Source organism: Pinus tabuliformis, chromosome 5_1, assembly GCF_031772625.1.
Source record: "Pinus tabuliformis cultivar Carrire ecotype Pingquan chromosome 5_1, CPIR1, whole genome shotgun sequence".
Taxonomy (NCBI): domain Eukaryota; kingdom Viridiplantae; phylum Streptophyta; class Pinopsida; order Pinales; family Pinaceae; genus Pinus; species Pinus tabuliformis.
Window position 1 is genome coordinate 666,032,666 of NC_142305.1, and position 72,089 is coordinate 666,104,754.

A 72,089-nucleotide genomic window follows, 5' to 3' on the forward strand; every position below is an offset into this window, starting at 1 on the left:
TTCTGCTAGAACAAGATTGTAAGAAGAGCTTGGATATATTGAAAGAAAAGATGGTTACCACACTGATTCTAGTCTTCCCAGACTGGAAGTAAGAATTTCATGTACATTTTGATGCGTCATGTATAGTGTTGGGAGAAATACTGACACATGCTGTTGGAGAAGGCTTGGACCATCCTGTGGAGGAGGACCTGGTAGAGCTCAAGGAAAGTCGATTTTCTACAATTACAGAGGACCAGGACACTATGCTCGTGATTGCACTAATCCAACCTGTCCCTCGTGAAATTATTGCACACTATTTGATCATGAAACAGAAGACTGTCCTACACTGATAGCTAGGATATGTGACAAAGGGGCGCTACCACCTCCGCCGACTTAGAACTTGCAAATGATGAGGTTTGAGCCACGCGAGGAAGATCCAAATATAAATATAGTGCTTATAAGTGGAATCGTGATAGGAGATAACAAGGGGAAATAGCCAGAAGACAGTGCATGGATTTGTAAAGCCCCGAGAAAGGAGGCTGAGTACGATTTGGAGCGCGCTCATGAATCCTTGATGGAAGCTAAGGAGAGGTTCGTTGAGGCCTCCACCTCAGGAAGCAAGAATAAGCCTGAGCAGGAGATGGACCCCTCTATGCTCACAACTTTCCTGGAAACCTGTATGAAGTTACTGTGCAATATTAAGGTTGTGAAAGGGTTACAAGAGCTCATCAATATATTTGCTAGAACTGCGCCAGGTGAGCCGCGCGTAGTACGATATTTTGGAAAGCATAAAACAAGGATGGGATGGGAGATGAGACTGACAGCACAAATAGGAGAGTATGAAATGGATCAGGTCATTTTGTACCTAGGATCAAATGTGAATGTCCTACCAAAACAGACTTGGGAGCAGATGGGGAGACCTATGCTGCAATGGTCTCTAATTCAGCTAAGGATGGCGAATCAATAGAAGATCATCGCTATGGGGTGACTACAGGGGGTGACTATGGATATTGAGGGAGAAAGTGCGTTGGCTAACTTTGAATTAATAGAGACAGTGGATGACATCAATCCCTATCCCGCGCTCTTAGGAATTGACTATCCTACTAATATGAACAGGGTAATCAATCTAAAGAAGTGAAAGATGATCTTTGAGAAGAAAACGTTGTGCATAATAGTAGCCCTCGATCCTGCTGAAGGATCGTGCTATGCTAAACCTGTCTGCGATTATGAGAGTGATGATGACCTCGACTGTATCTTTAAAATAATAGCGCGAGACCAAGATTGGGTGAATCCCACCACAGACGGATGGATTACATGGGGTCGTGAGAGTTCCTGCACTTCGGACTCCGACGAAGAAATAAAATGCTGGCAGAATCAATTACATGAAGTAACTACGCAGAATTGTAACATGATGACCCAGTCGTTGTGCTGTGTGTCATCAGAGGTAAGAAATATTCCTACCTATGATGGTCTCAATGAGGTATATATGTTTTTGGATGAATTTGAAAGGGAGGTACCAGAAAAACAACACTTCTAGGCTTCTCACTATGTATTCATATAAATCCTAGATTTCATACAAACAAATCAATCAAAGTCAATCACAGCTTAGTATTTAACATGACCAGTTTCCACTAGGGTTAGTTCTAACCTCTATATTTTCAATCAACTATCAAACAGTCACTAACATGAATAGCTACCACTAGGGTTAGTTCACAAACGTTGTAATTCTGAGCAATCATTAGACTCAACCAAAATTTCAAATTTCAACAATCTCTGTACAAATCTAAAATTATCATATAGTCAACACTCATCAAATATTTCTACTTCAACTATGGATCAACCCCAAAAACCTTAGAATTCCATTTTTCACAAATTCAACAAACTTGTACACATTTCAAATCATCATATTCTAGAGATGTTATTTTGACTAAGGTTTAATTCCAAAACCTTAGAATTCCATTTTCACAATCTCAACAATCATTACATATATAAATCTCAAATTGTTACATTTCACACTAGGCAATGTCACTACTAGGATTTAACTGCAAAACCCTAGATTTTCATTTTCCAATAATCATTTAAATATATTTCATATTTTTATATCACACATACTAGACAATCTAACTACACTAGGGTTTAGCTACAAAACCCTAGATTTCAAAATATCAACATCCTAGAATCTCAGACAAGGACTTCCAATAAATCCTAAATTAAGGACTTCCATTAACTCCTAAGACAAGGACTTCCATTAAGTCCTAAGACTTATGACCATAAATAACTAGGTCAACACACATATATATGAATTCATAATCATTCATAAGAATATCATATGTCCAACAATATTAATATATCTGACCTAAACTAAACTAGATTTCAACCAAAAGGACATATCTATATATGCTTAGATTTTGTCATCATGAAAATACATTTCATATCATGTGTTATTCAAACGCAACTTCACAAATATCAATAAGAGTTAGACACACAACCATCTTGAATATACTAGGGTTTTATCAGACAAACACACACATACCAAGTAAATAAATTCTAAGACAATATAAGGGTCTTGCTCACACATTCCACCAAACCCCAATGAGCTAGGGTTCCAATGTAGAAACATAGAAAACCCTATATTACCAAGACTTCAAGGGTTTCAAGATTTTATACCTTATCACCCAATCCTAACAAGTTAGGATTTCCCAAACATACCAAAATCCCAAGCATGACATCATCAGTAAAACTTCAACTAGCATTTCACAATATCCCTAAGCAACTTAGGATTTCAGACATTCACATTAGCATACCCTTTTATTAGGGTTTTCCAGAACCTATCTAGGGTTCTACATAGTCAATCAAGAATATGAGTGGGGTGGGTATAGTTATCAAGATATGAATCACCCAAACAATAATCACTAAGATTAAATACAACTAGTCATAACAAAGTTAGTAGTATATCATCCAATTAATAATACTTTCAATCAATGTATTCAAAGCATACCTTTGTTTCTTTGACTAACCTTGTCTTGAGAGATCCTCCTTATTTCAGATGTTTTTCCCTAATCAAAACAACATAGGGAGTGTTAAGTTATGGTATGTTCTATGCTTATAACCATTTACTTCTTTTTCTTATTATATTCCACAGATTAGCAATCACATGTACATAAAGTAAAGTGCAGATAGAACATTAAACAATGGATAGAAAACAAGCCAAGACAAGAGACACAAGATGTGGCGGCTAGCCAAGGACAAACCCAACAATGTGTGGGGAAACTGGTGGGCTCCAGTATTGTAGCAATAATGCTACAACTCCTGGGGCTTCCTGTCTCTTAATTTTATCAACCCGGTAGTTCATACAAACTTGGAAGCGACGGTGCTGTATGCACAAGTACTAGCTCTTGTCGCAGCTGTCACTTGGTCAGCTGGCACAAGTCCGCTAGGGCTCAAGCCAACTTCTATAGGCTCTCAGAAGAAGCTTGTTAAATGATGGACGAAAGCTAGCTCAAAGAAGACTAATCTACTTGGCAAAAATGAACTGAAAGCAAATCAAAACATGGAAACCCTAGGAAACCCTAATTTAACTAGTCTAACCTCTATGATGCAAAGAATGTGAAGGAAACTTGTACCAATGATGTCATTACTTCTAATAAGTGAAAATGCATGAATCTAATCTACTTGCATCTTAAAAGACATGTTTTTGTATTTTTTCTTTAAGTGGATGGAGTGATTGTGATTTTGTGCTTATTAGGGTTTGGTTGTGCAGATGTGATGCGGAAGGAAGGAAAGCTTGGGAAAGGTTGGGGAGGCTAGGAGAGGTCCCCAGAGATCCTTAGCATCAGTCCACAGAGGTTCCTCACGTTCAGAGGCTCAGCAACCGAGTGAGTGGCCTCCTACAGGATGTCTGCAGGGGATTCTACAGGAAACGCAGGGGTTTCTACAGGAAGGTCTGCAATTCTTCTACAGGATGTTTACGAATTGGATTTTTGAGGATGGATGGTTGATGGAAGATGCATGGATGGTTATGGAGGTAGGATGGGGGTCTGAAGTGACCCAGGAACTGATGGATGGAGTGATGAGATGATATGGAAAGCTGACTTGGCTTGAAGGTAGTTGAGACAACAATGGGGAAGAAGGTAAGGTTACTTGGCAAAAGAGAAGATGGGAGATGAGGGAACAGACTTGGTGATGGAGGAGCTGATCTGAAAGAGGCTCAAATGAACGAGGAGGTGATGAAGATGCCTTGCATAGTGGTTACTTGATCAAACCAACTACCTCTTGCATGCAATCGAAATATCATGTGATCTATCTAACAAGTTAATGAAATCAGTGGACAGCAACCTTATTCATGAAAAGAATCACGTACAGCCTGTGAACAAAACATTATCAAAGAGATATAAACGCATGAATAACTCCTACCAATCTATCTTAAACATAAGAAACTACTTTAACCATCAAAAGCAACCGAAGTAACACAACATGAATTAAATCTAAAGAGCAGATTTTTCTCAAGAACGCAGCAAACACACATAAAGAGAAACAAGGGAGGTACCGGGCGCTTGAGATGGGCCCAACCCCAAGGGCTACAGCCTCCCATGAAAGATTTAGAGCTGGTGCAAAGCTGGATCCATCTTTATTAATCAAGAAATGAAAAGTACATCAAAACTGTCCACAAGGAGAACTTGAACATGAGCTGAAAGCAAAGCTAATCTATTGCATAAAAATCGAACTACAAACTAGCTAACTAATGGCTAAAACAAAATGACTAACTAGCTACAAAATGACTACCCACTAGCTAACCAAAATGAGGCCCCAAGCCTTCTTATTTATACAATTTGAGGGCCCAACAGTCCTCCTAAAATTTAGGGACTTGGCTGCCCAAGACTTGTAGTTAACAGCAGTCCAACTTGACTTGCTTGGCTGCCCTTGTGCTCATTGATTTGGTGGCCTTTGAACTCCGAGCTGATGGTGGAGAATTCGAGGTAAGGGCCCATAAATGAGGGGGACACCTTCCTACAAATCCTCTAGCTTGTTCTCCCACGAATTTGGCTGCCAAGTGCTCATTAAGACCTTCAATTTTGTCTCCAAGTTGACCAACAAGGCTACACAAAGCACCCATTAGACTTGTTGGCATAATGACTAACCAAATTCACTCTATTAACATAAAAATAATCAAAAACATGCAATAAACAAATGAGAATGGTGGATCAAGTCGAATTAGGAAGTTGAATGAGCCCAAATAATTGTACATTGTTGGGGCTCATCATCACCCCCCTACTGAAAGTGTTGCTCATCCTCTGAGCAACCAAATCTCTCCCCTTGTCTTTGATGGCCTTGGTGACTTTCTTGGCTAGCATTTCGGCCGATTTCTCCTTTGGCTTCCCGCTTTTCAAACTTTCCTGTAGAAACTGTTCGCTGGCTTCCTGTAGAAACAGTCTCTGTCTTCCTGTAGAAACAGTCTGCTAACTTCCTGTAGGAACAATTTTCTCTGATTTTGCTTGCTTGGCTGGGGATGCCTTCTCCTTGAACTGTGCTGCCTGAAAGCTGACGAATCCAACATGAATGGCAAGTCTAATGTATTATAAAAGCACACAAGTACAATGAACTGCCCGAGAATAGATAGTGCATGCCAAATCTGGATGGGAAAGAGTGTTTCCAGGCCTTTAACTGAATCGAATGGCATTCTTAATCTTGGATTTGAACTCTACTAAGAATTGATAACAGAGGCAGAGCAGAACATAAGATAGATCAAGGGCAGAGAAAATATGACTTGCTCACATATCATTGCTATGAATCAGCATTTCCCTTCAATCTGCAATTGCTTCAAAACAGGCCAAAAATGAGAATTCCCAAGTTGTGTTTCAAGCTGCTGTATAACCAGGAGTAGAGCAAAACTTCATACCGAATCACACTTTTAAGATGCAGCTGTTGTGTCATTTGTTCTTTGGGGCAATGCTGTAGACATAGCAAGGTTTGCATAGGTATTAGCAGCTTTTTCTCTCAAAGCAAATATAGTTGACAGTGGTGTGCATAGAAGGTCCAAGATGGGTCAGACCACCCCATCTTTGATCATTTGTAATGCATTCTCAGGTAAACTTGAAAGATTTTGAAGTGTTTAAATGGCTGCTAATTTTGCCTTCAAATGAACATTGGAAATCATTTCAAGAAGTGGAAATACAACCTCCTCTTTGAGCAATGCAGCGTTGCTTTGATCTGTTAAACCTATCTCTGACAACTTCCTTGCCATAACAATCTTCATTGTTTCAGACCCTTCTCTCAGGTTCTGTATCAAGGACTTGAAATAGTCCGCCTATGCCATTTGCAGTACATGATGCTCACTGCATGGGAGATTCTCCAGAACTTCGTTTGCATCCTTAGCAGTTTTAGGATTGTCACTATTTGACATTGTTACAAGGAGGAGGATACAACCTTGTACCTTGCCAATCTGTTCACACACAGCCATATCCTTTGAAAGCTCTAAAAGCAATTCTACGGCTTTCATACCCTCTGCAATATCACATGCAAGTGAACAAACAATAAAATCAATAGCATGATCCACCTCAGCTATTTTCACCTTTCTTCAAGCTCCAAACTTGATGAAGAGAAACTCAGGCTCCTCTGCTCTGCTGCACTTTCCTGTAGACGACATCCTGTAGGCGGCTCTCGCTTCCTGTAGAACGAAACAGTGCTCCCTGTAGAATGCCGATGAGCCGAAGGGTCTTGAAAAATGGCCGAGAAAGATCGGTGGAGGATATAAAGTTAATAGATTGTGGAAACTTCAGTGGAGGACGTGGAAAGTGCAGATGGACAGCAGTTCATGAGTTTCAGCCAAGCCCTCTTTAATTTCTCCGTGATTTGTGATGTGGTGGCAAAAACATGTGCGCTAGTTTTCAAACTGTAGTGATACATGTCTTCTTCTCTCTGTTAATTAATTGACATCCTGTTCATTGGAGTTAAACTTTCTATCACTGTTTTTTCTTTTATTTTTTTTTTAATTTTTACGAGAGTCCATTGTCCACGTGCACTGCGTGGCTGCCGGCGGAGTTCTGAAGCAGACAATCAGTTGAGCCTTGCTACATTCGTGGCTTAATCCCTCATCCCATTCGTTTATGCAGTTCCCAATTAAATCTATGCAATAGAAGAATGAGATTAGTCACATACCTCGAAGTTAAATGGTTGCCGTGAGCTGCTGTGGCCTGTCATTGCTGCATGCATTGGTTTTCCTGATTGCATGTGGCTTGGCTGCTAATATTTGATTGTTTTTTTCCTTGTGCAGGTGTCCTCTGGCCGGATCTGAGCTGCGTGCATTGATTTCCACGTTCAACTCTGCCCGTTCAAGCTGCTGCTGCTGCATGGTCACAACCAGAACTTCTTTTTGCCATTTCTCCCAAACGGTAGATCGGTTTGATCTGAAACTTGGTGAGCATGTTACTACCATCATTATGCATCTCCCATATCAAATTCGTGATCAATGGATGCACGGATTTCGAGAAAAATGGAAAATGGCTGAAGATTTCAGAGCTCGATTTCTCGGAAACCGTGCATCGGAATCGGCTGAAACTGCTTGGGTAGGTTACTATCATCCATGTGCATCTCCCCATGAAACAGGTTTTGAAACGGATGCACGGTTATGGAGAAAATGCAAAAATGGCTGATGGTGATGGAGGCTGATTTCTTGGAAACCGTGCACTGGAATTGCATGAAACTGCTCAGGCATGTTGTCATCGACCTTGTACAATCCCCCATAAAATGGTTTGTCAAATGGATGCATGGTTCTCAAGTTATGGCAAAAACAAATTCTGCTCTATGTGTTTTTGGCTTCAAGGCATTTTGCATGTGTTTGCATGGTATGACAAAATGAATTTTGGCTGTGATGCAGGTATGGAGATGATGGAGGAGGAGTTGGAAGATTGCATGAGGGCTTCTGAACCCTTGAGGGAGCTACCATGCTTGCCAAACCACTTTTTGAAATGCATGCCTAGTTTCCCACAATTTCTACAGGAAGTTCCTGTAGAAGCACAATGAGGAGCACAAGGAGGTGAACGAATGATGGAGAAAGGCAAGGGATGGACACACAAGTGCTTGTAGGCCTAATCAACAGATTCCCACCATTAGATTCACTTTTGAAATTGTATTTGGCTCGTCCAAAGGTTCTACAGGATGTTTCCTGTAGAAATACAGAGCTTCCTGTAGAAGACACAGCTTTGAGGAAAGAAGCATAATGACATGAAAAAATGATGGAAAAGGGGTGAGGAATGGAAACATGGATGTGGGTAGGCCTCATGGACATATTCCAAGCCTTCAGGTCCTCCTCGGAGATCAATTTGGCTTTTTTGTAAGCTTCCTGTAGAAGATACGAAACTTCCTGTAGAAGGCACAAAAACTCCTTTGTCTTTGTTTTGAGTGATCCACCTGACCTACAATGTCCTTCTTGCAACCTGCAATGTCACTGCTGCAACATGAAATTATTCAATGGAGATTAGCTTTATTTTTCTTTTTCTTTTTCTCTTTTTTTTCTGAAAAACAACTAGGGCGCCTCATGGAGGTTTTCACCCTAATTGCCTGCCCTGGGCACCTCCAAGGGAGGTTTTCACCCAGAGATCTTATTCTCTTTTCTCTATTTTTTCCCAACCCATTGACCGCCTCATGGAGGTTTTCAATCAATGAGCCAATCTAAGGCGCCTCCGAGGAGGTTTTCACCTTAGATTTTTGTTTTTTCTCTTATTTTCATTTTTTTTTCATTTCTTTACTTTTTTTTTCTTTTTTTTTTTCATTTTTTTTCTACCCTACCCTACTTGAAAAACAAAATCATTTTCAAGTATAAGAATACTTCCAATGGAGCCATGTGCACATCGAGATTAGAGACAAGATGATGTAAAGGCTCGGAATGCATGCTTTGACAACTATCCAACTTTCAGAGACAACATGATCTGACTTTGAAAGTACAAAACATAGCTGAGGAGGAGAGTACTGCTGCAACTTAGTGACCTTCTGAAACCATATCTCAATATAGCTTTGATATCCTTGGTCATCTTGCTAATTTGGATCATTCTTCATGTCACCTTCTATCATGACCTTCTGATCTTCCTCTTGTTGTTGATTTTTCTCTGGAATACATGGAGGATTTGATGGTAACCATGAGGGAACTCTCTCGATCTCTGATTCTGATCTCTTTTCTTCATCAAGTGCAGCCCTTGGTTCTTTGATCTCCTCTTTTGAATCTTCTTTTGCTGGATGTGATCCTTCAATGCTTTCAAGATGATCTCTTTTTTGCATTACTTTTCCTGAGCTTTGGTGAACATCATTGAGCTCACGAGGAATCATTTGCACATGTTGTGCCTCAGATTTGCAATGGGGTTGAGCTGCTCCATTGCATGGTTTTTGAAATGGTACGGGTAGCTGAGTGGGGGTGTGAAATTGAGATGGAGATGGATGGCATTGTGATTGGGTAGGCATTTGGGGTTGCCTTGGTGGAGGAGGAGGCGATGGTTGTGGATGAGCAGGTGGTGGAGGAAAATGAACGGGATGAGAGTTGTACTGGGGCCTCCACTCCTGATAAGGTGCATTCCACTGAGGCTGTGGCTGAGCATAAGAGTGAAATGAATGAGCAACTAGTTGGGCATAATATGGATCTGTGAAGGAACAAGGAGAATGTGACCAAGGAGGAGGTGTAGACTAGGAAGGATGAGCAGGGGGATCCCAAGAAGGCATGAAAGTGGCTTGATAAGGGTCATAATAGGTCTCGGGTATCCCTTGCAGCTCCTGTTGGTAAGATCTAGGTCCAGGTGGCCTCCTTTGGTTCATATAATAGAGTGATTTAGTGGCTCCCTTGGCTCTTTGATATGCAGCTTTGATTCTGGGCAAGGAAGGGCACTGATCTGTAGGATGGTATTCTTCACATACAAAACATACTTCTAGGGAGTGCATTGGACATTCGTTCCTAGGATGCTTTTTAAGGCACCTAGGACAAAAAATGATCAAAGCCCTCTTGGCTTCTTCTTGCTTCTTTTGGATCCGCAAGGTATCCAGTTGCATGGCAAGAAACTGCCTCATATCACTCTTGAAATCTTCCAGCTGATTTTCAAATTCATCTTTGGACAAGATGTTGCTCCCAACATTTCTGCTTGTAGCCATTTTCTCCAGAGGAATGTTTTCTTCTTCTTCTCCCCTAGAGGTTCTTCAAATATGTCTTGATGTCCACCCAGGGGTTCTTCAATCACAGCCATCGAAGAAGAACGTTGGCTGTGTGAAGCAGTGGGGGTGTTGTGCAATCATTTTTCTAACTTATCTCTATTCCTATGAGGCATGAAATAGATTGAACTGCAACTAACTATCTTGCGAAATTGAAATGAAAGTAGGAAAGGACTAATCTATTTTTCTCAAATGAAATTGCAGAATTGAAATGCTAATCTACGCTTGCAAAATTGAAATACTAATCTACGCTTGCAAAATTGAAATTGCAGGATTGAAAGGCTAATCTAGGAAAGTAGGAAATGCTAATCTATGAAAGCAGGAAATGTCTATGCTACTTTTGCATAATGAAAATGAAATAAACTACTGAGCAGAAGGTTGTAGTAGAAAATAGAAGAATAGCAACAATCACCAATACTCTGCCGCTTCCCCGGCAACGGCGCCAAAAAGATGGTGGGCTCCAGTATTGTAGCAATAATGCTACAACTCCTGGGGCTTCCTGTCTCTTAATTTTATCAACCCGGTAGTTCGTACAAACTTGGAAGCGACGGTTCTGTATGCACAAGTACTAGCTCTTGTCGCAGCTGTCACTTGGTCAGCTGGCACAAGTCCGCTAGGGCTCAAGCCAACTTCTATAGGCTCTCAGAAGAAGCTTGTTAAATGATGGATGAAAGCTAGCTCAAAGAAGACTAATCTAGTTGGCAAAAATGAACTGAAAGCAAATCAAAACATGGAAACCCTAGGAAACCCTAATTTAACTAGTCTAACCTCTATGATGCAAAGAATGTGAAGGAAACTTCTACCAATGATGCCATTACTTCTAATAAGTGAAAATGCATGAATCTAATCTACTTGCATCTTAAAAGACATGTTTTTGTATTTTTTCTTTAAGTGGATGGAGTGATTGTGATTTTGTGCTTATTAGGGTTTGGTTGTGCAGATGTGATGCGGAAGGAAGGAAAGCTTGGGAAAGGTTGGGGAGGCTAGGAGAGGTCCCCAGAGATCCTTAGCATCAGTCCACAGAGGTTCCTCACGTTCAGAGGCTCAGCAACCGAGTGAGTGGCCTCCTATAGGATGTCTGCAGGGGATTCTATAGGAAACGCAGGGGTTTCTACAGGAAGGTCTGCAATTCTTCTACAGGATGTTTACGAATTGGATTTTTGAGGATGGATGGTTGATGGAAGATGCATGGATGGTTATGGAGGTAGGATGGGGGTCTGAAGTGACCCAGGAACTGATGGATGGAGTGATGAGATGATATGGAAAGCTGACTTGGCTTGAAGGTAGTTGAGACAACAATGGGGAAGAAGGTAAGGTTACTTGGCAAAAGAGAAGATGGGAGATGAGGGAACAGACTTGGTGATGGAGGAGCTGATCTGAAAGAGGCTCAAATGAACGAGGAGGTGATGAAGATGCCTTGCATAGTGGTTACTTGATCAAACCAACTACCTCTTGCATGCAATCGAAATATCATGTGATCTATCTAACAAGTTAATGAAATCGGTGGACAGCAACCTTATTCATGAAAAGAATCACGTACATCCTGTGAACAAAACATTATCAAAGAGATATAAATGCATGAATAACTCCTACCAATCTATCTTAAACATAAGAAACTACTTTAACCATCAAAAGCAACCTAAGTAACACAGCATGAATTAAATCTAAAGAGAAGATTTTTCTCAAGGACGCAGCAAACACACATAAAGAGAAACAAGGGAGGTACTGGGCGCTTGAGATGGAACCAACCCCAAGGGCTACAGCTTCCCATGAAAGATTTAGAGCTGGTGCAAAGCTGGATCCATCTTTATTAATCAAGAAATGAAAAGTACATCAAAACTGTCCACAAGGAGAACTTGAACATGAGCTGAAAGCAAAGCTAATCTATTGCATAAAAATCGAACTACAAACTAGCTAACTAATGGCTAAAACAAAATGACTAACTAGCTACAAAATGACTACCCACTAGCTAACCAAAATGAGGCCCCAAGCCTTCTTATTTATACAATTTGAGGGCCCAACAGTCCTCCTAAAATTTAGGGACTTGGCTGCCCAAGACTTGTAGTTAACAGCAGTCCAACTTGACTTGCTTGGCTGCCCTTGTGCTCATTGATTTGGTGGCCTTTGAACTCCGAGCTGATGGTGGAGAATTCGAGGTAAGGGCCCATAAATGAGGGGGACACCTTCCTACAAATCCTCTAGCTTGTTCTCCCACGAATTTGGCTGCCAAGTGCTCATTAAGACCTTCAATTTTGTCTCCAAGTTGACCAACAAGGCTACACAAAGCACCCATTAGACTTGTTGGCATAATGACTAACCAAATTCACTCTATTAACATAAAAATAATAAAAAACATGCAATAAACAAATGAGAATGGTGGATCAAGTCGAATTAGGAAGTTGAATGAGCCCAAATAATTGTACATTGTTGGGGCTCATCAGAAACCCTTTGATTAAATCTTCTTTCATCTTCAATAATTCAGTAGAGAGAAATAGTACAATAAATCTGATTTATATTAGGAGTAGAAAACCCTAGATCAATAGCATCAACATTAACGGCTTCATCATCAAACTAGGGCAGACAATATCTCACAAACCGACCGTCGGATCGGCTAGATTCCACCACCAAACGTTGCGGCTTCCAGAGGAGGTTCAGATGAACCTATAGATAAGTTCAGATGAGGAGATATTCTGGTCCACGCAGGTCAAACTTCACTTCTGCAATTGCAACTTCAGTTTCAACAGCTTCCTTCAAGCTAGGGAGTCGATATCTTGCAAACCGTCCATCGGATTGACTTGATTCCACCACCAAAAGTTGCAGCTTTCAGAGGAGGTTCAAATGAACCTACAGCATAGTTTATATGAGGAGATATTCTAGTCCATGTAGGTCAATCTTTACTTCTGCAGTTGCAGCTTTAGTTTCAGCAGCTTCCTTCAAACTAGGGCAATCGATATCTTGCAAACCGTCCGTCGGATTGACTTGATTCCACCACCAAAAGTTGTAGCTTTCATAGGAGGTTCATATGAACCTACAATGCAATTCATATGAGCAGATCTTCTATTCCACGTAAGTCAATATTTACTTCTGCAGTTGCAGCTTCAGTTTTAGCGGCTTCCGGCTTCACATGTGTGAGGGAGAGACCTTTTTCTGCGCAGTAGAGAAGAGACTCTTTTCTACGCAGTAGAGGGAGAGAGAGATGTGATGAGATGAGTGAGTCCAAATGAGGAAAATTCCTCCCATATTTATACACAATGTTGGTGTTTGAATAGATGCAACTGTTGGGCTTCTGAGCCTACATGAGTTGTAGGTCGGCTTGATAATAAGTCCATAATCAAAATAAATTCATATATCCATGAATACTTATCAGAATCGGATGATATTTATATCAATCCTACACCTCTCTACGAGAGGAATCTAATAAAAATATTATCAGCCATGAATAAGATGACCTACATGAAGTTTTTCTCTAGTTGTCAATTTTAACACTCCCTCTCAACTAGGGAGAACTTTATCTGCAATCTGTCTATCGGTTGTTACTATTCATCCATCAAATGCATTGCCCTATACAGCCTTTCCCTTGCCCTGCTCTGCTCTATTCTGCCTATTCTCCTTTGTCTTGTTCTTCCCTGTACTAATCTGTATTGTTCTACTCTACTCTCGCATTGTTCTGTTCTACTCTACTTTTGTCCGAATTATGAAGAAGAAGAAATGATCAAGGATGTATTATACTGACTCAAAGTCAATCTCAAAGTATGTGCCACTGGTCCCAAACTAGTCTCAACCAATTCGAAGTCAATGTCATAGTGACTACAACTCCACTGGTCCTAGACCAATATCATCCTCCATTAAATCAAAGTCAATCTCAGAGTGCGTACCACTGGTCCCAGACCAGTCTCAACCGACCCGAAGTCAGCTTCATAGTAAGTACCACTCCTACCACTAATCCCAGACCAGTATCATAGTCTTAGAGAGTGTACCACTAGTCCCAGACTAGTATCAACTGACCCAAAGTCAGCATCATAGTATGTACCACTCTCACTGGTCCCAGACCAATACTGCACTGACATGAAGTCAGTCTCAGAGTATGTACCACTGGTCCCAGACCAGTCTCAACCGACCCGAAGTCAATGTCATAGTATGGTAAAACTCCTACCAGTGGTCCCAGACCAGTATCATTGATCCCAGATCAATGGAGGTCATCCTAGGGTAGAGAGTATGGTAGATACAATGATGCATCCATCGATACTACTATGGTCCCTAACTTCATTTCCCTACTCATTGATAAGATGAGAGGTACTTCCCATGAGTCCCAGACTACATGGGTAGGATGCCTAGACAGGAGAACTAATCAATCGTGTCCTCACAGGATAACACATCAATCCTACTACAATCGCCATGGAGAACACATCAATCCAGGCTGCCATGGAGAACACATCAATCTAGACCTCACAGGAGAACACATTAATCCTGCTACAATTGCCATGGAGCACACATCAATCTAGGCCTCACAGGAGAACATATCAATCCTGCTACAATCACCATGGAAAACACATCAATCCAGGCCTCACAGGAGAACTAATCATCCTGCTACATAGGAGAGCAAATCATCCTATTCCACAAGAGAGCTAATCATCTTGTCCCACAAGAGAGCGAGCCATCTTGTTCTAGTGTGCGCCACCAGGGGAGGGTGAGTCACCCTGTGGTCGTATGTTGCTCCAGTAAGAACTGCACACCCTTAGAGCTCCCAGAGCTTAATGTATGCAACATGCAGGACCCTTGTACAAGGGTTTCTTGACGACTCCATGTCATTTGGGAAAATCACAGATTAGATCTTTCCTTAGGGCTTTGACAAGGTGTATCAACCTGTACATCATCTTAATGCAATGGAGACTCCTTGTTCATCGACTTACCATATCCCAGATGATGTCTATCTGCTAGAGAAATCGACGAATACGAGATTCCTCAATAATTAAATCCCAACTCTAGTTGTTATAAAGAATCATAGTGGTATGTGTTCAAACAACTCACTGAAGAGCTTCCCCAACCAGGCAGCTTCATACGAGATCATACTTGTAGATATGTATCCAGTCTCGGCGGTGCTTATGGAAACTGACTTCTGCTTCCTACTCATCCATTATATCGAAGAAGAATCCAAAGAGAAACAACACTAAAAAGTGCTCCAGTGATCCTCCACACTACCTGCCTAATCAGCATTTGAATAATCATGCAGTTTCATATTTCTGGCAGTGTATCTCAATCCATGAGAGATTGTGTCCTGAAGACATCTTAGAAGATTCTTGGCACCAATCTAGTGAGGCTCAACCAAATATGAGCTCACAATGCTAACTGCAAAACATATGTTTGGACAAAGGTTCACCAAGAACATCAACGCGAATGAGTTTTTGAAACTCAGAGGCATTTCCCAAATCTGGTCCGACATCACTATCATATAACTTCTGAAAGTTAAGATCCTCGAGGTAGTCACATGCTTTCAGTCCACCATACCAAATCTTTTCAGAATATTCACCACATATTTTCCTTGATATAGGAAAATTTCCCTTGGCTTCTACCACACTTCAAGTCCTTGGTTCTTCATTTCAAATTTAGAAGCCAACTCCCTCTTACATTTGTGAATGAGAGGGTATGCACCTGTTAGAAAGAGGTCATGCACATACAACACTAGTATGAGAGACTTGTCATCTTCAACCTTAAAGTAAAGGTTAGGATCAGCTTCACTGCTAGTGAATCCCAGCTTCATCAAGTAGCTATTGATCCTCTCATACCATGCTCGGGGTGCTTACTTCAACCCATAGAGAGCCTTCTTCAACATGCATACATGAGATTTTCAATCATAAATCTCAAATCCTTCTGGTTGCTCCACATAGACCTATTCTTTGAGCGAACCGTGCAAGAACGTGGTCTTGACATCCATATGATGTAGGTTCCATCCTTATGAAGCCACAAGGGCTATGATCAAGTGGATATCGTATATCTGGCAACAGGTGCAAATATCACATCATAGTCTATACCTTCCTTCTGGGAGAAACCACGAGCAACAAAACAAGCCTTATACTATTTTGTACTTCCATCTGCTACAGCTTTATCTTGTAAAGCCATTTGAAGTAAAAATTGTCTTATCCTAGGGTCTAGGAACTACTTCCCAGACATCATTCTCCATAATGGTCATAGCATCCTTCCATACTTAATGCTTGACGACATCTGAGAATGATGAAGGCTCATTTTGTACGATTGTGCTCATACTAGTCAGGTATCCCTGATACCTTTTGGGTTTCTTACTTTCACGAAAGGTTCATTGGGGTGCAGCATTTCCTTGAGCATCATCAAGTAGCCCCCTAAGCCATGAAGGCCTCTTCCTAGAAGAGGAAGGCTCAGGTGGATAAATAGGATCCATCGGTTCTTCCACATCAGGCATTGTTACATCATCTACCCATAGAGACGGCTTCCACAATCGTATGGTGCCACACCATTCTGCTCTAGAGTATGTAGTGTAGTAGTCTCCCTCTTAATGCCAACCTTAGGTATGCCTGAGTGAACCAACTGTAATATATCGGAGGTCTTGCTTAGGCTTGAAAGGAATGGTCCCCGTTTGAGCTTTCCTTTGACACATCCCGAACATACACCTTTTCTTTTCTACTCGGAATCCAGGCATTCTTGTTACCATATGTCCTACATCGGGTAGATCTCTATAATGAATGTGGGCAAACCTCCAATGCCAAAGTTCGAACTGAAGAGATGTGTCATAAGACATGACACCTACCTGAATTTCATCGACCTGAGGTAATGAATCAACATGAAACCCAAGAGTAAAGGCATCTTTAACGTTATTTTTCGATACACATACCTTGCCATTGCTGAAGGTTACCTTGTAGCCTTTGTCTTCCATTGCCGAGATGGACACCAGGTTCTTTTCAGAGGTCAGGTGCATTTAATGCATCCTAGAATTTCTAGCCTTCTTGAATGGATGTCCTCTTCCTTGATTTCCAGCATTCCTTTTACCCCTGCTATTGAATTTTCCATCACTTCGATTACCATGAGAGGGATTTTGATCATCGTCACAGTGAGAGTCCTTTCTATCAGGGCATTCCCTTGCATAGTGACCTGCTTTATTGCAAATGTAACATCGTCCTTTTCTTCCACCCTTAGGTCCAGTCTTTCTTTTCGATTTAGACTCGGAATTATTTATTTTCTTAGCATGAGAATAAAAGGCAGTAGGAGGACCTTTAGGCAAGGGCATTTCTTGCTCTTCTACCCTTGTTTCTTCTAGAATGCATCTAGCCATTAATTCCTCGAAACCAGGAATTACCTTATTGTTCAGATGAGTAGTCCTGAACACGTACCATTCAAATGGTAATCCTCCAAGAGTCGTGAGTGCCATTTATCTGACAGTAATAGTCTCCCCAATAGATAGGAGATCGTTCTTGATCTCGCTGATTCTTAAGAAGTATGCTTGAATACTCTCATCTTTACCCTTATGAATTTGCTTCAGCTTATTTCTAAGAAACAAAACTTGATTTGAATCATTAACTTTAAATAAACTCACCAGTCTATCATAGATTTCCTTGGAGGTGTCTAGTTCAGAGATGTAGGCCACCAAGCGCTTGTCGATAGAGTCCTAGATGATCTTCTTCACTTTAATTTCTTCGTTTGTCCATTTTTTCCTGGTAGCAGGAGGTGCATTTGATGGAGGCTCAACAATATTATCTCTCACATGATCCAACACTCCTTGATACTCAAGGGTTAGATTGATAGACATCTTCCATCCGTGATAGTCAACTTTCTCATGGAGCTTGTCTTCGGCAGGAAAGAGTGTTGAGGACCCCATCATTCTTTTAGGATACCCTTGCCAATCTTCTCTTCGGTGATCGCTCTTGCCCTTGCTCAGGCTTTGTTTTCACCTCAGCTCCGATCTCATGTTAAGTTATGGTATGTTCTATACTTATAACAGTTTACTTATTTTTCTTATTAAATTCCAAAAATTAGCAATCACATGTACATAAAGTAAATTGCAGATAGAACATTAAACGATCGATAGAAAACAAGCCAAGACAAGAGACACAAGATGTGGCGGCTAGCCAGGGACAAACCCCACAATGTGTGGGGAAACCCTTTGATCAAATCTTCTTTTATCTTCAATAATTTAGCAGAGAGAAATAGTACAATAAATCTGATTTATATCAGCAGTAGCAAACCCTAGATCAGTAGCATCAGCATTAGTGGCTTCATCATCAAACTAGGGCAGACAATATCTCACAAATCGACCGTCGAATTGGCTTGATTCCACCACTAAAAGTTGCAGCTTCTAGAGGAGGTTTAGATGAACCTACAACATAGTTTAGATGAGGAGATATTCTAGTCCATGCAGGTCAAACTTCACTTCTGTAGTTGCAGCTTCAGTTTCAACAACTTCCTTCAAACTAGGGCAGTCGATATCTTGCAAACTTTCCGTCGGACTGACTTGATTCCACCACCAAAAGTTGCAGCTTTTAGAGGAGGTTCAGATGAACCTACAATGTAGTTCAAATGAGGAGATCTTCTAGTCCACGTAGGTCAATCTTTACTTCTGCAGTTGCAGCTTTAGTTTCAGCAGCTTCCTTCAAAATAGGGCAGTCGATATATTGCAAACCGTCCATCAAATTGACTTGATTCCACCACCAAAATTTGCAGCTTTCATAGGAGGTTCAGATGAACCTACAATGTAGTTCAGATGAGGAGATATTCTATTCCACACAGGTCAATCTTTACTTCTGTAGTTGCAACTTCAGTTTCAGCAGCTTCCGGCTTCACATGTGTGAGGGAGAGACCCTTTTCTACGCAGTAGAGAAGAGACTCTTTTCTGCGCAATAGAGAGAGAGAGAGATGTGATGAGATGAGTGAGTCCAAATGAGGAAAAGTCCTCCTGTATTTATACACAATGTTGGTGTTTGAATAGAGGCGCCTGTTGGGTTTCTAAGCCTACATGAGTTGTAGGCTGGCCTGATAATAATTCCATAATCAAAATAAATTCATATCTCTATGAATACTTATCAGAATCGGATGATCTTTATATCAATCCTACACCTCTCTATGAGAGGAATCTAATAAAAATATTATCAACCATGAATAAGATGGCCCACATGAATTTTTTCCCTAGTTTCCAATTTTAACAGGGAGAAAGGTGATTAGTATTTTAATATACTAAAAAATAAAGAGTACATGAACCCAAAACTAAAAATACATGAGATACTTATCTTTGGGACTTGTTGGGGGCTCCCTCCAAAGTTTGAGGGAAACCTACAAACATAAAACAATACAAAAATTCCTTTTCCAAAATATGTTAAAAACCTAAAAATTCTAAAACATATAAAACAAGATATATAAAGCTACAAGAAAAGGACTTAATAGTGTACGTCCATAATGCCAAGTTCTTTTATCTTGACTTTCTTTTAGTCTCCTTCTATAGCAAGTTTGGCTTGATCCCTTCCTCTCTTCTTATTCTTTGGATTCTCGGGACAGTCACTTTTGTAGTGACCCTTCTTATGACATTGATAGTGTTGAATACCTATACCAATAGGTTTCATATTTCATGATTGGCAAGGGAAAGTCCAAATATGCTCTGCTTTGATATCACAAAGATCCCATATTTCCTAGAGAACAAAAGGTGTGTAAAGTGTTTCAATGTTGATGACCTTATTTCAATTTTGGTGGATGATCCAACAGTTTAATCTGGATCATGCCATGTTTTCGATTTTCAGTTATAGAATAGAGAAAGAAGTCTGTCCAAACTGCTTAATCTTGGCAGACAACTAGTTCAGGTAGAGAAGAAAAGGCTCCCAACAGCTTAATCTGGGACCTTGGAAGAGATAAGGGTAGAAGTAGATAGAAAAAGAAAAAGAAAAAGCCAAAGAAAAGAAAAGGCAAGTAAGGGTCTGCAAGTCCAAGTGCACCCTCCAAGAAGAAATAAAAATGCTAGGCAAGTAGCTGGGTAAGTAGTTGGGGTTGCAGAAAGGTTATCCCTACCATTGCAGAGATGGTAACTGTGGGCATCAAAGCAAAGTCAATTAATTGACAAAGGTGTTCTTCTTCATCAAATTGCAGCAGGAAGCATGACTAATTTCCCTCATTCCCCTCCAATTTCATTTCTAACATCCCCCCATCAGCTAAGATTCATGGAAGAGACTACGGTTTCATGGTGGTTCTTAATCTTTAGAAGCCACATTTCTTGTCTAAAAATCTTTTCATTTTGATCTACTCTTAAAACCATGTTTGTTTCACATAAACTTAATGGTTTCCCCTCCACTTACCCTCTCATCCATATTAACTCTAATTCTACTATGTAAATCCCCTATATTACCTTTCCCCTATTAGTACTAACACCATGGTGTATAAACCCCAAGCATTATATAAATACCTCTCCCCTTGGCAATATAGCCAATAAGTCCTATATCAGGGATCAAAGTGGCATCTGGCCACTTGGATGAACCTACAACTCATCTACCCTCCCTTTCCTCAAGTCATTCCACTCACCAAACCATTTTTTGCCAAGAGAAACCTTATAAAAACCATTTTACCCATGAAAACCCTTTGAAACTGCCAAAATTCCCAAAAAACCCACTTTCTATTTCCTAACCAAAGTTTGCGCATACAATTTGATTTTTGAAATACATTGGAAAAATCTTTCAAAAACACGTATTTATACCTCCGCCCGCTGCCGTATACACTGGTCATGTCACCTCCCCGATGGCCGTTGGATCAGGCCCTCCAGATCCGACGGTCAGCATCCATATCGGAGCAGATCCTCTGTCCGGGTGATACCTTCCGACGGCCGTATTTTGGGTACGTCACTCCGTTGCCACGCGCCCTCGCCACAGCGCGTCGGAGGTACAACTGATAATTACCACCACCGTACCGTAAGCGGTGCGATACGAAACTGCTGCCGGTTTCCGGTTTCCCCATTCCGCTTGCATTACGTCCTCACCGCGTCAGCTCCCCGTCGCCTTACGTCACCGCCACCTATGCCGCCACGTCAACTTTCGCTCCAGTCATTGGCCGATCTGTCCCGCCACCTCATCATCCCCGTGGGCCAATCAGGGCTCGCCACGTCACCCGATGACATCAGCATGACGTCATCCGACCTTGACCCCACCAATGACGTCATGCTGACGTCATCGCAAAAAGGCGCCAAATTGCTAAAAGTCTATATTATGGCCAAAAATCGCATTTTTTACGTTCTTTTCATTCATTTTTCGTTCTCTCTGCTGCATGCGGTTCACGTCCGAGCTTGCTGTCAACCTGCTAAATCGACCAGGAGACCTCCGGCGTACGAGTCCAGCCTGCATATGCGACCTCTGCTCACTGTTTTACCAGGTATTCTTCATCATTTACCCTCCGTGCGCCTGCAATTCTCTATAAATCACTCCGAAAGCTTAAAGGACGTTAAAACTTATAAATTCACCAGTGGATTCCTCTGCAGAGCTTCCAATTTCCAACTACCACCTCGAAAAACACCAGCCGAGCTTTGTTTTACCTACATTCTGTTGAAAAACTAAGTTATGTCTGCGCAATCGCGGCAGGCTCATTTAAACCAAATTTCACCATTGAGAGAGACAAGGAAAAGCCAAACATTGGTCCTAGTTGCTATAAATAGTATTTCAACTGCTATTTTCTAGAATCCCTCTCTGTTCCTGATAATCTAACCTCCCTGGTACAGAGGTATTCCCCTGTGCTGTCCTGCTCAAAACAAAATCACTTTACACTTGATTCAAAATCCTCCTGTGTAATGGAGACACCTGTAGTGCTAAATGTTCAACCTCTGAATGCTCCTCAAAAGGACTTGAAATGGCAAGCCCTGGCAGATATGGATTACCAAATTTCAGAAGAAAAGCTTATAAGCAGCAAGTTCCACATTCATCTGTTGAATGAGTTGAAGGCCAAGCATGAAAATGGGACAGATATATTGGGCTTATGGGACTCTTTCCTCCCTATTTTTAAGCTCCCTCAGGTCGACCAATTCCCTGAACTAATCCACCTCTGTGCTGAACAATATGATGTTTCTCAGAGAGCTGTTGTTGACCCATCTGGTGCAGTACTTTTCTATGTTACCCCTCAAGCAATCAGAGACATGCTTTGCTTCAACCCTCAGAAGAAGTTGGTTCCTTTATCACTGATAAACCTGATAAAACAAGGGGATAAACTCACAGATGCTCAAATTGTCAAATTTAATCAATTATACATCAAAACTAACATTGTGATGGCCCCTCCAATTGTTCATGTATACCTCAATGAGCTGGGCAGAGACCTAGCAGATATGATTTCTCCCATCTTAGGGTATAGTTCAATTGAGCATATTGATGCAACTGTGCTGGTATTGATGCTTATGTTTGCTCCTGGCAAGTCACCAATCTGTTATGACTATGCCACCTACATTTCAGACAAGATTCATGAGCAATTGATAAATTTAAGGAGAGATAGGATGTTCAGATACACCTCCTACATTTACCATTTGATCTTATACCATCAACATGAGAAGTTTCACTTTTCAATCAAAAGAATGGATGCCCAAGGAAATCCCAGATCAGTGGTCTACTGGTCATCTGTCTTCCACATTAGACCTGAGTCTCCATATACTTACTGTGAATTCATGGATTTGTTCATCCATCCAACTATGGCAATGCTGATGAGCTCACCTCCTCCGAGACTCACTGATGACATGCAGAGGATTCTTCAGCTGTCCAAATCTTATAGCATTGCGGACTGGTACTTCTACCAAAACCACACTGTCATCAGGATATATGGGTGTGATCTATCTCCTTTCAAATTACCCAAGTATGTGCCTATGAGGCTATTTGCCCTAGAGTACTTTAGACAATTTGGCAGAGTTGATGTGCTTCATTTTTCAGGAAAAGGCAAAAAGGCACAGTTGAAGGTCAGAAGCCAACTTGGCCATATTATCTATAATGAGAGGGAGCAAGGATGGAGGGAAGCAGAGAGAATGCTTGAGGCCCTTGGCCTGCAAACCAGTTTCGTATGGGTACCCTATGACCCTAATCATTTCATATCCACGAGGAGGCTCAAATATAAGTTATCTGCCTATGATCACCATAGCATCCCTCACATTGAAAAATATGCAAACCAAGATAAATGGAGGAGAGGGACCTTAGAAGAGCCCTTGTCACAAGAAGAGCTGAACGAGAGGGCACTAAGGAATCTAAAGAAGTTGGTTGACCTTGAGCTTTGTCCACAGGTATTCACACTTCCAACCACACAAACGGGAGTAGCTGAATCCTCCTCAACTGCCAAGCAACAAACTGCCAAGGCCACTGAGAACATATCCAGCAGAGGCAAAGAAAAGGAGATGGAGACAGAGCAGACACATCAAGAGAAGAAGCAGTCACCTTCAGTGACTCAAGAGCAGACAGACAAAGAAGAACAGCGGCAGGCAGAGCAACAACAGCAACAAGATCTGCAGCAAGGAGAAGGGCAACATGGCAGACAGCAGCCCTTACAGCAGGAAAGAAAGGTTGATACTCCAACAACCACCGAGCAACAGGCTCAACAAAGAATACCTCCTAGGCCTGAAACTACAGTTGATACCTCGGTCCTCCAAACTCCCCAAAAGGAGGACTTAAGCAGAAAAAGGGACAGAGAAACTCCCCTCACTTCATCTATCGACCAAGGAGAAAAGAGACAAAGATTAAATGATTTCTCAGAGGAAGACATAGCAATAAGACAAGCATTGGGAATGGGCCCACCCATCAGAGAAACTTCAGCAAGTTCCTTCCAGCAGGAACAGGACAGGACTATGGGAGGGGAGGTCAGCTCCTCCAGCCAGCAAAAAGAAGGACAAGTAAGCATCAAGCAGCAATTTATAGACATCAAGAGGAGGAGTGATCCTATCAAAGTACAACTGTACAATCACCTGCTCAACATGGCTCCTACCAATCAGCAGAGACTTATGTCTGCTTTTGATGTAGGTGAAGGCAAAATGATTATGAGCCATTTTATGCCCACAGCACTGCAACCCCAATCTACCTCGGATTACCTCAGGACTAACCTGGAGGTCATGGCCAAAGACATACACCCAATGGATAAAATTGAGCTGCATAAACAAACTGGCGAGATGGTGTATGCCTCATTAGCAGATGAAACATTGGAAAATTATAAGCTAAAAAGCAGTCTCAATGCCACAGCCTCTCAACTAGAACTGGAGAAGGCATCATCCCAGGCAAAGGACAACAGAATAAGGTCCCTGGAAGACATAATCATTGAAATTGGGCATGATCCCAAAGATCTGTTAGGGGTACAGGAACTCTTGAAGTTGAGGGATGCTGACTTGGCCGCCATGAGGAAGAAAATGAAACTCCCAGCCACCATGCACCCTCAGACAGATGAGGTAGCCAAACAAAGACAGGAGAAGGACACCACAGATTTATTGATTTCTATATATAAGCAGCTCCTGCAGACACAAGAGAAATTAGGAGAGTCTGAGGCTACACAAGCAGCACTGCAAGCAGCACTAAAGCAAAGGGAAGAGGGCCAGACCTCTCAGCCTCCTCAAGTTATCAATCTTGAGGATGCTGCTCCTATCACTGTGCCTCCACCTCAAAAAACTGAACAAACAGCTACATCCACTTCAGCAGCACCTACAAGTACAGAACAGGCACAGAGCCTAGACATGCAGAAATTAAAGAATGAGATACAAGTCCTGGAAGCTCAGATGACAGAGCTGCATGAAACCAGAGATAAGCTGGCCAAGGTCAATGAAAGGCATGATAAGACAAAAAGAGAGGTGGGAGAAAAGACCAGGGAAATCAAAGCCCTTAAAGATAGGATCAAGGAGCTTGAGAATGAGCTCAAGCTAGATAAAATCGTATCTGAGATCAGAGCAATGATATGGTCCAATATTGGCCAATCCATCAACAACCAATGGCCATATATCGAGACAATCCATGAGCAACTAGAGCTCATCCCAAAGGCACAGAAGGAAATCCGAACATCAAGGACCTTATTAGGAAATATGCCTGAAGTTGCTACAAGAATGATCAATGTGCTTAACCACAAAACAAGTTCTCAGTTAGCCACCATTGGAATCACAAATAGAACTGATACTATTCAAATGATCAAGAGGGTTCTTACTCTTAGAAATCTGGTGCAGACATTGGACAGAAGAACCCAGGATATGCAAACAGAGGCAAATAGGTTCATGGAGAAATTTCAGGTATTGCAGAGTCGAGGACTCCCTAGCTTACTGAACAGCGGAGGGAAATTATTCACCCATGAACAGTATGCTAAAAGAGTAAATGTTTTTGCCTCAGCACAGATAAATGAGAAGGCTAGCATTTCAGAAGACACAGGGCCTATTACAGGACAGGTTTTCTATAGTAAGATAGAAAATCTATTTTTTATAATGAATGAAATTAATCACTTGTTTGATGTGGCCCCAAATTTTTTCAAATATACAGAAGCTGAAGAGACAATGGAGGCCATCCTCAGGCATCAGCTCCCTACACAGGAATGGTGGACAGATGCAATACAGAGAATTTTGTAATCAGTAAGGCATTCACCAAATTTCTATTTTATTACAAATTTTTATAAAAAGCACAGTTCAGCAAAGTCAGCATGCAGCATAAATCAAAGCTGAGCCAACTCAGCGGATGTAGCGGCCAACAAAGCAGAAATAGAAGACCACAGCTGGCAAACCCGAGAATGCACTGCGCAGCCAAAAGTAAATGCGTATTTCCATAATTAAAACAGAGTAATGCAACCGACTCAGTGACTCTCAAAAGTCAAAACAATCCTCTGACAGACATAAAGGGCATTTACGCTGCATTCAAAATTGTAATAACTCCTTGCCTACTTTCTGAACGTAATAATGAAGATATTTTCTCTCTCAGATGACTCAATGCCTGAGATATTTTGTATACGCATTTCTATAAAGTCCCCTTCGCATAAGATTGCAAGGGTTGTTGTTGATTTCTCCTGAAGAAGTTCTTATGCTGTAATCTTTTCAGAAGTTAATAGAGAAAAGCAATGGAATTTCTCGGATTTCTAAGGTGTTGGATGCGTTCTGGTGTCTGTTGATAACTGCTGGATCCCTGTGTATTTCACCATACAATAAGTCTCTGTATCTCTCGCTGTTAATTATTTGTTTTGTTAAAATCCATATATGTTATCTGTTTTCAATACTAAGCAACAAAGAAAAAGAATAGCTATCAGGATTTCTTCACTAAGTACCCTGAGTTCAATCTGTGTTGTTTATCAATGTTTTCTTCAGCTGTAATCTAGATAAGTGTAATTCTTAATTGTTGCACTTTCAGAATACATCTATCACAGTGACCGTTGTCACAGGAATTCAAGTTTTGCTCCTGTGCAGTGTGCTCACCTTCACCCACCAGCTTAATAGAAAATTCTTAACTGCTTTCTGTTGGTCGACATACATCACCATTTGATCTAGTTTGTCTGTTTAAAATACACAATAGGCCCTGCAGTTTGAGCACCACCAAACCAGCGTATCAGATCATTTCACAACTCCAGACTCCATTGCCCAATGGTATTATACTGTCTAAACACTGCATTGTAAGACCTGAAAGAAATCCTTCAACCAAAACATAAACCAAAACCTGAGCATAATAGCTAGCCTAAAACACCATCATAATAGAGACAAATCATATAGAGAGAGCCCTCTCTGGTTGCAGTTAGGCTAGGAACTGTAACCCAAAGATTGGTTAGTGCTTACCCCGGCCGTATTCCCTTGGGAGTCATAGGGAACAACCTGGGTGTTAACATAATTGGCGACTCCGCTGGGGAGTTCTTAGGATTTTTTCAATTACTATCTGTCTTACAAAGCTACCATCAAGCCTGAAACCAGCCAAGAGACCTTAGAACTGCTTCTGCATCACATTAACAGCTTTAAGGAGGAGCTTGTTTGGGGAATCTTCGTCTTAGCTTTGAGAATATATAGCCATTCCAAAATCTTCATCTAGTCCTTGCAAATATAAAAACTTCCTGCAAAATCCCAAAAAAAAAAACAGGTTGGAAGCTGGCTCCTAAGAAAAATCCACGGTATACTAGGGCAAATCCTGACCCTAATCCACCCATCATTGTTGATAATCCAAATACCATCCGAAGAAACATCCGGAGACAGCAAAAGCAGGAGGAGCCTGCTGATGCAAATATAAGTTCGGATCATCCCAGCCTCATTCCCACTCCTTGCAAAGTTCTTTTCCGGTCCACCCCTAGTTCCCCTAGTTCACCATCAACATCGCAAAGTCCTCCTCTCACATCTTCATCCACTGCACATACTCCTTTAACCAGTCTCCCACTAGCTACTCATCCCATTAACCCTGTTATACCAGTGATCCCTGCTGTCCCGTTTGTTCCTATTAACCCTCTGAACCTCATAAATATGGCTAACAGGTATGCACCTCTGCAGATACCAGCTAATGCTGCGGCTTTACCTCAAGATTATCAAAGCAAAATCTCATATTTTGACTCAAATGGCTCTCTAACAGCTATCCAGCATGCTAAGAAGATGCAAGACCACTTTGAGACCTATGAAATAGATGATGACAGTGTCAGAATGAGAATTTTTGTTCAAAGCTTAACTGGGGATGTTAGAACTTGGTTCAGATCCCTGAATGCAAACTCCATTACAACTCCTGATCAGCTTTACGAAGCTTTTACTGACAGATGGGAGAAGAAGAAAGATCCTCTCCACGTACTTGGTGAATATGACACTATTAAGAGAGGTCCCCAGGAGACAGTTTTGGAATATTGTGCTAGTTTTAACAATGTATATAATGCTATCCCACAGAACTTAAGGCCCCCTCCTGATTTAGCCCTGTATAAATTCCCTGATGGTTTTGACCCTGATATGGCCTATCAATTGAAGGAAAGAGATCCTCCAACCCTTGAAGAAGCTCAAAGGGTTGCCGTCACAGTGGAAGCTAACCTAATTGCCAAAAGAAACAGGGCAAAGTTGGAAAAAAGGACTGCCTTCAAAGAAGAACCCTCGGGCTTTGATCAAAAGCTGGATGCAATACTAAATAGCATGAAGAGATTGGGTGAAAGAGTGGAATCGGTTGAAAGAAAGTCATCATGGGAAGCACCACAAAACAACCCTCCTAGAAATCCGAATTTTAGGAGAACTCAAAACCAAAACATTGGTAGGACAAGTGCTGACCAAGACATTAGACCCCCTTTCCAAGAAAATTATGCAGAAACTTCAACATCAACTGAACCCAATGAAGACCCTGAGATTAATCTAATGGGTCTAGATGGTAAAAGCCAAGTTTTCTTAACACAAGAGGATCATGAGGACGATGAAATCAAAATATTCCAAACTAAATCAGGAGAATCCTTTGATTTTAAACAAGGATATGATAGTGCTGTCTATGAAGTTCATAAATAGTACAAGCTAAGGAGTAGGACTGTAAATGTAAATCAGCCTGAAAAGATAAAGGATAAACAGCAGTCTAAAGGAACCATAGTCACAGAACCTAATGACAAAACAAACTTTCCTACAGAAGAAATAGTGGTTGAAGAGGTCACCAAACTTTTGTCACCACTACATCAGCCTATGGCAACGTCGTCCTCTCACCCTGATTTAGATATTACCCCTCAAGACATGAGTAAAAGGGGCAGGTCTCAAAGTCAAGATGAAAACCAACAAGAAGATTTAATGAGCAAAGAAAGGGCTGCTATCCATAACTCCAAAACCCAAGCTGATAAACCTTTTGACCTAGGCACAGAGATTTGCAAGCTAAAGATAGCAATTCCCCTCTCAGAACTAGCCAAGCATGACATCTATAAGCAACAGATTAAGAAATCCCTTCAACTCACTAATAGCAAAGATGATGTAAATGTGTTAGATGACACTCCGGAATTACTGTTTGGCCCAGAGGTAGATGGAAAAACAGTAGTTACAGGGATATTACCTTTTTATGTCAGCTTGCATATTCATGACAAAATACTGCATAATGCGATGTTTGACTCAGGTGCCTCTCATAACCTCATGCCAAAAGCAGTCATGGAAAGATTGAATTTGGATATAACAAGACCATACAAGGACCTGTTTTCCTTTGACTCCAGCCAAGTCAAGTGTTTAGGTCTAATAAAAGATTTATGTGTGTCTTTCGTTCAATACCCCAACAAAACCATTCTAATGGATGTTGTAGTCGCTGATATCCCACCTAAATATGGGATGTTGTTATCAAGATCATGGGGAGCTAAACTCCAAGGCTCCCTGCAATTAGATATGTCATATGCCACCATCTCTGTCTTTGGGCAACCAAAGAGACTCTACAGAGAAACACTCATGAAATACATGGTCAGCAGTGAGGAAAAGCCTCAAAACTTTCCTGTATATGTTGTCCATTCAGACATAGATTCGTTCATTCTCTTCAATGACAGCGCAAGCCTCTCAAACAATGACATTAGGACCAAAACACTCATGCAAGAACAAAACATTAATCAAGGAAGTTCCACCCATAAAACATCGATCAGTCAAGCACGGGACACTACCCCTCCTCTAGTTGTCAAAGATTTTCAATCCAGTGATGAAACTGTCCTAGAACACAAGCTAGAGAAGAAACCCCAACTCCTGCTTACATTGCCATCCCATGAACAGATCTTTAAATCTCCTGTCAAGCAAGAAATCCTGTGGGTCTTAGAATTTGATGGCTCAGTCAACAAGTTAGGGGCAGGAGCTGGAGTTTGGATACATAACAAAGAGAAAACCCATGCAGAAGGCAGAGCTTGTAGGTTAAACTTTAGATGCACTAATAACATGGCAGAGTATGAAGCTCTGTTACTAGGTCTCAAGCTAGTAAAGGCATTACAAGCTCCTACGGTTTCGATCATGGGAGACTCTGATCTAGTGATTCAACAAGTGAAAGGAAGTTTTGTCACCAATGACAAAAGGTTGAGGTCTTACAGGTCTGCTGTAATTGAAATATTGGACACTTTCTCTGAGTTCCTTATCACAAAAATTTCAAGGGGCCACAATCTCCATGCACACAGTTTGGCAACATTTGCCAGCACTTTCAAATTTCCACTGGAAACCAACAACTACTTCACAGCCGAGGTCAAGTACAGACCCTCCATTCCAAACAATGTTAAAGAATGGCAAGTATTTGAGGATGATATGCAAATAAACAATTTTCTAACCTTACAACAAGAGTTTGCAGGATTAAATATTGACACTGACAGAGCAAGTCAATCACAAATACTTGAGTCAGCAAGTCAATCACAAATACTGTTTCAACAAATGGTTCATCCAATATCACCTACAACAGCAAAACAATTACTGAATCCAACCATCTTCAACAACGAAAACATTCAGCAAATTCACCAAATTGACTGTGAAGAGGTGACCAGCGCTGAAGCTGAAATCATACAACTCAAAGACAATTTCCTTCCAACAGGCCTTACCCCGCTAGAGGACATTTTTGATTCAAATGACATCCCTAGGAAGCCAAAAATGCAGCCATTAGATGCAGCCATTGAAGAATGCAATATTGGTACCATTGACAAGCCCAAAGTAATAAAGCTGTCTGCTTCTTTGCCCCCTGATCAAAAACCCAAGTACATTGACCTCTTTAAAGAGTTCCAAGATGTCTTTGCATGGGGTTATGAGGATCTAAAGTCCTATGATACTTCTGTCATTCAGCATACCATTCCCCTCAAGCCTAATCAAAAACCATTCAAGCAGAAGCTGAGAAGGATCAATCCTGTACTCCTCCCTTCCATTGAGAAGGAATTGCAAAAAATGTTCAAAGCTGGCATCATAGCACCAATCAAATTCTCTGAATGGATTTCCAACTTAGTCCCTACAAGAAAAAAGACTGGTGAGATTAGACTTTGTGTAGACTTAAAGAATCTAAATCAAGTATCACTCAAAGATAACTACCCTTTACCCAAAATGGATCACATTCTCCAAAGAGTGGTGGGGGCTTCAAGGATGTCATTGCTTGATGGATTCTCAGGCTTTAATCAAATCTTGGTACACCCTGATGACCAAGACAAAACTGCATTCACAACCCCATGGGGAACTTTCAAATATGTAAAAATGCCCTTTGGATTGAAAAATGCAGGGGCAACATTTCAAAGAGCAATGGATATTGCTTTTGCAAAAGAGATTCATGACTTCCTAGTCATTTACTTAGATGATCTTACACCCTTTTCAAAATCTGACCAAGAACATCTGAAACATTTGAGACAGATTTTCCTAACATGCAGGAAATATCGTATTTCCTTAAATCCCAAGAAGTCATTATTTGGCTTAGAGGAAGGTAAACTATTGGGACACATTATTTCAAAAGATGGCATAAGAATTGATCCAGATAGGATACAAGCTATCCTACAAATGCCCCACCCAAGGAATGTCAAGGAGTTGCAGGGATTCTTAGGAAAAATCAACTTTTTAAGAAGGTTTATCCCAAACTTAGCAGAACTAATCAGATTATTAAACAACATGTTAAAAAAGGATTCAAAAGTAAAGTGGACTGTTGAAGCAAAGCAAGCCTTTGAAGGTATAAAATTGGCCTTGACTCAAACCCCAGTGTTAACCAATCCTCAGTTTGACAGAGACTTTATCATTTTCTCTTTCGCCTCCCAGTATACTATTGCTGCTGTTTTATTACAGAAAGATGACCAAGGGAATGAGAAGCCTATTGCCTTCTTCAGCAGGGCTCTTAGAGATGCCCCTCTAAAATATCAAATTATGGAGAAACAAGCCTATGCCTTGGTCAAAGCCATTAAGGATTTTAGGATTTATATCCTTTATTCCCATGTCATAGCATATGTGCCAAGTCCTATTGTCAAAGACATTCTCACCCAGGAAAACTTAGAAGGCAGAAGAGGAAAATGGATAGCCAGTATCTTGGAATTTGACATTGAGATAAAACCTACAAAACTAATAAAAGGGCAAGGCTTGGCCAAATTAATGACAGAAACAAATTTTCAAGCCTTAGATATCAATCAGCTGGACAGTGAAACAGAGCTGGCGACTCCAAAGATCAATGTAGCCTTTGAACAATCTCCTTGGTACTCTGATATCTGTTATGTGTTACAAAACCTGTGTGCTCCCCCAGGACTTTCCAGAACTAAGTGTAGGTTCTTAAAAATGAAAACATCAAGATTTTGTGTGATGGATGGAAATCTGCTTTGGAAAAACCACGAAGGTATATTGCTGCACTGTTTAATGGAAAATGAAACTAACAATATCATGCAGGAGTTTCATGCAGGACACTGTGGTGGACACTTGTACTGGAAATCCACTGTGGACAAAATACTGAGGGCTGGTTACTACTGGCCCACCATGTTCTCAGATGTTAAGAGATTCACCACCTCATGTCATCAATGTCAAGTATTTGAGGGCAAAAGACAGTTGCTGCCACTCCCCTTAAGACCTATTGCAACAGAGAGACCTTTCCAACAATGGGGCTTGGATTTCATTGGGGAAATTCATCCTTCATCTTCAGGCCAACACAGATGGATTTTAACAGCGACAGATTACTTCACCAAGTGGATTGAAGCTGCCCCATGCAGACAAGCAAATGATTCAATAATTATTCAGTTCTTGGAGAACAATATACTGGCTAGATTTGGCTGTCCAGACAAATTAATAACAGACAATGCTGCTGCTTTCAGATCCAAGAAAATGGTGAACTTCTGCCATAAATTTCACATTACTTTGGGCCATTCTACTGCATACTATCCCCAAGGAAATGGCCTTGCTGAATCATCAAACAAAAGCTTAATAAATATCATAAAGAAGGTGCTGGAAGAGAACAAAAAGAACTGGCATAAGAAACTAGTCAATGCTTTATGGGCAGATAGACTAACAACAAAAAGATCAATTGGGACCAGCCCATATGAGTTAGTTTATGGATTAGAAGCCAAATTTCCTTCATCACTAGGAGTGCCTGTTATGAAGCTTCTGCAAGAGAGTCAAGCAGAGCCAAATGATATGCAAAGGAGGATCAATCAGATAATCTGTTTACAACAAACTAGAGAACAAGTTTTCAGCAGAGTTCAGATATTACAAGAAAAATTAAAAAAGGCCTTTGATAGAAGAACTAAGGCAGAAGATTTCAGCATTGGTGATAAAGTCCTCAAGTGGGATGCAAGGAGAGAAGAAAAAGGAAAACATGGAAAATTTGATTCCTTATGGAGGGGACCATTTGCTGTCCAAGCAGTGCAAGGTAACAACACTTACTTCCTCAAAAGTCTAACTGAAACTGACTTGGATGAAGGTCCTGTCAATGGCAGGATGCTGAAGCATTATTTTGACTATTTCCCATGAGTGCAACCTGAGGTTCCCTTGTATATATGCAGATGTATATATTATTTTCTGTTTAGTTTGTAAAATTGCAGTTTTCTTAGTCTATTGACTGTTGACAAAAGGTAAATAGAATCAGAGGTCTTCCAAGAAAGAAGCACACAATTTTGACACATCAAAGCAGCAAATTTCAAGATTGGTATGGGCAGTCAAAGAGCAAGGCAATCTGACCTGCTGTTCTTGGTCTTTCAAAAGAAAAACCATCCCCATGTGGAGCCACTGTTGGATACCTATACCAATAGGTTTCATATTTCATGATTGGCAAGGGAAAGTCCAAATATGCTCTGCTTTGATATCACAAAGATCCCATATTTCCTAGAGAACAAAAGGTGTGTAAAGTGTTTCAATGTTGATGACCTTATTTCAATTTTGGTGGATGATCCAACAGTTTAATCTGGATCATGCCATGTTTTCAATTTTCAGTTATAGAATAGAGAAAGAAGTCTGTCCAAACTGCTTAATCTTGGTAGACAACTAGTTCAGGTAGAGAAGAAAAGGCTCCCAACAGCTTAATCTGGGACCTTGGAAGAGATAAGGGTAGAAGTAGATAGAAAAAGCAAAAGAAAAAGCCAAAGAAAAGAAAAGGCAAGTAAGGGTCTGCAAGTCCAAGTGCACCCTCCAAGAAGAAATAAAAATGCTAGGCAAGTAGCTGGGTAAGTAGTTGGGGTTGCAGAAAGGTTATCCCTACCATTGCAGAGATGGTAACTGTGGGCATCAAAGCAAAGTCAATTAATTGACAAAGGTGTTCTTCTTCATCAAATTGTAGCAGGAAGCATGACTAATTTCCCTCATTCCCCTCCAATTTCATTTCTAACATCCCCCCATCAGCTAAGATTCATGGAAGAGACTACGGTTTCATGGTGGTTCTTAATCTTTAGAAGCCACATTTCTTGTCTAAAAATCTTTTCATTTTGATCTACTCTTAAAACCAAGTTTGTTTCACATAAACTGAATGGTTTCTCCTCCACTTACCCTCTCATCCATATTAACTCTAATTCTACTATGTAAATCCCCTATATTACCTTTCCCCTATTAGTACTAACACCATGGTGTATAAACCCCAAGCATTATATAAATACCTCTCCCCTTGGCAATATAGCCAATAAGTCCTATATCAGGGATCAAAGTGGCATCTGGCCACTTGGATGAACCTACAACTCATCTACCCTCCCTTTCCTCAAGTCATTCCACTCACCAAACCATTTTTTGCCAAGAGAAACCTTATAAAAACCCTTTTACCCATGAAAACCCTTTAAAACTGCCAAAATTCCCAAAAAACCCACTTTCTATTTCCTAACCAAAGTTTGCGCATACAATTTGATTTTTGAAATACATTGGAAAAATCTTTCAAAAACACGTATTTATACCTCCGCCCGCTGCCGTATACACTGGTCATGTCACCTCCCCGATGGCCGTTGGATCAGGCCCTCCAGATCCGACGGTCAGAATCCATATCGGAGCAGATCCTCTGTCCGGCTGATACCTTCCGACGGCCGTATTTTGGGTACGTCACTCCGTTGCCACGCGCCCTCGCCACAGCGCGTCGAAGGTACAACTGATAATTACCGCCACCGTACCGTAAGCGGTGCGATACGAAACCGCTGCCGGTTTCCGGTTTCCCCATTCCGCTTGCATTACGTCCTCGCCGCGTCAGCTCCCCGTCGCCTTACGTCACCGCCACCTATGCCGCCACGTCAACTTTCGCTCCAGTCATTGGCCGATCTGTCCCGCCACCTCATCATCCCCGTGGGCCAATCAGGGCTCGCCACGTCACCCGATGACGTCAGCATGACGTCATCCGACCTTGACCCCACCAATGACGTCATGCTGACGTCATCGCAAAAAGGCGCCAAATTGCTAAAAGTCTATATTATGGCCAAAAATCGCATTTTTTACGTTCTTTTCATTCATTTTTCGTTCTCTCTACTGCATGCGGTTCACGTCCGAGCTTGCTGTCAACCTGCTAAATCGACCAGGAGACCTCCGGCGTACGAGTCCAGCCTGCATATGCGACCTCTGCTCACTGTTTTACCAGGTATTCTTCATCATTTACCCTCCGTGCGCCTGCAATTCTCTATAAATCACTCCGAAAGCTTAAAGGACGTTAAAACTTATAAATTCACCAGTGGATTCCTCTGCAGAGCTTCCAATTTCCAACTACCACCTCGAAAAACACCAGCCGAGCTTTGTTTTACCTACATTCTGTTGAAAAACTAAGTTCTGTCTGCGCAATCGCGGCAGGCTCATTTAAACCAAATTTCACCATTGAGAGAGACAAGGAAAAGCCAAACATTGGTCCTAGTTGCTATAAATAGTATTTCAACTGCTATTTTCTAGAATCCCTCTCTGTTCCTGATAATCTAACCTCCCTGGTACAGAGGTATTCCCCTGTGCTGTCCTGCTCAAAACAAAATCACTTTACACTTGATTCAAAATCCTCCTGTGTAATGGAGACACCTGTAGTGCTAAATGTTCAACCTCTGAATGCTCCTCAAAAGGACTTGAAATGGCAAGCCCTGGCAGATATGGATTACCAAATTTCAGAAGAAAAGCTTATAAGCAGCAAGTTCCACATTCATCTGTTGAATGAGTTGAAGGCCAAGCATGAAAATGGGACAGATATATTGGGCTTATGGGACTCTTTCCTCCCTATTTTTAAGCTCCCTCAGGTCGACCAATTCCCTGAACTAATCCACCTCTGTGCTGAACAATATGATGTTTCTCAGAGAGCTGTTGTTGACCCATCTGGTGCAGTACTTTTCTATGTTACCCCTCAAGCAATCAGAGACATGCTTTGCTTCAACCCTCAGAAGAAGTTGGTTCCTTTATCACTGATAAACCTGATAAAACAAGGGGATAAACTCATAGATGCTCAAATTGTCAAATTTAATCAATTATACATCAAAACTAACATTGTGATGGGCCCTCCAATTGTTCATGTATACCTCAATGAGCTGGGCAGAGACCTAGCAGATATGATTTCTCCCATCTTAGGGTATAGTTCAATTGAGCATATTGATGCAACTGTGCTGGTATTGATGCTTATGTTTGCTCCTGGCAAGTCACCAATCTGTTATGACTATGCCACCTACATTTCAGACAAGATTCATGAGCAATTGATAAATTTAAGGAGAGATAGGATGTTCAGATACACCTCCTACATTTACCATTTGATCTTATACCATCAACATGAGAAGTTTCACTTTTCAATCAAAAGAATGGATGCCCAAGGAAATCCCAGATCAGTGGTCTACTGGTCATCTGTCTTCCACATTAGACCTGAGTCTCCATATACTTACTGTGAATTCATGGATTTGTTCATCCATCCAACTATGGCAATGCTGATGAGCTCACCTCCTCCGAGACTCATTGATGACATGCAGAGGATTCTTCAGCTGTCCAAATCTTATAGCATTGCGGACTGGTACTTCTACCAAAACCACACTGTCATCAGGATATATGGGTGTGATCTATCTCCTTTCAAATTACCCAAGTATGTGCCTATGAGGCTATTTGCCCTAGAGTACTTTAGACAATTTGGCAGAGTTGATGTGCTTCATTTTTCAGGAAAAGGCAAAAAGGCACAGTTGAAGGTCAGAAGCCAACTTGGCCATATTATCTATAATGAGAGGGAGCAAGGATGGAGGGAAGCAGAGAGAATGCTTGAGGCCCTTGGCCTGCAAACCAGTTTCGTATGGGTACCCTATGACCCTAATCATTTCATATCCACGAGGAGGCTCAAATATAAGTTATCTGCCTATGATCACCATAGCATCCCTCACATTGAAAAATATGCAAACCAAGATAAATGGAGGAGAGGGACCTTAGAAGAGCCCTTGTCACAAGAAGAGCTGAACGAGAGGGCACTAAGGAATCTAAAGAAGTTGGCTGACCTTGAGCTTTGTCCACAGGTATTCACACTTCCAACCACACAAACGGGAGCAGCTGAATCCTCCTCAACTGCCAAGCAACAAACTGCCAAGGCCACTGAGAACATATCCAGCAGAGGCAAAGAAAAGGAGATGGAGACAGAGCAGACACATCAAGAGAAGAAGCAGTCACCTTCAGTGACTCAAGAGCAGACAGACAAAGAAGAACAGCGGCAGGCAGAGCAACAACAGCAACAAGATCTGCAGCAAGGAGAAGGGCAACATGGCAGACAGCAGCCCTTACAGCAGGAAAGAAAGGTTGATACTCCAACAACCACCGAGCAACAGGCTCAACAAAGAATACCTCCTAGGCCTGAAACTACAGTTGATACCTCGGTCCTCCAAACTCCCCAAAAGGAGGACTTAAGCAGAAAAAGGGACAGAGAAACTCCCCTCACTTCATCTATCGACCAAGGAGAAAAGAGACAAAGATTAAATGATTTCTCAGAGGAAGACATAGCAATAAGACAAGCATTGGGAATGGACCCACCCAGCAGAGAAACTTCAGCAAGTTCCTTCCAGCAGGAACAGGACAGGACTATGGGAGGGGAGGTCATCTCCTCCAGCCAGCAAAAAGAAGGACAAGTAAGCATCAAGCAGCAATTTATAGACATCAAGAGGAGGAGTGATCCTATCAAAGTACAACTGTACAATCACCTGCTCAACATGGCTCCTACCAATCAGCAGAGACTTATGTCTGCTTTTGATGTAGGTGAAGGCAAAATGATTATGAGCCATTTTATGCCCACAACACTGCAACCCCAATCTACCTCGGATTACCTCAGGACTAACCTGGAGGTCATGGCCAAAGACATACACCCAATGGATAAAATTGAGCTGCATAAACAAACTGGCGAGATGGTGTATGCCTCATTAGCAGATGAAACATTGGAAAATTATAAGCTAAAAAGCAGTCTCAATGCCACAGCCTCTCAACTAGAACTGGAGAAGGCATCATCCCAGGCAAAGGACAACAGAATAAGGTCCCTGGAAGACATAATCATTGAAATTGGGCATGATCCCAAAGATCTGTCAGGGGTACAGGAACTCTTGAAGTTGAGGGATGCTGACTTGGCCGCCATGAGGAAGAAAATGAAACTCCCAGCCACCATGCACCCTCAGACAGATGAGGTAGCCAAACAAAGACAGGAGAAGGACACCACAGATTTATTGATTTCTGTATATAAGCAGCTCCTGCAGACACAAGAGAAATTAGGAGAGTCTGAGGCTGCACAAGCAGCACTGCAAGCAGCACTAAAGCAAAGGGAAGAGGGCCAGACCTCTCAGCCTCCTCAAGTTATTAATCTTGAGGATGCTGCTCCTATCACTGTGCCTCCACCTCAACAAACTGAACAAACAGCTACATGCACTTCAGCAGCACCTACAAGTACAGAACAGGCACAAAGCCTAGACATGCAGAAATTAAAGAATGAGATACAAGTCCTGGAAGCTCAGATGACAGAGCTGCATGAAACCAGAGATAAGCTGGCCAAGGTCAATGAAAGGCATGATAAGACAAAAAGAGAGGTGGGAGAAAAGACCAGGGAAATCAAAGCCCTTAAAGATAGGATCAAGGAGCTTGAGAATGAGCTCAAGCTAGATAAAATCATATCTGAGATCAGAGCAATGATATGGTCCAATATTGGCCAATCCATCAACAACCAATGGCCATATATCGAGACAATCCATGAGCAACTAGAGCTCATCCCAAAGGCACAGAAGGAAATCCGAACATCAAGGGCCTTATTAGGAAATATGCCTGAAGTTGCTACAAGAATGATCAATGTGCTTAACCACAAAACAAGTTCTCAGTTAGCCACCATTGGAATCACAAATAGAACTGAGACTATTCAAATGATCAAGAGGGTTCTTACTCTTAGAAATCTGGTGCAGACATTGGACAGAAGAACCCAGGATATGCAAACAGAGGCAAATAGGTTCATGGAGAAATTTCAGGTATTGCAGAGTCGAGGACTCCCTAGCTTACTGAACAGCGGAGGGAAATTATTCACCCATGAACAGTATGCTAAAAGAGTAAATGTTTTTGCCTCAGCACAGATAAATGAGAAGGCCAGCATTTCAGAAGACACAGGGCCTATTACAGGACAGGTTTTCTATAGTAAGATAGAAAATCTAGTTTTTATAATGAATGAAATTAATCACTTGTTTGATGTGGCCCCAAATTTTTTCAAATATACAGAAGCTGAAGAGACAATGGAGGCCATCCTCAGGCATCAGCTCCCTACACAGGAATGGTGGACAGATGCAATACAGAGAATTTTGTAATCAGTAAGGCATTCACCAAATTTCTGTTTTATTACAAATTTTTATAAAAAACACAGTTCAGCAAAGTCAGCATGCAGCATAAATCAAAGCTGAGCCAACTCAGCGGATGTAGCGGCCAACAAAGTAGAAATAGAAGACCACAGTTGGCAAACCCGAGAATGCACTGCGCAGCCAAAAGTAAATGCGTATTTCCAGAATTAAAACAGAGTAATGCAACCGACTCAGTGACTCTCAAAAGTCAAAACAATCCTCTGACAGACATAAAGGGCATTTACGCTGCATTCAAAATTGTAATAACTCCTTGCCTACTTTCTGAACGTAATAATGAAGATATTTTCTCTCTCAGATGACTCAATGCCTGAGATATTTTGTATACGCATTTCTATAAATTCCCCTTCGCATAAGATTGCAAGGGTTGTTGTTGATTTCTCCTGAAGAAGTTCTTATGCTGTAATCTTTTCAGAAGTTAATAGAGAAAAGCAATGGAATTTCTCAGATTTCTGAGGTGTTGGATGCGTTCTGGTGTCTGTTGATAACTGCTGGATCCCTGTGTATTTCACCATACAATAAGTCTCTGTATCTCTCGTTGTTAATTATTTGTTTTGTTAAAATCCATATATGTTATCTGTTTTCAATACTAGGCAACAAAGAAAAAGAATAGCTATCAGGATTTATTCACTGAGTACCCTGAGTTCAATCTGTGTTGTTTATCAATGTTTTCTTCAGCTGTAATCTAGATAAGTGTAATTCTTAATTGCTGCACTTTCAGAATACATCTATCACAGTGACCGTTGTCACAGGAATTCAAGTTTTGCTCCTGTGCAGTGTGCTCACCTTCACCCACCAGCTTAATAGAAAATTCTTAACTGCTTTCTGTTGGTCGACATACATCACCATTTGATCTAGTTTGTCTGTTTAAAATACACAATAGGCCCTGCAGTTTGAGCACCACCAAACCAGCGTATCAGATCATTTCACAACTCCAGACTCCATTGCCCAATGGTATTATACTGTCTAAACACTGCATCGTAAGACCTGAAAGAAATCCTTCAACCAAAACATAAACCAAAACCTGAGCATAATAGCTAGCCTAAAACACCATCATAACAGAGACAAATCATATAGAGAGAGCCCTCTCTGGTTGCAGTTAGGCTAGGAACTGTAACCCAAAGATTGGTTAGTGGTTACCCCGGCCGTATTCCCTTGGGAGTCATAGGGAACAACCTGGGTGTTAACAGATAGCACTATATCTTAGACATGTCAACTTTGTTCCTCGATCCCTTTGTTCTCTTTCCTTTATGATGAGAAACATAAGCATTTGATACTCCTTTAGGATTGGCAACCATTAAGATCCTTAATTCTTCTTGACTACAGGCGGTCCATAATTCTTCATGTTGGAAAATGTAACTATGTTCACTCTTTAATAATGTACTTGAGTCATCATGTAATGTACTTTTCAAAATAATAAAGAAAAGAATTTTTATTATTATTGTGACTTATTAAAGCATGGGTTTCATGCTTGGGTCACCATGTTTTAGTTAAATTCCCCATTGAGGACTTCTAGGATTTATTCTGAGTCTATAGAGTTATTGTACATTTAAAGAGACCCTTCTTAGGCTTTTGAATCATGTAAAAAGGTCAAGTATTGAGTCAAATATGAATTATGTAACCTCCACATCATGTCGGCCTAAGGACCCTATTCGACCCCACAATAAGCCTCTAAAAGGAAGCACATCGAATTCATTTGGAGCATCACTCTATCAACAAGTTTGAATTCATTTGTAGCTAGGAAGAGGTGAAAAAATATCTTGTTCCTAGGCAGAAATGTGAAATTCTCTTGTAGCTGGGAAAGTCTGTTGTTGGGAAGCCGAAGTGAGTGCGAGTTTGGGGAAGTCTATGGAGACACATAAAATTGAATTTTTAATGTTTCTCTCGCTTTGTTTCATGCCCTAGATTGGGAGATCGAAGTCTTCCAAGTCTCACTATTGTCGGAAGATGTCAGTTGTTGTAAGTTGCTACATAGTTGAAGTTGCTAGGAAGAGACCGAAATTATGGTAGGCTGACTTGGTGTGGAGGGAAGGTCTGGTCTTGGTCTAGGGTGAAGATTCTCAAAGAATACATTGAAAGGAAGAATTATATTGACTGGATTTTTCCTTCAAGGATGGTGTTTCCCTCAAGGATGGTTTTTCCCTCAAGGATGGTTTTTCCCTAGCATGTGCCTACATTTGGTGTTTATTGTTTTATGTGTTGTTGCTTTTGGTAATTGCTTGATGACCTAAAGAAAGAAGATATAAATAATTATAATAATAAGAAACATCACAAGTAATTATAAATATCAAGAAAATATTTATTGTCTTTATGATTTTCCAACATGGAATCAAAGCTTTGTTGAAAAATAAAGGAGGAAAAAGGGAGATTCATTTAGAGGCACTATCTCAGGGAAGGAGTCTATTATATTCAAGGAATATGTCTAACTCAATAAAGGTTGAAAACAAACTTGGAGGACCATCTAAATTTAGATCCTGGAAGAAGAGGATTGACCTAATCCTTGAGAAGAACAAGGTGTTGGATTTGGTAAAAGGAAATGTAAAGAAGCCTACAAAAGAAGCCAGTGATGTCAAGAAAGAAAAATTCAGGGATTTAGAATTGATAGCTATGACTTTGATGGTAGAAGGGATAAAATACAATCTTGTCCCATTCATAGATAATATCGATCATGCTCAGGAGATGTATGAATCATTGTTAAAGCTATTCACTATTAAGAACATTGGTCAAATAGGAAGTTTGAAGAATGAGTTGAGGACAACAAAGATGACTAAAGAAGATATTGTGGAAACCTTCTTTGTAAATATAGCTAGACTGAGGGATGATCTCTTAGCCATCAATGATATTTTTTTGGACAAATAACAGGTGATCACTACCCTATTAGGATTGCCACCCTCTTGGGGTGCATTTGTTGCAAGTCTCAACAGTTGGAAGGTAGCTCCCACCGTTGAAGAATTATGGATCGCATGTAGTCAAGAAGAATTAAAGATCACAATGGTTGCCAATCCTGAATGATTATCAAATGCTTATGTTTTTCATCATAAATGGAATAGATCAAAGGGACCGAGGAAGAAAGTTAACATATCCAAGATAGAGTGATATCAATTTCATAATAAGGGTCACTACAAAAGTGATTGTCTCAAGAATCCAAAGAATAAGAAGAGAGGGAGAGATCAATCCAACCTTGATTTAGAAGGAGATTGAAATAAAGTCAAGCCCAAAGAACCTAACATTAGGGACTTAAACTATTAAGTCCTTTTTCTTGTACCTTTACATATCTTTTTTTATATGTTTTTAACATATTTTGGAAAAGACATTTTTGTATTGTTTTAAGTTTGTAGTTTTCCCTAAAGCTTTGGAGGGAGCCCACAAAAAATCCAAAGATAAGTATTTCATGTCTTTTTAGTTTGGGTTCATGTATTCATTTAGTTTTGATTATATTAAATATTAATCACCTTTCTCCCTATGTTGTATTAACTAGGGAAAACATCCGAAAGAAGGAGGATCTCTCAAGACAAGGTTAGTCAAGAAACAAAGGTATTATTTGAACACATTGATTGAAAGGATTATTCATTTGATGATCTATTATTAACTTTGTGATGACTATTTCTTTTGAATCTTAGTGATTCTTGTTTGGGTGATTCATCTCTTGATAAATCTACCCACCCCACTCTTATTCTTGATTGACTAATTAGAACCCTAGACAGGTTCTGGAAAACCCTAGCTGATGGGTATGCTATTGTGAATGTCTAAACCCTTAAATTACTTAGGGATATTTTGAAATGCTAGTTGAAGTTTTATTGAAGATGTCATGTTTGTGATTTTAGTATGATCTAGAAATCCTAACTTGTTAAGGTTGAATGTTAAGGTCTAAAATTCTAGAACCTTTGAAGTTTTGGCAATATAGGGTTTGTTATGTTTCTACATTGAAACCCTAACTCATTAGGGTTTGGAAGAATGTGTGTTCTACATTGGAACCCTGGCCCATTATGGTTTGGTGGAATGTGTGAGCAAGGCCCTTATATTATCTTAGAAATTTTTCCTTTGGTATGTGTGTTTTTCTGATCAAACCTTAAGTGTAGCCAAATGATTGTGTGTCTAACTCTTATTGTTAATTGTGAAGTTGGGTTTTACTAACACATTATATGAAATGAATTTGCATGATGATGAAATTTAGGCATATATAGATATGTCCTTTGGTTAAAATCCTAGGTTGGTCTAGGTCAAATTTATTAACATTGTTGGAAATATGATATGATTATTTTTTATTGTGGATTCTTGGATATATCGGTTGACCTAATTATTGATGGTCATAAATTTTAAGAATTAATAGAAGTCTTTGTTTCAGGATTTAATGGAAGTCCTTGTATGAGATTCTAGGATGATGATATTTAGAAATATAGGGGTTTTGTAGCTAGACCCTATTAAAGTTAAAATTGTCTAGTATGTGTGATATAACAATCTGAAATCTATTAGATGATTGTTGAAAATGAAAATCTAGGTTTTTGCAGTTAAAACCTAGTAGTAGAATTGTCTAGTGTGAAATGTAACAGTCTAAGATCTATGTATTTAATGATTGTTGAGATTGTAGAATTCTAGGGTTTTAGAGTTAAACCTTAGTAAAAGTAAAATCTCAAAAATATGATGATTTGAAATTGCTAAATTGGAATTCTAGGGTTTTGGAGTTAAACCTTAGTTGAAATAGAAATATATGATATATGATGACTATATGATAATTTAAGATTTGTGAAAGATCGTTGAAATCTGGTTTTTAGTTGTGATTCATGATTAATCAAAAATTTTGGGCTTGCAACTAACCCTAGTAGTAGTTGGTCATGTTAGTGATTGATTGATGGTTGGTTGAAAATCTAGGGGTTCGGAACTAACTCTATTGGAAACTAGTTAGGTTAATGACTAAGCTATGATTGGCTGTAATTAATTATTTTGTGTGAAATCTAGGACTTGTATGAAATATATGATTTGTATGAATCCTTAGTGAGAAGTCTAACTTATGTATTTTGAAAAGGTTGATAGATGTTTTGTATTGTGTGAATTGTTTCTAGGGTTTGCTATATGTTGTAGTAAGGTATGTCATACCTTTGGAAGACACATTGAAACCCTATATGGAATGAGTGTTGTTATGAAGTAGAATAGGGTGTATAACAAAGTCCCTGGCAAGATATTGAAGAGTACATGTCTCTTTATTGTAATTGAGTTTGGGCATCTGATATGCATAAATATGAAATGATTTTGTGACTCTGATATGGCTAACAGCATGCTTCTATAGATTTGGTCGTAATTGCTATTTAAGTTGTACAGGTACACAATCTTCAACTTGGTGAAGATGCTCGTTGAAGTGATGAGCATGATGAGTATGACGATAACTCTGATGAAATGGTTGGAAGCCATGAAATATTATGTGATGTCGAAAAAGAATAAGTTGATCTCCTGAAGGAAGCATGAATAGAAAAAGATATCCCTAAGATTAAGAGGGAGTCCAAATAAAGAGGTGCTTCTTGGTTGAGAGGGAGGGCTTAGCTTGTGTTTAATTGAAGAATGAATTTCGAAGGATATGTTATTTCATGAGAAGTAGGAAGGAAAACATATTATTGAGGAATATTATGTCAAATATTCGGTTGATAGTCCTACTATGGAAATTTGAGAAGCAACATCAAGTTGTTTGTAGTACCCCAGAGGTTTGTATTTGATTATATACATGTGAAAGTATATTATTGATTTGGGTTGTGCTTATACGGGTGAATCTCTCGAAGGATTTGATAGCATGTTGGTTACCAATTAGTTTGATTTGGAGGGATTAGTCATTCTTGATCTGTCATATCAAGGAGTGTTGAGGCTTTGTGAGTGAAGCATTGCCTAGGAAGACATCTGGTTGACACTTTGTGTTGATGTCTAAATTTGGAAAGGTGTTTTTGGTTACTGAGCTTTGTTTTGCATACACAACTGGATTTTTGGGTTGATGGTTAGTAAGTAATCCTGAGGGGACCTAAAGGGGCTAAAAGCTTGATTCCATATTAGTCCCACCTGGATAGATTTCCTTGGTCAGGAATCCAATCCATGGCATTGCAGTGCCTAAACTATTGAGTGATTGTTTGGATATATTTCCCTATTCAGGAATCTAGTCCATGGCATTGTGGTGCTTAAAGCTCTTCACAGTTCATATAGTTTGAGATATTCCATTGTATTTGTACATTATGAATACCTCCCTAGTTAAGAAAAAGTGTTGGAAAATGTTACTATGTTCGGTCTTCAATAATATACTTGAGTCATCATGTAATGTACTTGTCAAAAGAACAAAGAAAATAATTTTTTTATTATTATTATGACTTATTAAAGCATGGGTTTCATGCCTGGGACACCATGTTTTAGGTCAAAGTCCCCATTGAGGAATTCTAGGATTTATTTTCAGTCTATAGATTTATTATATATTTAAAGAGACCCTTATCAGGATTTTGAATCATGTAAAAAGGTTAAGTATTGAGTCAAATATGAATTATGTAACCTCCACACCATGTTAGCCTAATGACCCTACTCAACCCCACAAGAATCCTATAAAAGGAAGCACATCAAATTCATTTGGAGAATTACTCTCTCATCAAGTTTGGATTCACTTGTAGCTAGGAAGAAGAGTGAAAATCTCTTGTTGCTAGGCAGAAGTGCAAAGTTCTCTTGTAGCTGGGAAAGTTTGTTGCCTGGGAAGCTGAAGTCAGTGTGAGTTTGGGGAAGTCTAAGGAGACAAGGAAAATCGAAGTTTTGGTGTGTCTCTCTCTCTTTGTTTTGTGCCCTATATTGGGATATCTAAGCCTTCCAAATCTGACTCTTGCCAGAAGCTGCAAGTTGTCGTAAGTTGTTGCATAGTCGAAGTTGCTGGGAAGAGGTCAAAATTCTTGTAGGCTAACTTGGTATGGATGGAAGGTCCGGTCTTGGTCTAGGGTGAAGAGTCTCAAAGAATACTATTGAAAGGAAGAATTATCTTGACTGGGTTTTCCCCTTGAGGGGGGTGCTTTCCTAGCATGTGCCTACATCGGGTGTCTATTGTTTTATGTGTTCTTTATTTTGGTAATTGCTTAATGAACTAAAGAAACAAGATATAGGGAATTGTAATACTAATAACATCACAAGTAATTATCAAGATCAAGAAAACCTTTACTTCCTTCCTGATTTTCCAACACTTCAAGGGTGGGAGCTACCTTCCAACTGTTGAGACCTATAGCAAATGCACCCTAGGACGATGGCAATCCTAATAGGGAAGTGATCACAAGTTCTTTGTCTAGAACAATCTCATCGATGGCCAAGAGATCATCCCTGAGTATAGTTATCCTCATAAAGAAGGTTTCCATAGTATCTTCTTTAGTCATCTTCGTAGTCCTCAACTCATTCTTCAAACTTGTTACTTGACTAATGTTCTTAATAGGGAACAGCTTCTACAAGGCTTCATATAGCTCCTGAGCATGATTGATGTTAGCTATGAATGGGGAAAGATTTCCTTTTATCCCTTATACCATTAGATTCATAGCCACCAATTCTAAATCCTTGAACTTTGCTTTGTCGACATCATTGGCTTCTTCTATAGGCTTCTTTACATTTCCTTTTACCAAATCCAACACCTTGTTCTTCTCGAGGATTAGTTCAATCCTTTTCTTATAGGATCTAATGTTAGATGCTCCTTCAAGTTTTTTCTAACCCTTGATTGATTTAGACATCTTCCTTGAATATAATAGACTACTTCCCTGAGATAGTACCTATGAATGGATCAAGTGCTAGAGACTACCTTTTTCTTCTTTCTTCACCAAAGCTCTGATACCATGTTAGAAAATTAGAAAGGCAGTAAATATTTTGTTGATCTTGATAATTAGATATAATGTTTCTTATTATTATGATTATTTCTATCTTCTTTCTTTAGTTAATTAAGAAATTACCAAAAGAAAGAGCACATAAAACAATATACACCAGATGTAGGCACATGCCATAGAAAACCTCCCCTTGAGGCAAAAACCCAGTCAAGATAATTCTTCCTTTCAACAGTATTATTTGAGAACCTTCACCCTATACCGAGACCAAACCTTCTATCCACACTATGTCAACCTCCCAGAATATCGACCTCTTCCCAGCAACTTCGACTATGCAGCAAATGACGAGAATTGGCAACCTCTGGCAACAATGAAAATTGGAAGACTTCGATCTCCCAATCTAGGGCACAAAACAGAGAGATAGAGACACCAAATTTTTTATTTTCCTTGTCTCCTTAGACTTCCCCAAACTTGAATTCACTTCAGCTTCCTGGAAAGAGACTTTGCACGTTTTTCCCAGTTGGAAGAGAACTTCGCACTTTTGCCTAGCAATAAGAGAATCCAAACTTTATGAGAGAATGATGCTACAAATGAATTTGATGACCTTCCTTTCATAGGCTTCTTGTGGGGTCAAATAGGGTCCTTAGGCTGACTTGATCTTCTCTTGGGCCGACATTGTGTGGAGGTTAAATAATTCATATTTGACTCAATACTTAACCTTTTTACATGATTCAAAATCCCAATAAGGGTCTCTTTAAATGTACAATAACTCTATAGACTCATAATAAATCCTAGAAGTACACAATGGGGACTTTGACCTAAAACATCGTGACCCAAGCATGAGACCGGTGCTTTAATAAGTCACAATAATAATAAAAAAATCTTTTCTTTATTCTTTTGACAAGTACATTACATAATGACTGAAGTACATTATTGAAGACTGAACATAGCTACATTTTCCAACAGAAGTTTGACTTGTTTTTCCCATAGATAACGGTGTTTCCCTTGGCAGAGTGTCTACATCTTGTCTCTTATTCTTGTGATCTTCATACACACATAATTTGGTAATTTCTTGATGAAAGATAATAGAATAAAGAAATAAAATAAGCCAACATAATTCAAAATTAATTATCAAGAAAGAGAAATCTAACCCTAATTCTATAGCACTGGTTTCTGAACAAAATGGGGTAAGAATATAGGCTCAATGTCATGATAACTATCAATCATCAAATCATTCCATGTGAGCTCCAACTATGGAATGTACTGAGGATGTTGGTCAGTGCCCCAAAAGTGACCTTCTCTTAAATAATTTATTCTCTCATCATTATCAAGAATATTTGAGCTAGGATATCCATCATTATTGAACTATTAAAGTTAATTTTAATTAATTTTAGTTTAATACACATGATCTCCTTGAAAATAGAAGCATTTAGCACCCCACTTAGCCTCTTCAATGTGAAATAAATGGGCGAGTTTCAATTTAACATGATCTCCAAAGGACTGAAAATAGTCTAGGCGATTTTCTTGAAATGGGTCACATTCCTTCAAACTAGCATTAGGTCCAATAGCATGATAAGTATTTTCCATATTCAACACAAATTCCATAGGAAAGGAAATTAGTACAAACTTAACACCATTATGCCTACTAATAGTAGTATGTTAAAGAGTGAAGATTGAATAGTCATTTAGGTCTTTACCCTCCAAAGCACACACATGGACATTTATGGGTTCATTATGGTTCTCAACATGATATATGTTGAATCATTACCTATATAATTTGACCAGAGTGCCATTTAAAGTAGAAATGGATGAATAAGAAAAATCTATTTGTAATTATCCTCCCACATATGCCAAGAAATTCCTACACAATAACATGCCCCAACAGCTTGGTATATCAATCACCACAATATTTATCATGATGTTTCTAACTATGTACTTGTCCAACCTTACAATCCAACCCTCAATCATGGCATATACATTTCTTTATTTCTTATCCATAGTATACATATCCCTACATGGCCTACCATTGTTAACATACAGATAGTGCATCATAGTCATAAGCATCACATTAGCAAACACATAGGAATCCAACATACAATTGTGTAATAACTAGTCATGTACTCCCAATGAAAATTAAAAAAGGGAATTAGCACCATTTGAACATCCCTTATGTATAACCTATGAAATCATTGGGTACCTTCGAAGGGATCTTAGGTAGCTTTGTTCAAACCACAAATATTCTTAACTTGGTCCTTAAAAAATTACACTTTCGTAACACATAATAAAGGAATGGTTATGTGGGATTTCACCAAATTTTAAAATAAATGTTAATTATTGTTTCATTGATGAGAATACAGGAGATTAGTATTTTTAGGATCAAAACTAGTTGATCCTCCTAATTTTTACTATTTTCTTCCTTATATGGATCATGTTGAGATAATTCTTGAATCAATGACTCTTGATTGGTACCTTTATTTAGTATCTTATTCAAAATTGAGTTTTGGAAATGGTCCTTTCTTCTTTGCAAGGTTTCCCACTCTCTTTGGTGAATTTTACCTTAGATTCCTCCATTGTGAGTTTTGATGGATGAACCTTAGCAATATAGGATAAGTTAAGGGGTCCTTTCTCCACCTATTCAACCAAAACATTATCTATTGCAAAGGGTATACTAAAGAAATTAGTAGAAATACCTAATCCATAGTTCAACCTTTCTAATTCCTTTTGAAGAGCTTCCATGGCCACCAAACATGTGACTTGATCATGTGGAATATCACAAGGGTTACACTAGTGATGGGATTCATGTTCCACTATGTTTTTAATTTCCAAGGGGTCATGGAAACTTTGGGTTTGATCTTATCCTTTTAAATTGTTTCAGCCCAATCCTCCTCTTAAATTATTTAAATTATTTATGTTGAGCCATTCTCTCTAAGAGGAGAATCTTGTTTTGCATTTCTTGGTTTTATTGTTAAAGTGCTTCTACCTACTTATAAATTTGGCTTTCATCCTATTCCTAGCTTTAAACAAAGATAGTATCTAATTTTACGAAGTTGTATAACCACACTTTTCTTTACTCAACTCTACTTTTGGATTATCTGAGTTAGATAGCCCTACCAACTGTAGATGTATTCTCCTCCACCTTGATGGTATGTTCCTTTGCAATAGTTATGCTCCTACGATCCTATTTTCTAAAATTTGATTTCCCCTTATGTTGTAGCAACAACGCTACAAACTCCAAGGTATTAGCTTTAATTATCAACCCGAGGTTCATATAAACTTAAGAGGGGTTGGCACTGTATGTGCAAAAGGAACTATCTTCTTCTTTTCCAATTCTTATACAAGTGGGAAATATTTGAATGAAGGTTAGATGCATAGAAACCAAGTTAAGTTTTCAAACTAAGCTATGCTACAAGAAAGTAGGTTTAAATAAAAGGAAATGGCATGCACATCTATGCTACTTAAAATGAATGGAAAATCACACTACTAGAAATATGGAGTTGAAAATATAAACCCTTAATTGCAGAAAACAACATTTGGAAAATAATTGACAAAATCATCTATGGACAACTTTTCGAGGTACCTATACTTCTAATTTTCATCATCAATGTCCTAGAAGTGTACATTAATACATCAAGGAGGTCAAACCAAGTGTTTATTGTGAATTTGGGTGAGAAAATGGTATTGGTTACATGCTTCTATAGGAGTCTATGTTTTGGTATAGGAAGAGTCTAGCAATCTTGTAAAACAATTAGAGTGGGAATCTAAGGTGAAGAAAAGAGGTGGTAATTCTAGGAAATGATGTCATCCAACTAGTCAAAGCTCAAGGCAACTTGATTAAATCTTCATCGCCATGAAACCAAACCCTATTTGTCTCTTGCAGTTTTTAAACTAATTGTACAGTAAAATAGTGAACTACAAAATCTATAAAAACAAAAGAAACCAATTGTATAGTAAAATAGTAAACTACAAAATCTATAAAAAAAAAAGAAAAAGAAATGGAATAGATAAGACTTGAAATTGCATTAGTAAGTGCTACAATTAATGATAGCTTGAATAAATAACTAACAATGAAGAATTGTTCAAAAAATCTCCTACTCAACCATGCATGAAAACAATTAAAATGTAACTTTTAAAATTTCTAATGATAGAAACTGAATAACTTAAAATCATAATACCATTAGAAGTAAAAGAGGGATTTTAATCTCCTAGGGTTGGCTGAACCCAAGGATGCTCAGAGTCCAGAAAGAAGAATCAAGCTAAGATATGGAATAAATTTCCATTAACTAAATATATTTTCTTACATTACAAGATCGCAAAACTTTATTGAGAATACAAAAACTTAATATTACTTTCTACTTTTTCCTTCCTTATCTATGCTTTTTTGGGATAATTTGAGCCTCTTGTTTATACATAAAGTGGGCAGCATCCTCCTTGAGAGGAGGGTTTCATTTACCACCAAGAATTCCTATAAAAGGGGATCTTGTTACAAATCTAACTCGTAGCAATAGGAGGAGCATTAAATTCCCCAATCCAACCGAGATTAGGTTTTATTGCTACAAGGAACAAGTCCCTAAAATATCTTAAGCATTGGATCTCTCAAAATTTTCCCAATGTCTCTTCCAATCCTACACCATAAACATGTTAAGGAACATAAAATAAACCACATCGAACTTCTAGGAACCCATTAAGCTAGGAAATTATAGCATTAAGTGAAAATAATAGTTTTTGATTGATACTTAGAGGGTCAAAAGTGGGAGGGTTTAGAAAACAATCTCCTAACTTATATCTTAGTCTACCAGACACCAATGCTTTTAAAAGAATATTTTGTTGTTTTCTCTAATAAGAGAAGAAAATAAAATTTGCAAACTTTGAAACCTCGTGCATTGTATATGAAATTTACAGTTTTTCCTTTTTCTCATTGCACTCTAACCTATTGGGACTATTGCTTTCTTGATCAAGTGAACAGAGTGGTCATGATAATTAGTGTTAATTTTCATATTGTTCTATGATGTATCAATTACTTTAGCCCAATTCCAAACTTCAATTAGAAATATTTCCAATTACAATTAATCTTTCCATTCATCAACAATAATTGAAGATAGAACAATATATGCAATGACAAATAAGACAATCAACACATCAACAAGAGACACCATATTTGGTCAAAGACCAAGGAAAACCTCCACTAGCGAGAAAACTATTTGGAATTATTCTTCTATTAGATTGTCATAAAATGTTCATAAAACAGTACAATGAGCCCAATAAAATATGATCAGAAATGGAACCCAACAACTTCATAAACTAGTTTATAGTGGCAGAATATATCAGAGACAACTTGATTCAAACTTCAGATAACTACAAAAAACTTTGGAAGATGGTAAACTATAGTCAAACCCCTAAACAATCCCTTCAAGTTAGCATGTCAGTTTCTATAACTTCCTGGACGTCGCCTTGACCATAGCATGCCATCGTCTAGGGATGAAATTTACCATTTCTGTGCTAGTGTCTGGAGAAAAAACCCTAATTCTGTGTGAGCTTTGGATATGAGACTTCAAACCTCATACGACCTTTTCCTTCGCCAATGTGCCAAATCAAATCAGATAGAAGAGAAGAATATCCTTGATGTTTTGATGTCCAAATGAGCTTCTAGGTCACTTGTGTTTATAGGCTTTTGGAGGTGTCCAAAAATGTCCATTTTATGTTGAAGCCAACCTGTCCAAGTGTGCATGAAAGTGAAGCTGAACTGGTCCAATATCCATGAGTGGGTGCACAAAATCAAAAACCAACTTCTTCTTATCCAAACGAGGTGATATTTCAATCAATTTTTGTCCTCTCGAAAAGAGGAACTCAATTCCATCATTGTCTCCATCAAATGAGTAGTCCAAAGTGGAATTTGACCACAGTTGCATATTTTTAACACTCCCTCTCAACTAGGGAGAATTCCATTTGTAAAACCTTTCCATCAATCAATGTGTAATCTTGTCATCGTGTGTACAAATATGCTCAATATTTATCTGATGAAACATTCTCAAATCTAAAGAAGAAGAATCATGGGGAGAAAAAGCTACCACCCTTTGTCCAGCGGGCTATAACCCAAAATCTCTATCAGCAAACTACTACCTGGAATATCATGGAGGAGCTACAAATCAACCCATATCGAGCAATAAGTGATGTAGGGGAGCTAATACTCAACCCATCCTATTTCTCACCGATCTTCCCAAAAATGACCCTTAAGATTTGTATGGTAGAACACCTACATCATAATCCTAGCTTGGGAAAGATACACGACTTACGAAAGGTAAGGATCTCATGCCCCTAAGCCTTTTCACCCATTGCCTAGACGGGGAGGGATAATCCCAACAAGACGAGCTTGTGGGTATGATTCCAACTAGGGTATACTCTGAAGAGAGAAAGATAGGGTGAGCTACTACTTCAACCCTATGGGTAACAGATAGGGGTGATATCCTATTGTCCAAAGTTCCCTCAACCCCAGGAGCCCTCTATCTCAATTCCTCACCTTGGGAAATCAAACAGGGAGGAAGAGTATGGCTTAGTCTCCTCAATCAGTGGTGCCCCTAATTAGGAGGGATCACATCCATTAATCTAAGATGCTCTATGAATACTAAAAACTTCCCTTTCGGAAAAGCCTTGGTGATAATATCTATAAATTTCTCATTTGTCAATATGTGATGGAGTTGAATGGCTCCCCTTTGTACCATATCATGAATGAAGTGGTATCAAATCTCTATGTGCTTGGATTTGTCATGGAATACGTGATTCTCTGCCAAATGGATCCCACTCTTGTTGTCACAATATATCACTATAGTGTCTAAGACTTGATCAAATAGCTCTCCAAAGAGCTTCCTTAAACAAACTACTTTGCAACTAGCCATGCTAGAGGCAATATACTCTGCCTCAATAGTACTCAATGCTATATACTTTTGTTTCCTCCTCATCCAGGATATCATGGTAGATTCAAGACTAAAACAACATCCTGACATACTCTTTTTTCAATAACATTTCTTGCCCAGTCAGCATCAGTGTATCCATGATGTCAAACATCTCCAGTAGATTGTCTCTGACCAAGTGTAACCGTCCCTTGCAAATATCTCAAAATGTGTTTGGCAGCAATCTAGTGTGCATGGAGAGGCTCAGTCATGAATTGACTCAATGTGTTCACTACATAGCATATGTCTGGATGGGTGTTCACAAGGAACATCAGAGGATCATTACTTGTCAGGAATAGATCGTCAACATGTAACACCATCCTCCCAAATATACCCAAGTAACCATGCCAACTGGGTAAACATGCAATGAGAGGCTACTACAATTGGATTTGACCTCCTATGTGAAATTAAGGAAGTGGAATCGACAAAGAACATCAACCAACCTATCCACATCAGCAACAGTACCCTCAAGAGACATGTCAGCCACTCAAACATCCTATCCTTCTGTCCCACTGATGTTCTGGACATCCTAAGCATCAGTTTCTCCCATGCTATAGTCAAGAGAGTGTACAGAAACCTGAAGTTTCTCTCATAGGCTTGCCTGCCAGCGACGAGAGACTAAATTTGGCAGTGTTATGCCAATGATCCTGGGATTTGAGCCACTTTGTCAAGCCTGGAGTCCAGGTCACTGCCCAAAATGGAATGATAACTCATGAATAGTAAAAGAATAGGGAAACAATGAGGCAAAAGCAATAATTTGAACAAGACCTTAATCACACCCCTACTAGCCATGCCAAGCATTTCGGCAAACATATCATCAACATGTAACCTACAGGTGTAAGCAACAGAATTAAGCGTAGGGATCTCATACTTGTCTGAGAATCACTATGAACCATTTTTCCCTCATGTAATTTGCTGCATTATCATCTAGTTTGCCATAGATATATTATCCATTCATTTAAAAGTAAAAACATGATGAGATCCATACATAGTTGTTGTCATAAAACAGACATATAACTAGCATAATAGGAACTACCACGTTCCACCCAACCATAAAATGGCTGAGACAAATCTCTCTTTAGCCATTCACCCCCATGCCATATTCCAAACATGAATGTGGGACTCAAACCAAAAGAACCAACTAGGGAATATTGAGGCTAAACTACCTCACTCCCATCAATAGAAACCAAGCTTTACCATAATCCATCCTGGATCACTAGGCCAACACAATGAACACATCATAATAGGATTTACCGTGATCTCCACTTGATCACAAGGAAAAAAAATCATGGATGCCACCATATTTCTCCACCTACACCATGAGGAATTTTCCTGTCTCTTAGTCTCTCAAGCTTTGCGATAATCCAAACCTAGATCACTAGGCCCTAAACCGAGACCCACTCTCTAGGCTTTACCGCATATAACAAACCTAGGATTACTAGGCCCAACAGTGAGAAAACCACATCTTGGCTTTACTGTATACCCTGCCATTCACCAGCAAGGATTCACGATTACTCGGTTCCAGAGCATGAGCACCTTTTTCTGCAATATACATTGAGGCTCCAACTATAATTCTCCATCTAGTTCCACCTGCAATATAGACCAATCAATCACATGATCAACATCTTTAACATATTTCTTAAGAAATGAATGTTGAGGAACAAAGTCCCCTAGGGCCTTGGGTCAATACCCTAGCAAAGCGGGGGTTATCTACAATGAAAAACAAGCATTCCACACAACCATGATACTAATATAAGAAAACTACGTGAAGAGACGTGCACCTGGGGGTCCTTCGTCCGGGTAGATCTAGCCAAGGTCCAAACCCTCTTGGAGTTCCTTTCGATGCTTCAACATGCAAAACAACCAATTCAAAGAATCATAGCAATATATGGACCAAGCATCATAAAGAAATCAACTTCATAGCATATTGAAAGGTAGTTAGTTACACAATTGAAACAACTATTCATATGCAAATCATAACATTAACATCATAAGCATGAAGAAGAATAATTTTAGGAACAAGACAATTGTTTCTTTATTGTAGATAGCTAAAGTAAAAACAAGGAATGATATCACCTAAATCTTTCTCTCGCAGGCTCCAAGCGGAACCATCCTCCGGATTTGTCCAATCCCAAGTCTTCAAAAGGCTCCTTCCATGACTCACACAAGGATATCTCAACTAGTGAAAAGACATCGTAACTCAAGGAAACAAGGGTTTCCTATAATGGGTGAGGTGTTGGAAGCAATAGGATCTTCAGACCTGATCAAGGATAATCTCAGCAGAGTGATATTTCTCTCTATTCTCTCCTCCTTAGGCTTTCCCATTGAAACCTTTTTATACTTCTCCCAAAGTAGTTTTTTAGTTGGGAATTCGTTGGGAACAGTTGGGCCACAGGCACTAATAGGTAATCAACAGGTAAAACCCATGATCTCCACCTGAAATTAAGGAGATTTAATTTTTTTAAGTGTTTTAAGACATATACGCGGGTTAGGTATACACAGACCCGCATACACATGTGTTTAGATCAAGGCAATGTCGCGTATAGGGAGTAAAACACTGTTTTTTATGTATTTGGACCAGGTCTAGAAGGAGGGGTTGCCCTAGGCCATGAGTGCAGCATCACAAACATCAAGAGTGAGATTTGGAGCTATAACAGATTCCCCCCAATATATGAGGTCAGAAGGGGTACATGATGGCCGAAATGTATTATGTAAGTACATGGAAAGGAAACCTGTCAAAAACTGAGAAGGACTTCACCAAAGTTCAGTTTGCCAAGCCACAAAAGAATATCAAAAAGAAACACTGTTTGAGGCGAGCATACCCATGCTCAAAGAAAGTAAAGCATGTCTGCATATCAAGTACAAGCGGATCCACTAAGTATACAAGTATAGAAGACTGGAAATTACATAATGGATCATCTGATCACGATCGAACAAGTACATGTCCGAATATCACATATAAGAATGTCAATGATGCTGAAGGATGAAGCTGATCACTGATATCAAAGACTAATCCCCAAAAGTACCAAATGAACATGATGGAGTAAGATGGTACTACACTGCAAACTCAAGTGCCAACATATAAGATGTCGCCATGAATGACTGCAACATATAAGGTGGAATGGTATCAACTAGCAACAACAAGAGCAACTTTCAAGTGAACCAGTGAATGTTGATGCAACCTGAGGTCTTCACTGACCGCCATGGTACATTTCTACATCATGGGAATAAATGATCTGAAGTCGACCACGTGAGAAATTGTTTGATTACTGGTCATTGATGTATACCATTAACAAATGCGAGACTACTCACCGATAATCATAATGACTTCAAGGTACCCAGTACAATCTAACAAGTGTGAATAGATGAGCTGGAGTCGAACACCTATAAGAATCTATCAATCAGGAGACAATGATGGTTTCCCATTATCAATAGCGAAGGATCTGCCACTAATTACTGCAAACCCCAAGGTACTACCAAATGGACTCTACATCTTTGCCCTAGAGCAATGAGTCATATTCAATAAGGAAAGATCCACTAGAAGGAAGGCATTAAGGCATCCTTCATCAATCTAGTGTGAGTCTAACCTGTAGGCCAATAATGTGGAAGGAATCAGACGAAAAAGATGTAGTAACCCAAACAAAGCACGTTTCTGGCGTACACAAGACGTGGCAAATGCACGACAAAAACCCTCTAAACCAACCAATAATGAAAGATGACACAAAGGTGAGGTATCCACCAATAGAGTCAAATGGAAATCAAGGTACTACATGAATCCTAATGTCTAATAGTGTAAGCTAATGTCGAACACAAGGGAAACCACTCAGTCAAAGACCCATAAATCTAATCGATGTTGAGCACAAGGTGACCTATTAATAATGAAAATAGGGCTAGGGTGCGGCTCTAGGCCCGTCCTCAGAGCAAGATGTTGTCATCGATAAGGAAAAGACCCGCCAGCAAAAATTCAATGGAGACCTTCTCAAATCGGCACGAGTAAAGGACCAATATAGCTGATGTGATGATAAACAAGACACTGACAACCAGGGATGGCCGACTGAAAAATGAGTTAATAGAAACCACAGAGAGGCCGACTCAGGCTAACTTCCCCTTATCAAAAGCACAACTCAATGTGACTATGTGGCAGCGTATGATGACTCTGTATAATTTCGTTATGCAGGAGGCACGAACAAACCCTCCATATGATTGGAAGAGATAACTAATCAGGGGAGAATTGACTCAATAACAAGGTTAAGGTGTACCTATGTCAAACTAAATCTTGCCCAAATGGAGGAGACTTTGTTTTGAGTGCTTTGTTTAAGGGCGACACGACTGACTCTAGCTACCAACAATAAGTGGAAATATTGTCTCATTCCCGCTCTTTTTGGAATATATAATTCTTTTGTCTTTTTCTTTAAGCTGGAAAAGAATAAAAGAATGTTATAGTATAGTGGAAAGAACAAGTGTCAGTGAAATAGATGATCTAGTTCCTAGGATGGGAACAATCCTATGCTCAATGTAGGGAGGCAAAAACTGGTCAAAGACACTCAAAGATGTGTTCTTCCACGGGTCAGGGTGTGTCAAGTTGCAAAAGTTAAGGGGATGCAAGTTTGATTTTGCAAATGCCATGGTCAAACGTTGGCTTAAACATGAGTCCAAGTGAAGCCGACTCAAGGCCAAAAGGTGCAAATGGTCAAAATGCAATGCAGTAGTACAACTCAACACAAAGGAGCCTCTGGGGTATAAGGCCAGAACAAAGCGAAGAAGCAAAGAGGAATGAGTCTTCATCACATAAGTCATGGCGGGACTACAGAGGACTCCCAAGCCTACTCAAATCGAAGTACCATGGGAAAAAATGTCAGTGAGGTGCTAACTATGATGCCCATGAAAAGGATGGCTCTGCCATCGTGTCATGATTTAAAAATCGACAAGTGAAGATGGTTTAAGAACCATAACACGATGGGATCGACCCTATGGCAAGTGTATCGACAAATGGAGGCTAGTATGCATAATGCAAAGGAAAAATGGCTTCCCTAACCTATATGCCAGTGAGAAAACAATACCTGCCATGATGGGTTAGCAGTCATGGAGCCGTCTCGAAACAGTCGAAAAAGCATCCAAAAGTGTCCTAAAAATCAAACCATTCTCGAAATTCCAAGCTCCCAAGTTAAAAGTTACATGAGACAAAACAAAATCAAGTTTTGAAAAAATTTGACATTTTCAAAGCTTATAAAATGGTTTTTTGACTCACCATTATCATTGTTTGAGTTGAGAGCACAAGGAGTGAAGACAAGAAGCAAGCTTTGCCATTTGCCGAATTCAACCATTCAAATCTCCCCAAAATCACTAGGTAACCCTTAAACTTATCTTGGATACATTTGTGATTGGTTTTAAAATTTTTAATTCAAGTTTCACCATTGAATTTATGTCAAAAAATTTGTCATGGTGTATACGTGGGTTGGATATGTACAACCCGCATATACGCAGGCCCTAGACGCAACTGTGTATGAAACAGACCTGCGTATACTTCATGAAAATTTCAAAACAAAAAATTAACGGTCTAAACTTGTTTTTCTTCAAGATTCCAATCACTTGGAGGGAAAGAGAGCATGCCATAATGGATGATGAGGTTATGAATGATCTCAGGCCTTGGATGCCTTAAGAGGATGCGGTTTGCTAAAGTTCTTCAAAATGCCAAACATGAAATCAAACACTAGCTTGCTCGAAATGCTCATTCACTACTGGAGCATCGAGGATGACTCATTCATGATTGATCAAATGCCACTCAAGATAGAGGTTGAGGATATTTATTTCATCACAGGCCTTTTCCGAAGGGGAGAGGTAGTACATTCCACGAGTAGATCACGAGGTAGTCTCTCTATCGAGGACTATGTGCATATATATTGCCCGGGTCATCTAGAAAAGGTTGGAAGTAAAATTCCAATCAAGCGCGTGGAGAGTTTATCATTGAGGATCATCCTGTTCTCTATATCCAGAGTGAACGGATCAGCTTCCTTACACCAGGCTTCACGGCTGGCCATGAGCTTGGCAATAGATTGTCTCACCATAGTATTTGATTGGTGTACTCCTCTTCTCGCCAACATGAAGAGCCAACTTACTTCTATCAAAAAGGGCCAGACAAAAAACTTTGGGTATGGAACTATTTTGTGCTCTTTCTTCTTTGAGAGGGTCCCAGCACTCCGTCCTAGAGTATCAATTTCAATCAGCACCCCACGATATCCATGGATGGGTAGGTGGGCTGACCTAATGAAACGACTGGGAGGTGGGGATGTTCCACGGACTGCTTTTGACGATGACTTCTTCTCCTGGTGGGAGCAGCAGATCATCGTAGTGGATGATTACCCTTATGCCAGCCTAGACTTCCAAGGAGATCCTGATCTAGCCTTACCACCAGCCTTGGCATGGGGCAATATAGGTAACAAATGTTTTTGATTTTTTGATTTTATGATTTTTTATGATTTTTCAAATATAAAAATGAACGTTGAAATATATTTTTGATAGGTTCTAAATGACTAATATGATGATCATGTTCCAAATATTGGGCCAGTACGACCAAGTGGATTCCTGCAACATGGACGTCATGGCCGAGGTGCCGAAGAAGCGGCTGTGGACATAGAGTGACTCCTACACACCGTTTAGTGACACTTGGTGAGACTAACTCATCGAGTACTGATGGAGGCTGTAGAGGATCTCCCTATAGACATGCAGTGTCATGTGGTAGGCATGCCACAAGACTGGGTTCACACTCTTAGGCGTGTGGCCAAAGCAGTAGTCGCATACTTAGCCGCTCATCCTGAGCCAAGGCATTAGATGTACTGGACATGATTATGGGCATTTGAGTCCCAATTTTTGTATATTATTTTGGACACACTTATGTACACTCGAGATATTTTATGATATATATATATATATAAAGTTTCGACTTTTTGATGCTTGATTTTATTGTGATGAATGAATGATGTGCCAGTCTAATGCTTGATTAGCAATAGAATCACCTAACCAATTATGAGATCTTGGAATGTGCAAATAATTAATGTAAGTAAATGATCTTTGAAACAACCTCACCCTTAAATTATGGCGATATAAACATGGATCCCTTACCTGATAAATGTTATTCAATTGTGATACTATCAATTGTGAATCAAGATAGACTACCAATTAATTGATTCCATAAGAAATTGCTTCAGATAGTAAATTAATAATGGAAGTATACTCAGCCATATTATTTGAAGCGGGACCAATCCATACTCCCCTTGACACCATCAACTAACCAATTGGATAATAGATTACCCAAGCTGCGGAAGCGAGGTTCCGAGTGTGACGACTAGAACCATCAGTGAATCCAAAATAGACCAAGTCATCCATCAACACCTACCACAGCAAACCAAAAAGTGTCGATATCAAAAACACCCGATGAGATATGTACAAAAATACAAAATGTACAAAGAAGCCATTGCCTAACTATTAAGCAAAGTACTTCTTAAGGTAAACCCGTCAGGGGGCTCTGCCAACTTGCTCATAGAGATGTTTATAGGTACAGTCATCAAACTAATCAATATATTACCTTCAGAAAAAAACTGTGTTGGAGCCAAAGGAACCGTACAAACATCGCTAGTAGACAAATTGAGGGACCTAGACTCGACTTCATGCAAAGGAGGACAGAAATATGAATGATGATGTAAATCTTCCAAAGGTAGATCTACAATCGTCATTGCCTCAAATATCACTTTTTCATATGGAAAAACAATATCCAAGTAATCCAAAGCAGAAGTGGAATCGAGAGTCCGAGAATGAACCACATCACCATCCAAATCCTCCCTAGAGAAAGGGGTAGAATGGTTTTCTGTAGAGTTATCGGTAGACTCACATCTAAGCTCTACTGCAAACATAGAAGATTCTATTTCACCCACCTTGCCGTCATTCGATGTGGTCACAGATGAAGATAAGGCTCTAGGATCCGAAAAATAATGAGTTTGAACAAACTCTTTCCGTAAAGGTTCCTTGGAGGATGAAATTATATCTATTCTAGCTATAGGAGGCAGAAGATCAAAAGTGCCCATCAATGAAGAGTACATCCTGACTCCTAGATTCTCAGTAGGTGGATGGGGGTTATCCACTAAGGAAATAGTAGAGTCTGAAGTTGCTCAAGGATCGACCTGAGAATAATCCAATTGATCAACCTTAACAATTTTCCCTTCATGAGGAAAGAAAATGACACGAAATAGAGTCAAAATGATGGCATCCATTTTGTATACCCAGTTCCTTCCTAAGAGGAGATTGTAATCTAGGTTAGCATCGATGACCTCTACTTCAATATTAACGACCTTTCCTCCAAAACATATAGGAAAGGCCGAGATAATCCTGTATTGCCTATGAGAATGACCATCAAATGCTGTCAAGAGGGTAGGTGAAGGAACAACCGAAGGCAATCCAATGGCCTTCCAACACGACATAGTCATGACACACATGGAAGCTCCCTCATCTATAATCGTCTGAAAAATATTAATTTTTTGGTAAGTAGACTTTATCTGGAAATCCATATGATGATGAAGTCTCTTTTTGACATTATGCATATCAAAAGTGAGAGCTAAAGAATTATTTGGATCTACTGCTCCCATTGCTGAAAGCAAGGCACTCCTTTGAGCAGGACACAACTGGAGCACCTCTAAAGCAGACATAGCAAATGGACTCTGAAACAGATCCTCAACAATGAAGTAATTCTAGGTTGTCCTAACATTAGGGTTGATAGTCATGCTTTTAGTGGAAACTTTCGGTATCCATGGTATATTCTCGATAGAGGGTCACTCAATATGAAGTGGGCTGGTAGTTTTGGGAACTGATTTATCCTTGGAAGTTTCACCTTCACCATAATCACGTGACTATGTGGCCACATTAGCATGGGAACCCATCATGAAAAAATTTGATGATTTCTCCACTTCCTGGTTGCCCCCCACAAAGGTACTAGGATTTGAAATCGTGCAAGCAAGCATCCATTGGCATTGGGGAAAAAAGTTAGTTAACATAGCTTGAGAGCTAGAAGTCCGTTGCTGCCCTAACAAGTGCTGAGCGTCTTGAATCTTTGGGTAGAGATGAGTTAGTTAACACATCTTAAGAGCTAGAATTCCCTTGCTGCCCTAACAAGTGTTGAGCGTCTTGAATCTTTGGGCAGAGATGAGTTAAATGGTCTCCACTGCATAGCTTGCATGGAAACTTGACTTTCTTTCTAGACTCATTTCCACCACCACCAGCATTGTTGCTAGGTTTATTTGCGTCAGTCTTCCCATCTTGACTCTTTTTCTTACCTCGTCCTTTATTTTTCCCATTGGAATTTTGATTTCCTTTGGGGTTGGAAGATTGGATGGCATTAATGGAAGAGGGTTGAGAAGACGAAGGGTCAGACGATGTGACCTAATTCGTAAGAGTAGTTTGTAAAGACAACTGCTACAATTGACTCAATAGGTTCACCGCATTAGTGTCTACAGATCCAACAATGCCATCCGCATGGGGACCTAGCTTCGACTTGGCTATATCAACTTAGTCCCAGGAGCATTAGGCAAGATTTTTTGTAGAATCCCAGACTGAGAGTAAATCAATTCTAATTGTTGGGCCTTAAAAATAGCTTGCTCCTTAGAATAGACTCTGAATAGAAAGACATCCTTAGAGATCTCAGGCTATAAATATTTCAAAAACCATTCGAGATGGTATTTAGGAGGAATTTTGGCTTTAATGAGCCTCTTTCTCCGTCTCCATTCCTGAATATGATCAGAAATGTGAGTTGCCGTATCCTGACAAAAATTGGCCAGAAGTTCAGTTCCGGCATCATAATGGATGGGCAACTGGAAATGATCTAGGAAAATGTTAGCCAAATCAGTGAAATATGTAAAATTTCCCCCTGGAAACTCTATATACCACTTGGCCGCATTGCCAGTTAAGGTGCATTGAAAAGTCTCAACCTAATTGAGTCATCGATGAGTGAGTTTGATGAGCACCACAAACTAAATGTGGTTACATGGTCGCCCGGGTCTTCAGCACCCTTCCCCTCGAACTTTGGAATGTTCGAAGGGAGTTTGGTTGGGACCGAAGGCTAGGCCGGATTGTATTTGATTGGATCATTTGTCAATTTGGTGAGATCTGGCAAATTCAACGTTGCCAGAAATGGAAGCCTAGGAGGACCTTGGGGATTCCACCTAGACTGGGCGGAGTTCCCAAAGTTCTAAAAAGATTGGCCTAGATTTTGGAAGGTACTAGGCTGCACGAAGTAACTAGTAGAACTAGCTAAACCAAAAGGTGAACCTTGTGATCCAGAAAAACTCAGAGTTTGACCAACTCCAGCTGAAAAACCTCCATAACCAGCGCAGCTCCCTCCTAATGGATTATAAGGAGTTGATAACCCCTGATAAGGATTCCAAGCAGAAGCTAAGTGAGGAATACTTCGAAATGAACTAACTTTGGAGTACGGCCTATTCCCTTGTTGGCCAAAAAATGGATTCCCAGTTCCTATGCCACTAATCGCAGGGTTAGTCCAACCTTGAAAGGGATTGTTGCCCTGTCCTGTAGAAGAAAAAGGCATAGATCCTATCGTCGGGTTGGAATGTGGTATATGACCACTTCCAAAAGGAAAACCCTAAAATGAAGCTGACCCACCCATCATGGATGTGGAGGCACTAAATGGAACTGACGGAATACCCTATGACTGGGTGTCAAACGGGAAGAATCCAGAACTGGATGCATATGCTTGGGAACTTCCACTCGTCGATGGAATGGCAGTAGACCCAAACAAAGATGTGCTAGCAGTAGACCCAAATAAAGATGCAGAGGGGATGGAAACAGTTCCTCCCCCTTGTACTGATGTTGGAGTCTGCATGGTTGTAGCACTATTGGTAGATGCCATGCTCCTAGCAATGGTCATTGAAGAGATGTGTGTGTAATAACCTGGACTTGACGATCTATGCGTTGAAGTCCCAACATATAATAATATGTTTGGGTGACCAGAAGGTATAAGAGAATTTGGAGCCGCTAACGACTCTGAGAGTTCTTCTACCTCGATGTTATCTTCTGACTGAAAGAGAACTCGAGAAAGAACTGGAGTGTTCCTCTCTAGTTCTACAGAATTACCAGGCCTATCCTGAATACTAATGCCCCTGAGCCGAGGTTCAATCTCTGAAGCGTCGGCTGCCATGGGGTGAAAACCACGGGTAGTATTGCCTCTGCGCCTTGTAGGAGAAGGCTCTGAACTTGGTGGTGAAATACCACGAAGTCTTTGAGACTGTCTAGGCAATCGATCAGCCACTTTGAATTTTTTATTAAGATCTAATTAATGTATAAATTTTGAACAATATGACACTTATTCATAGAGATTATCCTGATTATACACTATTGTGGAATACATGCATAATACATAACCTCCTCTACGTTGATCTTCAATTTAGCAGCATTAAAAACAATGAAACATCAATCACATGCGCACATTAACACAGTATGTAACTCGAGGAAAGCGTATAGCTGAAAACCCCACACTATCTGTATATTATAATGATTGAGAACATGTAACAATACATAGTACAATACTCCTCACAAGTATCCAGCACTATCTCCACCTGTTACACACAATACAGCTCAGATCTGATCTCCAAATCTCCTCCGCTGCTTGCCTACCTCCACTACACAATGCCTGCTGAGAATGAATGAATCCAAACTCATTCCAAGTTCTATTTACCTTGGAAAAAATCACTCACATTGTAAATCACGTGAGCATAGGCTATATCACTGGGCATATGCAATTCTCATGGGCATACTCAATCCTTTGATTGTGCAAAATCTCATGCACAACTATAGTCACAACTGATAACAATCTCAACCTCTAACACCTGTCTCCACTGAACTGTACATGCACTGAGTTAACTGATGTATTCTTCAGTTGCATTATGAGTTAATAATTAGTGAATTAATTAATAACTAATTCATACAACTCATCACTTAGTCTATTGGCCAGTTAGACTAAATACAACTAGTTCAACTAAGTCAAACTGAACACAACTCCATTAACTGCTCATCCAACTCCACAGAACTCACATGCATGAGTTATAACTGATGTCCTGCATGCAATAGCTCAACTAACACATAAGAAAAATGTATTTCCTTCTATCGGCTGCATGTGCCACATCTGTAGCTCAAACTGAAGTGCTTCAAGAGGATAAGATAAAGTTTATAGTATAAATATTATTATGAGACAATAATATTTGACTTTTCTATTTTTTACTAGCAGTCTAAAAATAGACTCTAATCACTCCTGTTGTGATCCAAAAATAGAAGTCCATCTATGTTTTTCCAACATGACCAATCATCCATAAACAGCAAACTGCAACTCATAGACCATGATCCATATGTCTAAAAATAGACATAGTCTAAAAATAGACTTTGCACCAAAACTTGCCTACAGGACCACTTAGTGAAGGCGAATCCTTTCCACTAAGCTCCATCATCTTGTTGCATTCTCAACAAGCATTTCTGGTTGCACACTTTTCAACAAATAAAGACTCAAGAAAAAATGAAAGCTAGGCCAACTAAGAGCACAGAGCACACACTAAAAAGTCCATAAAAGATGTCGGCCAATCAAACAACTTTCAAGTATTTCTACTCCGGGTGATGAGGACCGGACACCAAAATACAAGAAAGTGAAGTAAGGGGCCTTCTAAAGATAGTCTGGGATAATGACGGCTCAGTCCTACCAGCGAAGGTAACAGAGGAAGTTACGCTAACCTCCTAACAACATCCTATGCCGGTGCAAGCCCACAAGCTTTGCAAGGGTTCCCTCCAGAAGTACCGTTGAGAGTGATACAATGTCGACCTCAGGTGCCACGGGATTCCCCTCCACAGCCACCTATGTAGATCCCTAGGAGAAGCAACTAAGGTTACCAACTCATGTCAGAAGCCAGGCAGAATAGTCTTGAGGTAAGATCCGACAAGTAGGAGAGGGGGTATCTCTCTTCCTTATCTTCAAAAACCCTCGTGCTTAACTCCCAGATCTGGAGCTTTCCTAGTCTCCCTAACGCTATTGGATTTGCACTAGCTATTCAAACTTCTATGTTTGACAATTTAAAATGGCCTTGGAGAGTTTTCTCTCCACACACCTAATCCAAGGCCCTAAAATATCCTAAAACTTGTTGGTGTGTCTAAATTGACAAGATAAAAAAGTTCTAGTATATTTTAATTAGTGCTTCTTTTTAAATGGGTTGTTCTTAAGTCAAGGGATAAGTGAAAATGAATCTTGTGGTATTTTTCGATGCAAAAGAAATTAATAAAAACCAAACTATATGCAAATTCACTCGTTTCATTCTTCTATGAAAGAAATTTCTACTAGGTTCTATGGAACTTCTAAGAAAGCAATAGATTTCTCTTTTCTTTTCTTTTAACAAGCTTCACACTCACAAAAATTAACAAAACTATGGATGCCCTAAAAAGATGCACAAACTATCCTAATGCAGTAAGTATATGTTGATGCAAAACTAAAGACTACTCTAAAGCAAAGAATGAAAGTAACTTGTTTGTCACTTCTAATTAGCCACTTAAGATGTTTAGATAGAATATAAGTTGCTAATGCTTATTTTCGTCTAAACACTAAAAGCAAATCAAAAGACAAACAAAAATGCACTTTCACTCGCAAAAAAGAAACTAAATCAAAACAAGGCCAAAGACAGCAAAAACCAAGTTTTCAAGAAGTTTTCTTCAAAAGCAAAACAAAAATGACTTTTCAAAAGTGCTTCAAATACTATTGAAAACTTTGAGACCGAAGAATAAGCAACCAAAACACTTTGCAAGTTATCAACTCCAAATGGTCAAAAACTCAACAAAATAGGCGTTTCAAGATGCTCTCAACAACCAAAAAGCAACAAAAAGAGCTTGGTGACAATGATCAAAAGATCAAGAAAGACAACTCCCAAAATCGTCACTCAACAACTTTCAAAAAGCAAGAAAAGTAAATGGTCACAAGGTGCAGCTTTAACACAAAACAAGAAGATCACAAAGATAAAGTTTGTCACAAAGATTGAAAACAATCTTTCTGCCCTGGAAGACCACAATAGCCAAGATTCTCAAAGATAAATCTCATGTGCTCAAACACAGATGATGAAACTTGCAAAAAAACAAAATAAGACCAAAACTTTCCACAAACGGAGAGAATTCGAAACTGGAAACTTGCTGTAAAAATAGAGGCTGACAACCAAACTTAACTGCTCAGGAAATACTCAGACCAGCAAACAAATTTACTGAACAAGAAAGATTTGCACAAATCTTGGAAAGTTAGGGTATATGCAAATGTGTCAATGCACAGCTACGTGTATATGCGATTCAGCCCAAAGAAACCTATGTATACACTGTTTCATATGGGGAAACTTGTTTACATACGCCTCTGTATCCTGAACAAACTAAGTATATAATAGTTCACAAGAAAAAGCAAAAAAATGGGATCTGAAGAAACTTTTCAGACTTAAAGTCTGAGTTCCTATAAGAACAGACAACTCAGTTACAGCAAGAAAATAAAAGGTTGAGCCCTGATTAGCTTAAATTAACCCAAACTAGGAACAACAATACTATTGTCCCCAATGGAGTCACCAATTCTGTTGAGGGACAAAGTCCCCTAAGGTCTTAGGTCAATAACCTAGTAGATCGAGGGTTATCTACAATGAAAAACAAGCATTCCACACAACCATGATACTAATATAAGAAAACTATGTGAAGAGAGGTGCACTTGGGGGTCCTTCGTTTGGGTAGATCCAACCAGGGTACAAACCCTCTTGGAGATCCTTTCGATCCTTCAACCTGCAAAACAATCAATTCAAAGAAGCATAGTAGTATATGGACCAAGCATCATAAAGAAATCAACTTCATAGCATATTGAAAGGTAGTTAGTTACACAATTGAAACAACTATTCATATGCAAATCATAACATTAACATCATAAGCACGAAGAAGATTAATTTCAGGAACAAGACAAGTTTTTCTTTATTATAGATAGCTAAAGTAAAAATAAGGAATGATATCACCTGAATCTTCCTCTCACAGGCTCCAAGCAGAACCGTCCTCCGGATTTGTCCAATCCCAAGCCTTCAAAAGGCTCCTTCCATGACTCACACAAGGATATCTCAACTAGTGAAAAGACATCATAACTCAAGGAAACAAGGGTTTCCTATAACGAGGGAGGTGCTAGAAGCACAAGGATCTTTAGACCTTATCAGGGATAATCTCAGCAGAGTGATTTTTCTCTCTATTCTCTCCTCCTTAGGCCTTCCCATTAAAGCCTTTTTATACTTCTCCCAAAATAGTTTTTTAGTTGGGAATTCGTTGGGAACAGTTGGGCTATGGGCACTAATAGGTAATCAATAAGTAAAACCCGTGATCTCCACCCAAAATTAAGGAAATTTAATTTTTTAAAGTTTTTTAAGACATATACACGGGTTGGGTATACACAGACCCACGTACACACACGTTTAGCTCAGGGAAATGTCACGTATAGGGAGTAAAACACTGTTTTTTAAGTATTTGTACTAGGTTTGGAAGGAGGTGTTGCCCTGGGCCATGAGTGATGCATCACAAACATCAAGAGTGATATTTGGAGCTATAACAATGACACATGGAAAACATCATGGAATTTCATTGTCAGAGGCAGTGCAAGTCGATATTCTACTAACCAAATCTTCTCAATGATACTAAAGGGTCCATAAAACTGTGGTGATAGCTTGGCATATGATCCAATCCGCAAGGAGATATTCTTTGATTTGATGCGCAAGTACACCTGTTCCCCAACCTGGAACTCCTTGAACAACTTGTTCCTATTTGCATATATTTTATGCCTATCTTGTGCTTCCTTTAGATTTTTCTTTATAACCTACATTTCATGTTCCATGCCTACCAACATCTCTCCTCCAATCAACACCCTATTAACCAGATCACTCCAACTAATGGGAGTATTGAAACTCCACTCATACGATGCCTCAAAAGGACTTATCCTAAATAACTCTTGATAATCGTTGTTCTATGCGAACTCTACCCAGGGGATATACTCTTCCCACTTTCATTGTTGATTCATCACAAACATCCTCAACATGTCCTCCAATATTCATTGACCCTCTCTATCTATCTATCTGTTTGTAGATGATAAGTTGTACTGAAGGCCAACTCTATGCCCAAACCTGCAAATAACTCCTTCCAAAACTTGGAATTGAACTTTGCATCCTTGTCTGACACAGTATTCTTTGGAACACCATGTAACCTTACCACATCTCTGATGAATACCTGTGCTACATCGCTTGTTGAAAATGTAGACTTCAATGGAATGGAGTGTGTAACCTTTGTCAACCTGTCCACAAAAACCATGATGGAATCATGTTGTCTCATTGTCTTCGAAAACACTGTAATGAATTCCATGGAAATGACCTCCCATTTCCCCTCTGGAATGAAAATTGACTGTAACATTCCACCTATATGTTTGCACTTTGCCTTCACATGCTAAAAATCAAAACACCTAGCCACAAAATCTGCTACATCCTTCTTCAAATTCAGCGAATAATAATATACCTTCACTACAGTCAATGTCTTCTGATAACCTGGGTGACTTGAATAAGTTTCCACATGAAACTCCATGAAGATCACCTTCTTGAGCTCACTGTTATCTAACACATATATCATGTCTCTGAATCTGGCCAATCCATCTGATGTAAGACAATAATCCATACTATGTGCACTTTCACCTGTACTTATGCTTGTACCTATGTTTTTCCCTGTACTACCACCTGTACTTGTACCACTACCTTTACTTGTACCTATGCATGTACTACTACTAGTACCTATACCTACACATGTACCTATACCTATACTACCACCTATACCTATACCCTACTGCAACTTGTGCACAATCTCCATATACTCGACATCCTGCTGACCTTCCTGCAAGAACCTATCATGTAGATCATCCCATAGGAGCTCATAGCTTCCAAGTGACTTACCTGTATCTGCCTGCTGAGATAATCTGCAACCCTGTTCTCTTTACCTTTTATGTCCCTGATCTCGAAATCAAACTCACTGATCGTGGCCAACCATCTAGCCTGCCTGGTGTTCAGATTTAGTTGGTCAAATAAATACTTCAACCCAATATGATCCCTCATTAATATAAACCTCTTGCCAAGAAGATAGTGTCTCCACATCTTCAATGCATGTATTATTGTTGCTAACTCAAGATCGTGTGTCGAGTATTTTTCTCGTGCTCATTTATTTTTTTCTACTCATAGCATACCACCTATCCATCTTTCATAAGGACTCCACCAAGTCCTCTCTTGCAAGCATATGTGCATACTACAAACTCCATTTTTGGATCTACAATTTGTAGCACCGGTGCATGTGTCAACAACTGCTTAAGCTGCTCAAAGCTAGCCTCACACTCCTCTGTCCATTCAAACTTCTTACCTTTCCTCTGCAATGATATAATAGGATAAGAAATTTCTAAGAATTTCCTAATGAACCTATGATAATAGTCTGCCATACCCATGAAATATCTCACCTCATC